General features: G+C 36.6%; 1 protein-coding gene and 1 long non-coding RNA gene across 3 annotated transcripts; both read right to left on the reverse strand.

Annotated features, from left to right (window-relative positions):
- Nucleotides 1-4721: 4721 nt before the first annotated feature.
- LOC130592127 (uncharacterized) lies at nt 4722-7241 on the reverse strand. Its single transcript, XR_008970314.1, has 2 exons — nt 6412-7241; nt 4722-4908 (listed from the first exon to the last, which is right to left on the reverse strand). It is a non-coding gene; the product is annotated as an uncharacterized LOC130592127 (long non-coding RNA).
- A 3530-nt stretch (nt 7242-10771) lies between these two features.
- Nucleotides 10772-51594, reverse strand: LOC104899168 (uncharacterized). Of its 2 annotated transcripts, XM_010686308.4 has the most exons (16): nt 51437-51594; nt 50403-50614; nt 48042-48178; nt 47736-47846; nt 47554-47655; nt 47249-47357; nt 46951-47151; nt 41411-41579; nt 38821-38902; nt 38619-38712; nt 27899-27995; nt 17293-17386; nt 15300-15366; nt 11889-12062; nt 11253-11375; nt 10772-11079 (listed from the first exon to the last, which is right to left on the reverse strand). In XM_010686308.4, exons 1-16 carry the CDS (start codon nt 51474-51476, stop codon nt 10915-10917), a joined length of 1977 nt encoding a protein of 658 aa, XP_010684610.1. In that variant the 5' UTR covers nt 51477-51594; the 3' UTR covers nt 10772-10914. The 2 variants fall into 2 exon arrangements, with proteins under 2 accessions (XP_010684610.1, XP_048501285.1); XM_048645328.1 differs by lacking the exon at nt 17293-17386 and having other exon boundaries at nt 15300-15397.
- Between the last annotated feature and the right edge of the window lie 20495 nt (nt 51595-72089).

Consider the following 72089-nt stretch of genomic DNA (forward strand, 5'->3'; position numbering starts at 1 on the left):
ATTACATAGAATTCTAGTTCTGTTAGGATTTGCTATGTTAGTTTATCTTAGTATTTATTACCGCAAACTTTTATATGAGGCAGACCACACCTTCAACTAATACCTTCCTCTCACTACCCCTCCCCTTCTCTCACGTACGCCCCCCCCTTTTCTCTCATTTTTTTAAAACTCTTTCTTTTTTCTTTTTTTTTTCTCTTTGATGTCTCTCTCATTTTTCCTATTTTTTTTGTCTCATTTTCTCTCTCCTCTTATTTCCCTTTTTTTTTTTACTATTTTCTCTCTCCTCTTATTTCCTCTAGAATTTTACCATTAACCCATTGATAAATAAGGACTTGGCCAGCTAATAATAGGCCTTATAATGATGCTCGTGTCCTCTTTAAAAAAAAGCTCAATCGTGAATCCGTTTTCGGATAACCCTTCCTGAATGTACGTTTAACTCTTATTATTTGTAACCTTATCTTATGATACGAGGAACCCATTACTTCATAGTAAGTAACTATTATTATTTGTACCCTTATTTTATCATACGAGTAACCCATTTATTCTAAAAGTAACACCTATATATTTTTCAAATGACCCATTACATTATAAAAGTAACTTCATTAGTTAACAAAAGTAACCCTAATTACATGTTTGAGTAACCTTATTTATTTGTTCGAGTAACCTCATATGTTCGCAAAAGTAACTCTAATTATTATACAATAGCTTGAAATGTTTATAGAAAGTAATCATAAGAATGGTACAAGTAACCCATTAATTAGTTCATTAAAAGTATCCCCATTATATATTTAAAGTAATATCATTTATTCATAAAAAGTAAAACGTGTTGCTTTTCAATGCTAAAGTGTTACTTTTAGTGAATTAGAGATTACTTTATCGAATGCTAAGGGGTTATTTTACTGACACTAGGCATTACTTTTTATAATGCTAAGGGGTTACTTTTACTGAAAGTATAGGTTACTTTTTGTAACTATAAGGGGGTTACTTTTTTATAAATAGGGGTTACTTTTACTAAAAGTATAAGTTACTTTTGCTATAACTAGGGGTTACTTTTACTATAACTAGGAGTTACTTTTACTGAAAGTATAAGTTACTTTTTGTAACTGTAAGGGGGTTACTTTTGCTATAATTAGGGGTTACTTTTACTGAAAGTATAGGTTACTTTTTGTAACTGTAAGGGGGTTACTTTTACTATAACTAGGGGTTACTTTTATTGAAAGTGCATGTTGCTTTTTGTAACTATAAAGGGATTACTTTTACTATAACTAGGGGTTACTTTACTATAACTAGGGGCTACTTTTACTGAAAGTGTAGGTTACTTTTTTGTAATGTAATAGGTTAATTTTATTGAAACTATGGTTAATTTTTGTAATTATAAGAGATTACTTTTGTAATTATAAGGGGTTATTTTTACTAAAACTAGGGGTTACTTTTTCTGAACCACTGTTTGTCAGATCATAAATGTGTAGTACTACGCCCATAATCTTCTCTCGAATGATGTTTGTTTTTATGCAAATTGCAAACCCTAATTATATACAAAACCCTAATTTTTTTCTCTTTCTCTCTTCTATTTGCTTGCTTTCTCTCTCTAAATTGATAATTCGAGAAACATAAACAACTCCAGAATGCATAAACAGAAATTTGAAAAACAAAGATAAAGGAAAGAGCATAATTTATTTTCTTAATTCAACACTTTCTCTCTCTTCGACTGTGTAGCTAATTTGGGGGAAGTGAAGATGGATATTTGTTGAAAATAGTGCAGTTTTCTTAAATTTTGTTCTTCTTCTACCTTCGGTGGATTTTCGGAAAACTGTAAAAAAAAAAGGGAAATTTGAAGAAGTGATAGATACTGCAGATTCGACGCCATTGAAAAGAAGAGTTTTTTGAAAGAGTAATCTCCATCACTCTTTCAAAAAACCGAATCACGACCTCTTAAACTGCAGATTCGATGGTCCACTGCATTTGCGTCGAACTCCATCTTCGTCTGTCCGCCATTGCAACTTTAATGGCAGAAGAAACTGAGGAGAGAGAAAATGGAAAATGGTGAGAGAGAGAGACATAGATGACGTGGTTGTTGACGCAGATGAAGTCGAAGGTTGAGTTTGCGATGATGAAAAAGTCGAAGATCTAAGGAAGGAGGAAGGAGGCCAGGGAGGAGGGAGGAAGGAGGATCGAAGAGGAATTGGGGTGGGAGGAGAGAGAAAATGAAAATGTGAGGGGAAGAGAAATTGGACAGGGAGAGGAAGAGCTACTGTAATGTGGCCACACGGTTTGGGTTCCGTGTGGCGTCTTGCACAAAAAACGCACTGATTATTACATATCTTATTAGGTTTTATAGTTTAACTAGGATACCATTTAGGCGTGTGAAGTTAGTTAGTTTTTATCCTAATTCTTATCTTGTTAGGTTTTGTTTTTCCTAGTTGCATTAGTATAACTTGAAGCATTAATATAGGCGTATTAGTACATGGAAGAAAATCATATTTTCGTTTTGTATAAACATATACTTCTTGATTATTGTTTCCTTTTAAGCTAAACTAATCAAGCCATTAAAGACTTTTCAGGAGTGTTAAGTGTTTAGTGTTAAACATCTTAATTTCAGGAGTGTTATTAAGAGTGTTTAGATTCTTGTTTCAAGTTTCAGGAGTAATCTTGGTTCAAGAAATATCCCCTTGTTCGAAATTGATTCATTGTGTTTCGTTTCTTGGATTCAACAAGTTCAAGATTCACATTCATACTTGATTATTAAGCTTCTTGGTTTAGTAATCATATCAAGTGGTATCAGTTTTCCAGGGAGGAGAGGATAGAATTGATTCTCTTTATTTAATCAAAGATCCGAGAGTTAGAGACAATTTCGAGAATTGCTATACGTCCAAGACTTAATCTTTTACTACAAAGATCCAATCTTTACGTTGCAAGCAAAAAGTAACAAGGGTTAGGAGTTTTTTCACGTCCAATATTTAATCTTTTACATACAAGATTCAATCTTTTACGTCCAAGACTCGATCTTTCATAACTAATATTCAATCTTTAAGTTCAAGAAAGACGAAGCAAGTGTAAGGAGATCACATAGCCATGGAGTTCGAAATAGACAAGCTCACCAAGGCTATCCAAGGCCTTACAAAATTCCAATATGATTCACAAAGTCCACTCAATGAAAACACTACTACGATAATTGGGACTAGTAGTATCATGAATAGGTTGGAAACAAGAATGAATGATATTGCAACGATCCTACAAAAGAAACTTGATCCAAATAGTGCAACCTTCATAGGCACACATTCAGAGGAAGAAGGTGAGGAACGTGAAGAAAGACCATCCAAGACCACTTACAGTGATGATCGTGGATTGAAGTTGGATGACTATACAAGAGATAGCAATCCTGAGGACTTTTTGAAGTGGATTCACCAACTTCAAAAAGGTATGTGATTATAGAGGCTTTGATGACAAGAAAAGATTCAAGATAGCCTCCATAAGGTTAACCAAATATGCTGGTATTTGGCTTGAAAGCTTGAAGGCAAAATGAGCCAAGAAGGGCAAGGAAAAGCTTTGTAGTTGGGCAAAATTGAAAGAAAAGTTCTTGCCTAGTGATTACGAACAAAAGCAATATCTAAAGCTCTTTACTTTGAGCCAAGATACGCTTAGTGTACATGAGTACACCATGGATTTCGACAAACTGTGTCTTGTGTGTGACTTGCAAGAAAAAGAATCTATGAAGATTGTAAGATACATTTAAGGTTTGAACCGCCATATTGCCAAGAAAGTAGAAGTGTCGACATATCACACGTTTGAGGATGTGACAAAGTTGGCTAGGAAGTTTGAAGAACATGAGAAGGAAGAAAAGCCTAAAGGTTCATACAATCCTAAGTTTGATACTAGTGCAAAGGCTAAAGCTGTAGCTTCCTACTCAAAGTGGAATGAAGGGCCCAAGAACACCACCCTACCTAAAGAAGACACTAAGGTTGAGAAGACCAAAGTCCTCGTTCCAAAGGAGAAGTTTGAAGAGATGAGGAAATGTTTCAAGTGTCAAGGAAGGGGGCACATAGCAAGCAATTGTCCTAACAAAAGAGCACTCACCATGCGGCAATACCTAGCTTTGTAAGAAGAGGAGAGCGTGTATGAGCTCATTCCAGATGAAGAGCAAAACCATGGAGAGGAAGAAGAAGAAGAAGATGATGCTTTTTCAGAGGATGATTCGAAACTAGTTGATGTCATAAGGCGCACATTACATGTAGACCACACACCTAGCATAGAGCAAAGAGAAAATCTCTTCCACACTAGATGCAAGGTAGGTGAACACACGTGCAATGTAATTATAGAGAATGCCTCTTGCACTAATGTTATTGCAGCTGAAGTAGTGTCAAAGTTTAATTTAAGCTACAAGAACACACCCTAGACCATACAAGCTCAGTTGGTTGGATATTAGCACTATCATGAGAGTCAAGAAACAAGCCTTGATTGCATTTTCCATAGGGGGTTACAAGGATGAATTATGGTGTGATGTGTCACCTATGAGTGCATGTCATCTCTTGCTTGGAAGACCATGGTAGTTTGATAAGAAGGTCGTCTTTGAAGGGGAGTCTAATGTGTATTTTGTGTTGGTTTGTAACGCCCCGACCTCTAATAAAGTGTCATTAAGTTATTTAATCGATTATTAGCAGCGAAACCTAGATAGTCGGCGCGTTACCGCCATACTTTCCATAAGGAAAATAAAAGGCAACATAAACTCATAAATTTAAACATATTATAAATATGGAATATAAAATGGATCCAACATTAGTCTTGATTAATAGAAACTTAATTACTAATCAGAGTTTAACATTAACTCAAACTAAAACCATGAGAGTCTGCATATGTCTAGATATTAAATAAATCCTCACTGCTATGCCATCCCGTCATCACCATCGGTACCTAAAACATAAAACAAAACGTCGTAAGCCGAGACTCAGTAACATACTACTCTAACATCGTATATTCATTTCACATCATTTTATATAAAAACAGGGATGAGAGAATAAGTAAAACTATTTCACAAAAACATGTCATATCATGGTACATTATCTTCTTTATCATGTTTCCCCATCATAATTCATATTATTTGGTAACTTAGCTCGTACAACAGAAGGGAAGTCTCCCCAGAACATTGTAACATCGTAAACGGGAGGCAGCCACCCGAGGATAAAAGCCCTCACTAAACGGGAGGTGGCGTTAATGCCCAGAATATAGAATGCGCGGGCCACCCGAGGACAATAGCCCTCACTAAACGGGAGGTGATTAACCGGCCGGGAGGTACGTGCACGACCCAGGATAACAGGATACTTGCCAAGAACCGTCTTTCTCTTGAATTTATCATGTTTCATTTATTTTAAGCATATCATCATCATCGTCATCATGAATAATTATATTCTTTTCATTTCATCATAACATCATCATCATCATCATCATCATTTCATAGCATTGTATCATCATAACCATCATAAAACATTTCATTTCTCGCAATCCATATATAAAACATAATATTAATCATGATCATAAAACATACTTCGAAGGGGAATGCGGGTGTTAGCAGTAGACATTACTTGAATTCCTACTTAACAACCTTGATAGCTGGGGGAGGCTTGTAATATCCTTTATCCTCTTTAATCTATTCAAGAATAGTGTTATTAATGAACGTTTCGTTATTTAGCTATTAAGTCTAAATATTAGCTAGCGCTTATTAAGGTCATAACGTTCATTATAATGTCGAAAAGGTCTCATTAAAGGTTGTTATTATCTTAGTCATTAATAACTTCTTAATTAAGGTGATTCTTTACTAACTAATTAGGTGGAATAACTCATTTAGTTATACTTTTAGTAATATCGAAACATTAAAGTTATACTATTACATATTATAACCATTCGAAAGTATATTATTATTCTAGTTCATAGTTAATCATTAGTTAGTCGTCCATTAGTAAATTAATTAAGTTTAAAGCTATAATAGAACCATTAATATTATTATAATATTATTTAGTTACTTAAAACTAATAAAACAAACGAACTAGTTATTATAAGTGAACTTAAGTATTAGTGGAGAAATCATAACTTAAACTCAAATTATATATTACAAGCTCATTGAATTAGTTTTAACAACTCAACTAGTTTAGAAGTCTTGAAATATAACCCAAACATAGTTTTTAGGAAATAAGCTAAGTGGTTTAATTTAAACAAACTACTTCAGTCCATGAATATAAACCTAACAAGGCCAGTTCATTATTGAGCCCAACAACAATAATAAATCAGAATTATAAAACCTAACTTTATGTTCTATTGTAGTCTCCTAGGCCCAAACTAGTATATACTAACAAGGAAATGAAACTTGGGCTTGAATTATTAAACTTTAAGAAATCAGAATTTTAAAAAGTTGGTCATTACCTCTGCTAGACTGCTACTAAGAGCAGGGAAGGAAACGATAATTTTGGCGGGACGATTTTGGCGAATGGCAGCGACGACGAGCAGCGGCGAGGACTGTGGAGCGGCGACGGGACGTTGCTGGCGTCGGGCGTCGATGGCGTGGTTGCAGCGTCGCGCAAAGAAGAAGAGTGCGAGGAGGAGAGAGAGCGAGGCTGCTAGCTGTCGGATCTCCGACGAGTCGCGCAGGTGGCCGGCGAGCGACGCCGAGGTGGGGGGCGCACGACTGAGCGTGGCGCAGGTGTCGCGCGAGTCGGCGGCAGCCGGTGGTGGTGGTGGTGTTTGAAATCCCGAAATAGAGGAGAGAGAGAATTGAGGTTTTCTTTTTGGGTTTCTTTGGGTCATGTTTTCCGGCGAGTTGTTGACTGAAATTCTGATTAGTAAAAGAAGAGAGGATGAAGATTGTTTTTAATGGTGTTCTTGGTGAGAGATTTTCATGGCTATTTATAATGAAATCAAGAATACAAAATCAGTGGTTGGGAGGGAGATAATTGAAGTAAAAATTCTGAATTTTTGGTTTGAAGAAGCTAAGCTGATGGATTGGTGGCAGGATTTTTGACTGAGGAAGAAGAAGGGAGTGTGATGGCATGTGTGCCAAATGGCCATGGAAGCGTGAGGAAGAAGGCAACATTAATGGAGTATTGACCATGGAACTTTTTCTCATTTTCCCTTTTTATTTTGTAACCAAAATCAGAAAATTTGCTCCACTCTTTCACTCTAAACGTGGCTTTGTAAGATTTTGGTGGAACTTGGGTATTTTTTTGCTTTAGTGAATTAACAACAAAAAAATTAATCTTCTTATTTAACTCATGAGATCATAAAATATAAATTATTGTCACTTAGTTATAAACACAATTTAAGTTGGTAAATTTTATTTTGTAAATTCTATATTCGTTTTATTATACATTGCTTAGTTAGTGAAACGATAAAATAAAACATATTTTGACTACTCATTAAATTAATTATTTAACTTAAACACGCTTAAAATTTTTAGGATATTACATGGTTGGCTCCAAAAGGGTACGTTTACACCATATATCTCTTCATTCAGTGGCACCAAAACAAACACATAGACACCAAGTTACTTCCTTTCATCAAGAGAGTTCGAACAAGAAGTAGAGGAAGAAGGTTGTGCTTATGCTTTGATTGTAAGACATGTTGCTACAAATGTCAAGACTCCTAGAAATGCGAAGCTAGAAGCCTTGATGAAGGAGTTTGAAGACGTTTTCCCATAGGAACTACCACAAGGACTATCACCCTTGAGAGCCATAGAGCATGCCATATATCTTGTACCTTGCGTTCCATTGCCAAATAAGCCTGCTTATAGATGTGATCTAGTGGCATCAAGGGAGTTGCAATGCCAAATAGAAGACTTGATTGAAAAAGGGTATGTAAGGGAGAGCATGAGTCCAGGTGCGGTGCCAGTTTTGTTAGTTCCTAAGAAAAATGGTACATGGAGGATGTGCATTAATAGTAGGGCAGTGAACAACATCACAGTCAAGTATAGGTTCCTATGCCAAGGTTGGAGGACATGTTGGACGAACTACATGGAGCCTTAGTCTTTTCTAAGATTGATCTTCGAAGTGGATACCATCAAAGGAGGATTAGAGAAGGTGTTGAGTGGAAGACAACATTTAAAACCAAGCAAGGATTGTATGAGTGGATGATGATGCCCTTTGGTCTATGTAATTCACCAAGCTTGTTCATGAGGTTGATGAATGAGGTACTTCGTCCGTTTCTTGACAAATTTGTGATTGTTTGCTTGGATGACATTCTCATCTATAGTTAAATTGTCGAAGATCATTTGTTGCATTTGCGTAGCTTGTTTGCAAAGCTGAGAGAGTAACAACTATATGGTAAGTTGGAGAAATGTGAGTTTCTAGTATCCAGAGTGGCATTTTTGGGATATATTGTTTCAAAAGAAGGAGTCATGTGGATCCTGATAAAGGTGAAGGCTATTTCTTCTTGGATAGCACCCAAGAATGTCTCCACTAATTGACCTCATTCTATAGGAGGTTTATTCAAAACTTCTCCTCTATCATGGAACTTATTACAGAGTTGTTGAAGAAAAGAGAGTTTAATTGGACTTCCTTAGCACAACAAGCTTTCGAAGATGTCAAAGGTACGCTTTGTTGTGCTCCTGTTTTAGCACTTCCAGATTTCCACAAGTTATTTGAAGTGGAGTGTGATGCAAGTGGTGTAGGTATTGGTGCGGTTCTCTTGCAATTGAGAAACATCCCATTTCTTACTTTAGTGAGAAATTGAGTGGTACTAAGCTCAACTACTCTAACTACGATAGAGAATTCTATGCTATTTTTCGTGCCTTGGATCGTTGGTCACATTACTTGAGACCAAAACCTTTCATTCTTCATTCTAATCATGAAGCCTTGAAGTACATCCATGAACAACAAAAACTAAATCATAGACATGCTAAATGGGTAGAGTTTCTTTAGTAGGGATGGCAATTGTGCGACGCAGGTGCAGAGGATGGTACCTCCACACCCGGACCCACATAAAATTCCAATCCCCAACCACCCACTGGGGGGGGGGATTCCAGACCCATCCCCCCTCACCCGCATGGGTACCCACACCCACTTCATACCCGCGTCGTACCCACTTCATCCCCACCCCACCACCCACATGGGTATCCGCACCCACTTCGTACCTACGTCAAACCCACATATTTATATTTTGCAAGATAAAATTATTAATAATATAAGTATATCAATAGAATTTTAATCATATATATGTGAGGCGAGAGGGGTGAGGCGGGGCGGGCGAGAATGGCATAAAATCCATACCTGCTCCACCACCCATTGCGGGTAGGATTTTAATCCCCATCCCCGCCAAACCTTTGTACATTAAAAATAGAACAGTTTTAATGGAAAATAGAACATATTTTTTTGCTGAAAAATATGCTTAAATGAAGATTTGTTGAAATAGAACATTTATTTATCGAAAATGGAACAAATATACTAGGTGCATGCGAGTCCACTCATGGTACACCCGGGTGTACCATGAGCATGGTACACCCAGGGGCATTTTCGTAATTAATTAAAACTTTAGTTTCCTAATTTGTTCTTTCTGGCAACTTTCACCACTATCATAATCTTCTTCCTCCATTTATTCATCTGAATCTCCATGAAACCTTGAAACATGAGGCTGATTATCACCACAATTCGTATTAATCATCATCATCAACGCATCAATCTCTTTCTCTCTCCTCCATTTCATCTGCTCTCCAGTTTCAGTATTGTTCATTAATGGTGACGCGAGTTTTTTCGACTTTTTATTTTCATTGCAGTACCTTCACTCCTTCTCCTGCTTCTTCTTCGTTTTCTCTCTCATGATTTTTCCCCAATTTTTTTCGCCATTTTCTTAATTTTAAGAAATTTCTCATGATGATTGGGGGTTTAGGGTTTTCTGACGCCATTATTGTTGCACATTTGTTCTGTTGTTGTTGTTGTTGTTGTTGTTGTTTTAATCGTTGCTCATTTGTTCAATTAATTTGTTGTTGTTGTTGTTGTTCGGTTGTTGTTGGTTCAATTCTTCTCTCTCCTCCTTCCAAATCTTCCAACAATGGAGATTTAAAATTCGCAAAATAAAAAAAAACAAAAAAAAAAGAAATTTTCAGATCTGAAAATGAGGAAGATGATGATGAGCAAATGACAAATATTGCTCATTTGGGTAAAAGTGTTTGCTCATTTTCTTAAATGAGTAAAAATACTTGCTCATTGGCTCATTTTACTCATTTGCTCATTTGATCATTTGTTCATTTTGTTCATTTGCTCATTTGTCCATTTTGCTCATTTGCCCATTTTGCTCATTTGACGAAAATAGCCTTGGGTGTACCATGAGCATGGCACACCCAAATTTACTATAAATATTCCCAGGTGCATGCTCCTAGGAGCACAATAGAATTTTCAATCATATGATATCATAATTGGATTAGATAGGTAAATTGTAGAGGTGAAAAACCACTTCCAATGAAGCAAAAAGTTTAATCCCTCGCAATCAAACAATTTAGAGTCTTTGGTTTCCCACTAGTTAAACTAAACACCAAAGATGCATAAAAAATTCAAAATTAGTTAAGCTTGCAGCTATGAAGTCTTTCAGAATCCTATATATAACCGAAAGAGGAAAGCATTATTTACTTCTACCGAATTCATATGTACAAAGATCATAACTTGCTACGTGAGGAACAGGTCATTACTTTTTAATTTCATAACATAGCAAAACCACTCATAAATTCTGAATAATAAAGTCATACAGACAGCAAAATCAAGATTACTACGTATAGAAAAACTTGCATTCCTTCCAGAACTCGAACAAATTAGCTAGGTGTATTAGGCATTATATGCACTAAAAAAGTGCCAAACGTGCAACACAACTGCCTACATTTAAAAGCAGTTTAAAGCTGGGAATATTAACATCTAATATAAAAAGTTAATAATGAACAAAGATTAGTTAAAATGATCTGCACTTGTTGTATATCTCCCCACGCATCATATCTATAGGAACATGCTCGAATGTATAACGCTCAGGACCCACATAAACTCCAGTTCTTTCCAGTAAAGCAATGCTCTCATCCCTTCCATACCGGGAGGTGTAAAGCCTTAGGTACTCGATGTCCTGCACAAGTCTAAACAAGTCAGAACCAAAGAAATATTACAAACAGCCTACCCCTGACAAAAGAAAATGATTTTTTTTTTTCCAATTTCTTTCTATTTCTTTTGGGGTTCCAATGCCGGAAGACTGATGAAGTAATCATCGGACCTTATTTCAAATGTAATTTCTAAAATTACCTGTAAGCCACTCAAAAGGCGCTCTAATCTTAATGAAGCCACAGGCTCTTGACAAGATGAGAACACTTCGCCAGGGTAATAGAGAACACCATCTCCAGGAGGAAGGCCACGCCGAAATCGTACCTGCCCAATTTATGCAAGATTAAACCATATAGCAACAACATTATATGCACAGGCATCGCATTGCTTTTCCACTTAGGGGAAAAAATACTAGCTGTATTTTCAACTCAGATAGCCCAGTATCCACAAATATGGTTTCATCATATTTCATTTGGTTTGTACTTATCTCACCACATTTCAGCAATTCAACATAGGTTACTAAGAATCGGTTGAGTTTCTTCAACTGCAAATTATCTGTAGAGTGGAAAGACAGTAGGCCCTAAAGCAAAGCCAAGGCCAATATTCCCAATTTCCAAATATATTATAATGTAACAGAAGAATGTGTCGAGGGAATTCTATCTATGGACTGGGAACTGTGACTTTTCTCAGCAATAAGCTCCCCAATCAAGGACTTCGGTTCCACCTTCCACATGCACCACCAATAGGTCATTTTATATTATTGTGCAGAACCATTTCATGCATAACTTTAATTCCAACAAGAAACGGTAACTAACAGATATGTATAAAGTAGTCTACCTCGGCACTGGGAACTGTGGCCTTTTCATAGCAATTAGCTCCCCAGTAGAGAAAACCAGTTCCACCTTCTTTCCATATGCGCCACATAACTGCACGATGTTGTGTACCTCTCATCCCTAAGTGCCAGTTAGGGTGAGGATCAGATGGTCCCATGCAAACATATGTCCACCACTCCTACACACAAGCAGATTTAATTATTTCAGCTGGTATAATCTGATTATTATCATAATGTCATTGAGAACAAAGTCATAGTTGAAGTCTTCATGATGTGTATGAGAAGTGTTAATTCTGTAGTATTCTAATTCTGTTAGAATTCTATGTAATTTAGGTGTTTTAATTCTTAGTTTGTTAAGAGTTTGTTTGTTTTAGGACTCTTGAAATCCTAATCCTAGTAGGATTAGAACTCCTAGTTCTGTTAGGAGTATTAAAGTTTAGTTTGTTCATAATTCTAATTGAGTTAGAAGTCCAAATCCTAGGTGGATTAGGATTCCTTATTGGAGTAGAATTATAGTTAGAAGTCTATTGGTAGTAGAAGTCTTTGCTTACAAGGTTTTGCTTTCCTGCTTGGGAGAGGTTTTACTTGTTTTGAGCTCGTTAGGTTTCTAGTTCTATTAGGATTATTATATGCTTAAAGTTGGATTGTAATTAGGATTATTGTTGCTGATTCTATCTAGTTAGGCGTGTAATTCATATCTAGTAGGATTAGGATTAAGTTTGGTGATTTCTATCTTTCTTAGTTCTTGTACAATTAGGTTTCTTTTAATTACTATATATTGTATGTGTGTAATTCATTAAAAATATAGTTGTTTTTGATTAAAAGTTAAACGTAAGTTTATTGTTGATTTTGGACGTATTTTTCCAGAATTATTATTGTTTTTAGGGAGTGAACCTTGGACACAAGATCCTTGATTTAAACGAGTGAAGTTTAGATTAAGCTTAAGTAAATTGTTTAGTGAGTGAAGCTAAATTAAATCATCTAAAAACCTTCCTAATTCGAATCTTTGGTGAAAGAAGCCATAGTATTAGAGTTAGAACCCTTAGTGAACTTTGGTCGAGTGAAGATCTAGGGAAGCTAAGCAGATTCCACACCCGTAATCACATCACTTCACTGCACCCAGACTATATGATCACCTAATGTAGGAACTTACTACTTAGGGGGCGTTTGGTTGTCATGGGGTAAAGGGAATGGAATCAAGAAAGGGGTAGAGAGGGAAAGGAAAGCAAAACCCTTAGATGTTAAGTGTTGTTTGGTTGGTACAAATTCTTTTTCTTCCTCCTACCTCTCTTCCACCATAGCACCACCAGTTCCTCCTCCCTTGTAGTGCCGCCGCCACCCTCTCCCCACCCAGTAGCGTCGCGAGCCGCCGCACCTCCCCCTTCTCTTCCCGCCGCTCACCACCCTCTCCTCTGCGTCGCGTCCTCTCGCTCCCCCTCCCCTGCGTCGCGTCATCATCGCCATCTCTTTAGGTTTCGGCGGTTGGGTTAGGGTTGCGGTGGTTGGGTGGTCAGATGGTGGTGGTTGGGTTAGGGTTTCCGGCGGGTGGGTTAGGGTTGTTAGATAGTGGTAGTTGGGTTAGGGTTGCTGGCGGGTGGGTGGTCAAGGAAGTAGTTGGATGGTGGCGGTTGGGTGGTGGCCGGTTAGTGGTGGTAATGATTGGGTTAGGTTGTGATGGTTTGGTGGTGGTGGTTGGATGGTCAAGGAGGTGGTCTATGGTGAGTCAAAAAAAGGGAATGTGAAACCTTGGGGTGTGGGTAATCAAATTAGAGGGATTTGGGGTAAGGAGGGGAAAGGAGGGGGGGGGGGGGAGAAACCCCCAAAACAAACAACATAAAAGGGAATCAAGAGGTTCTATTCCCTTTCCCTTTCCAGTTTCCCCCAAACCAAACGCCCCCTTAATCTCACCACATTACAAAAAAAAACCGACCACAATATTTAACACCGTAATTGATTAAGATAAGGATTTTCAAAAAATATACGTTGAGAAGAATCTTAAGATATAACACCGTAATGCTTTTCCTTATTATGTTAAAACATGGCCAAAGTTCAGTCAGAACTGGAGACCAGACAACACACGTTCAAACCAGACAAGACTTCAATTAATTCAGACCAAATCACCATAAGTCAGTTGAAGAGAAACAGAGCCTTAGAAGGAAGAAAGAACAGAATTCAATACACGTGGAGATACATTTGTAATAATAAAATCACAATAACAGCCCCCTATATATATTTCCTTCTCCCAAGGGCAAGGCATATGCCCTTGTTCTGTTCTCACTTCTCATTTCATCTACCTATTAAATTCTCTTTAACTTTCTAATACCATTGAGCACCTATCATACCTTATCAGAAACTGAAAACACCTAGCAAGCAATAAGAAGTAAAAGTGTGAAAAGCACAAAAGGTAGGTTACAGGCCAACAGTGCCCTTAGCTAAAAGCCATAAAACATGACTACCAGCAGCAGGTTATGGAAACGAAAATGAACCACAACAAAGAGAGAACTGACTGATAACCAACAAGGTATGGCACAACCAGGAAAACTGACATTCTCAAACTCCACTGGCAGGCTCATAAATGCCTGAAAAATTTTCTAGACAACAAATTTGCTCATACCCATACAAAGATATTGCAGACTAATTAATGCAGCAAATATTAAGTTCCTAAATTTCTGGTGAATAACTGAAGTAAGAGAAAGAAAAGATCCACCCGATTTCATGATAAAGTAGCTCCGCGACTAGGGCCACTTATAATGACAACTCATGGTAATATCAACCTTCCTAAAAGAAAAGGAAACTAAAATTACCACAATCATCATCTGACTTCTGCTTAGGCTATGTGTCCAATGTTAGGACAGAGGAAGCTTTCTCCTTTCGCTGCCTCCAGAACGGTTGGAAAGCAAACAAAGCATACAGATAAACCCGCAAAAATTAATCGAATTCTGCAAAAAGCGTCTTCGAGTTACTGCTGCTATCGCCAGATTCAATGAGCGTGAGAAGCGTTCGCTCAAAGGCCTTCCGTTTCAAACATCCGGTTGCAGAATGCAAGCTCAATATTATTTTCACCAACTCCAGATAAAAGACGATATAAAACGAGCACAAGAATAGCTCTAGCTTTCCAGGTTTGCATGTAATTATTTAAGCTAGTATTTAATCATTTCCATTAACACTAAAATAGGACTCTTAATGAAATTGAGCACCACTCCACCCAACTTCCATAAAATTTATCATGACTTCACAGATACAAATTAATTGAATTTGCCAGATAAACAGCAGTAGCAAGCTCAGGTAAGCTAGTAAACAGGCTCCTGGCAGTCAGAACAAGGTCATGGAATGTAAAGGAAGCAGGAACATTCAAATTATCAAACAGAATGAGCACATTGCAGAATCGATGAAACAAAGAACAAACCAATTATTACCTCGTCCTTCTCTAATTCTGTAACAATGTCCTTCACCAAATCCTCTCGATTACCCAGTACCCATTCGCTGTAAAAGGAAATACAGATAACCTGAACAGCTGGAAAGTAAAGGACATAATATACCCTAATGTTCAACAGTGATTGAAAAAACACATGCAAATAACTATAAGAAATGTTCATGCTTCATATACTTCAAGGGAGTGCCAGAGGAAGGATCTAAACTTATTCTAAATTATCGACTCAATATATCTAAACCAAGCATTTACAACTATATGGACCAAGGGACGTAGATTTTCAATTATCCAAAAACCGTAGTCTTTGGAAGGAACATTAGTTGTACCTGCATGTTCGTCACCTAAACGACTAGCAAGTTACATCCATGACACTATCTTGATGAGTACATATGATATACTTCCTCCATTCCATAATTTATGCCACACTTACTATTTCATGGTCAAACTTTATATTTGACCACGGTAGGCAAAAAAAATAGTCATGTTGAATCTTGATAGATTCATATCAAAGTCATCAATCCAATCGCCGTTTACCCTTTTTCTTTTTCTTATCAATGAATAGATCTCTTTACTTGTATGACTTAGATGTCTCGTATTTCTCGAAAAAGTGATTCGATTGATGGGATTTGGTATGATACTTATGAGATCGATGGGCTCGATGAGATCGATGAGATCGATGAGATTAATATTCAAATCTTTTTTCTTAGAACGTATTGATTTGAACCCATAAATGGAACTACCACCCACTAGCATGTTGTCGTCAAAAGCAGAACCCCATATTTCTTCTAGGGAATCTCCTAATTGTTCCAAAGCAACCAAAAAGAGATTCTTTAACCAGAAGAATCGATTCCGAGGTAGGATACCTATCCAGAAGTTTTCGTAACTCAATCATGTATGATGGAATCATCCAAAATTGGACCTTTTCGAACTCTGTAAATCACTAGAGGCTCGAAAAACAAAGAGAAGATGTGTACGAACGAGATATCCAGCAACAAGAGGAAGGAAAAGGATTGAATAGAAGAAGGAAAAGGATTGAATAGAAGAACTGCCGAACATTTGGCGATCCAAGATGTGTCCATATCAATGTTGACTCATTATTTCGATGAATCATTTCTTTAGACAGAAGAAGATTATGTAAACACTTACTCGAAATCTCAAAAACCCGTCCTCAGTTCAGATTGCAGGTTGCAACTCGCCTGCATGAAGCCGGAATCGCTAGTAATCGTCGGTCAGCCATACGGCGGTGAAGTCGTTACCTATGCGAGCTGGCCATGCCCCAGTAGAAGGGGGATGCCGAAGGCAAACAAACCCTGGTTCGAAGAGGAGGAGTACACCATGCTAATGTGCCTTGGATGATGCACATCTCAAGGTTAATTTTTAAATATCAAATCTTCATAAGATTTACTAATACCTAATTGAAGATATCAATAGTCAAAGTATTCAATTGTAGACCATGAAATTGCAAGTGCTACATGTATTACAGGACAAAGGTAGTATTTAAGTACATTAGGAAAAGGGGTTGAAAGAGCTAAGAAACTCGATGTAAATTCAATTCATCACTTTCAGCAGATCTAAAATTCATTCTGAACTTTTGTTTTTACTATATTCTAGCTGCAAATTGTTTACTACAACTTCTACCCTCTGCCTATTTCCATCCTCAAAGAAATTGCTTTTCTCATAAGTCTGTCTCAAAAAAGCCTTTTCCCTATTTTTTTTTCTTTAGAATATATATATCATTTACTTGTCATATGCCCACTCTCCACTCAAGAGAGCACAATCTTAATGTTGTTATCATTTATAGCTCAAATAGGGGGGGGGGGGGAACAATGTGAAACATGCACAATTGCAAAATTAGAAGGCCATGATCTGCTATTATAGTTAGAAACAATATAATGTCCCAACCCGTAGCAACAAATATAGTCTTAAGTCAGTCACCTCTTTTATCATGGCTAACACAAAGGCCTAGAGAATTTATATACCTTGTACAGTAAATTTGAGTGTGCGGGCGTAAATATTTGGGGACTTTTACAAAAGCCTCAAAAGAAGTAGGTGCCAGAGGTGCATCACTAGGGCCTGCATAGAGATACATGACCATCAAGTTAGTCACATGCATTAATATAACAAACCATAATTTCACAAAGCATTAAGAAAGAAATTACACCTCTACCATAATGTAGAAAATTGCAAAAGCAATAGGTACTTTATGAAATCCCTAACTAGGCTGGTTTAGGAATTAGTGAAAGCATTACAATGCTTGGACTTGGTAAGTATCATAAATTTGAAAATAGAGGGGGCACAATTGACAATCGTCTAAATTTATTTGATTTGTTTGATATTTCTATGGGAATTTTATTTTCTTAGAATAATAGAGTTTCCTAACCACCAAACTTGAAACTAGCATCGCACCTATTCCTCTTCCCCTTTTCTAACACCAATCCCCTATAAGACTTTTCCTCCCCTCCCATTTCTCGGCACCATCCCTTCTCCTTTCACATGGCCCAATCTCCTTCCTCTTGCCATAGTTCAAGTAGATTTATGGTTTACAAAGTAAAACAAAAAAAGACTAGGAAGAATCAAAAAGGCAATTTTCGAGAATAGATCGGTCAAAGAAGAATAGGATCAAACTTGTCAATGGGCCGCTAGGCCAGCTACCATGAAGCTTCGCTAGTTATTGTCACCGGTGCACACACCTTAGGAGGTCCCTCATCCACTTTCACGTTAGCTTATCATGGCATATCTTTCATTTCTTTTTGTCTTCCTCTAATGAATATGTTTATAGTCGATTTCTATGAATTGATATTGTAAACAAGACACTAACTTGTTAAGACTATAAATGGTGGCATCTTACTTCCGACATTCGCAAATTACTCATGGGTGATTTGTTTCACCCAATCATCTTATAGGCCACGCGATGGTGATGATAATAAAGATTTTTGATGCATCTATCTGCTTCACGTAATTTATAGTGGAAGGAGAATAAGATTGAGTTTGACTAATAGGTAATTGAAGTTATCTTTAGAATAAAGGGTACATCCTTATTAACGTGTTTAAATTTTATTTGTTCAATATATCCTTTGATCAAGTTATGTACGCGTGCTTTTGTCCTCATTAAAATACAAAAGCAAATTGACTTCATAACATTAAGGGGTGTGGGGGGGGGGGGGGGAGGTTTCTTTACCGGATGAACTTGAGGTGCACTCACTAAGATATGCTAGACAAGGCCCCATAAACTGATTAAGATGATTAGAGAAGTTCCTTTTAAGTACCTAAGATCAAAGGTTGAACATAGGATTGACTCAAAAAGATACCAATTTAGACATAATCTGAATTACATTAGTCAAAAAAGCTGAAAACCATGTTACAAACTTACAACTTAAAAGTGTTGCTTTAGCCTTAATCACGTGTAACTATGTAAGGCTAGCTACATGAAGGCAACAAGGTATTGATTAGAGTTAACTTATGAAGCCCAATAATTAGGCGCATCCAATTCCTTCGAGGATTAATATACAACTCAAAGTCAAACAGACAAGGAAAAACAACCTTGCCTCATAAGCAATGAGAAAGATGTGTAACTAGATATATGGAGCTTACAAATCCTATCTAAAACAGCCTAAACTTACACCTTGTTGGAGAGGTTTGGGTCAGTTTCGTTTGTGGCATATTGTCAATTTATTTGTAAAACTGTCCATTTTGTCAAGTTTGGGTCGAGTTACCGGCTATTGTCAATTTATTTGTAAAACTGTCCATGATAATGGAGTACATGACAAAGGTTTTCCAGGCTTACAAGACCTTGTGATCATGAAAGTGATAAGGATGTGCCTAGAACTTCGACATGACAACTGTAAAGGTCGTGGTTAGAGGCTTAATACACCCGAGTTTGATGGTGGGGAAAATGGAGAAATATCTGGATTAGAAAAGGAAAGAGCTAGATACATCTTTGACTATCAGGTTATGATAACAAGAATAGCTTCAAAGTTGGGATGCTAAACCTTACAAATATGTTTCTCTTCAATACCTGAATTTGAGATCTCAAATCAAAAAACCACGTAAGATTCAACTCGTTTTTGGGAGAACTTCAAGAAACCCTTGAGAGAGATTGTTACATTGTGTCATCTTAGGAATCAGCTTGAGGGAACAAGTGACTTAATTTGAAAGACATCATATATTATATTTCCCTTTGATTCATTTTAGATGAGCCATTCATTTTAGCACACAAAATAAGGAGAGGAGAGATAAAGGTTATAAGAGTATAAAACATTCATTGATTAAGGGTCTTGAAAAGTCATACTAGTGAGAAAAGCTACTCCCTCCGTCCCAGAATACTCTTTACGCTTTCCTTTTATATCTGTCTCATAATACTCTTTACACTTCTATATTGGGATATGACCACTATTATTTTAATCATTCTACCTTTTAACTATTAGCCCACACTCTCTTTCCTCCAAATAAACTAACACCACTCTTATTACCTACCAACTCTAACCATGGCCCACATTCTCTCCTTAAAATAAAATAATATATTTTTACTAGCTACTAACTCCTATCACATCTACTTTTCAATAAAACTAGCAATTGATAACCAAACAACAATTTATCATCTAAAATTACGTGCCTTTATAAGTGTTAAGAGTATTCTGGGACAAAGGGAGTACTAAATAAGGCACGTAGACGAAAATAAAATCCCACTTAGAAATATAAGTCAACTAAAAAGAAATGAAGAAAGTATAATTTAGATGAAGAGGTGAAAGTTGGAACATAAAGCTAGATTTGTGGCTTGTTGAGACAATGACATTGTAAATGAAGTTCAATACCAAACGAGACCTTTAAGGAGGTTTTGTAAGGTCAAAGGTATTGTAAAAGGCAAAGGAAGGCTAAATTGTCTTTACTCCATCTAAAACTCCTTCTAAATCGTAAAGATCATAGAAGGTTGCAATTGTGTTAAACAAGCAAGAAAACTTGAATCTTCCTAAGTTAAAATGAAAAGGCCTCATGAAGGAAGCTGCAAATGCAATATAAACGAGATGATCTCAAACTATGAAGCACTCCTCGAATAGTTGATATGACTTAACATAGCTTTGATAATGGCTGGAAATGAGGAAGAAGAAGAAGATTAGATTATTAGACTGAGATTACGACATGTGTAGATGTGAGAGACTTGGTTCTCTCCAAAATGAACTCTTAAAAGCTCACCCAATTTCTCATCAATTTTCAACATATCTCTTTCTTTCTAATTATCCCTATGTATAGAGTGTTCTCCTTAAATTACCTAGCTGATTCCACAAGTTAACTAATAAAGATACTACCTAAAATACCCCTTCTCCCCCCCCCCAAGTTATCAGTTTTAAGCATTACCGACCGTCCAAACTTCCACCTTGTTTAATGAGCACTAAATTTGAGGCCTCAGAAGCACTTGACTAAGCCTTTTGAAAATTGACGCCAGCTCCTCATTGGTGAGTCCTTGTACTTAGTGTGGTGGCGGAGCCAAGAAAAAACAAACCTTGAAGTTGTCATGAGATGTTAAAATAAACTTTGGTGGAGTTGGAATTTTCTGATGTAAAATGGGAATGTTGTGGGTTGAGGAAATTAAAAAGGAAAGAGTTAAATAGTTTGGGTTTAGAAAATTGTGTTAAAGAAGTGAATTTTAGTGTGAGAAAGAATCCAAAAGTTGGGAGCATGTGGATCGGAGAAGTTGGGAAAGAGAACAGGTTTAAAGATGGTTGGGATGAGATTCAAGTGGGGTGACCCATAAACGTGTCCTTCACTAACTATTGGGAACATGAAGTTAGAAACGAGGTTGAGGTTATTGCCTTTGAGATTTTCATTGATAGAATGTAAACAGATAAAATATGTGTAGCTATACAAAAGAACTAAGTTAATTAGAAGTAGGATTCTAGTATGCTTTTTATTTTTCGATCAATGGGGAAAACTTAGCCATGGAGTGACCATCGATATCCATAGGGCAACCAAGGTAGGAGGCTAGGAGCCAAAGAGTTAACACTTAGCTTATCTTTAACTTGTACAATTTGTTCTACGATTTGCTTAGTAGAGGACTTAGTATTACTTAAAACAAGTGAGGATTTATCAAAGCTAACCATCTCACCTAAAAGACCGCATAACCTATCCAGGATGTCCCACACTATTCCACAGGAGCCGCCCTCGTTGGCTTTGAAGAAAAATAATGCATCGTCAGCAATGAAAAGATGAGTAGGAATTCCCTGAGCTTTCCTACCTACTTTCATTCCTTCAAGGCTTCCCTTTAATAGAGCTTTTCTTATGGCATGACCTAGCACTTCCTCGATAGAAGGAACAAGTATGGAGAGAGAGGGTCCCCGTGCCTCAGCCGAGCAGTAGATCTAAAATACCCATAAAGAGTGTCATTAACACTACCTCAGGAAGTTATGGTATGAATACATTGATGGATCCAATTAATCCATAGTTTTGGAACCAACATGTCCTGAAATAATTTTTCAATTTCATCCTTTTGGTTTGGGGGTACCTATATGGTCTTACACTCACTAGTGCTCATGAATGGTAGAGGGGGTAAACCAAGGGGCATATTAAAAACATTATCATACCTTGCCACGATAGGCAGCAAGCTAAGGGAATACCTTCTAACCTTTAGTTAAACAGCTCAACTAAGTACCCACCTCCTTCCTTCATGAGGGTTTTCAGCATTGCTTTCAGGGATATTCCATTCTTGCTAGGCTCCCCTTTGAGAGTCAATGTGGAATCTCCTTGCTGGTAGTCTTCTAATTAGTAATCATGGTCCCTAATTTTTCGATCCATTAGACCCGTAGGATGAGATCAAGATTGTCCAAAGGTAAGGGAAGGAAGTCACTACTTCCACCCCTTATAAGTATATTTTGACTTATCGTATTCTCTTCTCCATTACTAAAGGGGGCTTCAAAAAGGTGTAATTGGCAGCCGAAGTCTGTAAATCATGAATGGTGGATCAATTATGACTACCACTTGTTCTCCTTATATGGTTCCCACTAATTTCAAAATTTTTTGGCTAGTCATCCCCATAATCGAGTTTAAGGAATGGTTAGGCTCATAGATATTTCGGTGAGTCTAAGGGAGTGGGGTCTTTATGGAGATCAATCTCTCCCTCCTCTTCAAGGTGTGACTACAACACACTCAATTCTTTTCTTTTGCATTTATGACCTATAGACCACTTGTCCCTCTTGTACCAAAACTTATCACTGATTTGTTTGAGAAGACAGATTGGGGTGATTGGTTTGGTGTGTAGGCGGTGAAGATTATAGAAGGGTAAGAAGAGGTTGCACAAGTTGAGTATTGTGAAGGGGTTGTAGGTTTGGGTTTTTGGGACTCGATTTCACTGTTTGTTGTTTTTAGTGGACCCCCAATATGCGCAAATAAGTACATGCACCCAGGTGCATGTAGAGCATGGTGCACCCTTTTCTAAACTACGTCGTTTTATCATTTTTAGAGTCTATAATTTAAAAAAATTATTGTTATTTGCTTCCTTAAATTTTGCAACTAAAGATTCCTTTTTCAAATTTAAATTTAAAAGGTATATGTTCTTTTACCTTAAGTGTAGATGTTCATTTATTATATGTTCTTTTCATTATAACCTTCGTTCTTTTATAAATATAAATTTACACGTTCTTTAATTGTAGTCATGTGTTCTTTTTAACGTAGAAAAATTATTGAAAAAAGTTCGTGTTCTTTTATATAAATGGTATGTTCTTTTTGGGTGCACAATGAGCATTGCGCACCCTAGTGCATAATCCACGCTTTGCCCAATAGGTACCCTCGACCAGTGGCGGATCTAGAAGGGGACATGGGGGTACAGCTGTACCCCAAATTCAAAAAAAAAAATCAGTTAAAAGAAAATAAAAATAAAAAAAATTTGCGCAGCAGAGTACGCTTTGCGTTTCAAGTTTCAACTTTATTTTCTCGCTGAACTCCTCTCCCTTCTCTCTCTCTCCTCTCTCTCACATAAATCGGTAAACGATCGACTGCAAGTCTGCGACGCTGCAACACCGATGGCCGCCCAATTTGCCTTCTTCGGCACTTTGGCTTCGCGAGTTCGCGACCCAGTAGGCCAGTACCCACGGACTTCGAAGTTCGAACTCATTCACAACCGCGGCTTCAAGCTTGTAAGTTCTTACTTCTTAATCTTAGTTTATACTTTTGTGTTTTAATTTCAGATTTTTCAACTTTTCAAAGTTTATATATTGTTAGATTCATAATTTAATTGAATATTTAGATGTAAATTGTTGAATTTGAGCATTGGTGATTAATTAGTTAGGGTTTACCTCTTGAAATTCGAAATTGAATTTTTGTCAATTAATTTTATGAATACAATTAGGAAATGACAAATGATACACCCAAGTCAAGTAAATCCAAGGGAAAACAAATTAAGGAACCCGATCTTCGACAATTCATTTTCAAGAGAAAGAGATCATCGTAAGGTAATTCTTGCTCTTCACCCGCACCTCCCAATGAAAATGTATCGAATGAAAGTAATGATTCCCCTTCATTCCCATCAACAAGTGTTCCTCAAAGTCAAGAAAATCATATGGAAATGGGTGGTTCAAATAATAATAATGTACCATTAGAGGAGGAAGAAGAATGGTTATATGATGTTGAACTTCTTCCTCATGATCCGGGGAAGAGAACTAACAATATGGATTATCCTCCAAAACAAAGGAATGCGGTGAGGAGAGCATACATTCTCAAAAAACCTTGTCAACCTAAAACACATGACTTTCCTCAAAGAGAGTGTGGAGGTTTACGTCGTTTTAGCGTTAATTGGTTTAAGAAATGGGATTGGCTTGAATATAGTGTTGAAAAAGATGCGGCATTTTGCTTTGTATGTTTCTTATTCAAGAATGATATAGAAATTTGTGTGCGGGGGGTGATGCATTTGTTAATGAAGGATTTAGATCATGGAATAAACCGGATAGATTTGAGAAATATGTTGGTGGAATTAAAAGTGCACATAATCCAGCTTATGAAAAATATGTGAACTTAAAAGATGCCAAAGAGAAATCAATTTATGTTGCTATGGAAAATGCAAGTGATGTGGTTAGAAGTGAATATGAACTTCGATTGAAAGCATCTTTAACTTGTTTAGGATTTCTTTTGCTTTAAGGTTTGGCATTTCGTGGCCATGATGAAAGTATTGAATCTTATAATAGGGGAAACTTTCTTGAACTTTTGAAGTGGCTAGGGGGAAAATGTGAAGATGTTAAAAAAATCACTTTTGAAAATGCACCAAAAAATAATCAAATGACTTCACCTAAGATTCAAAAAGACATTATTAATTGTTGTGCAAAAGAAACAACTAAGTGCATAATTGAGGAGCTTGGTGATGACTACTTTGGTTTATTGGCGGATGAGTCAAGTGATGTGTCTCAAAAGGAACAATTAGCTCTTGTTTTGCGATATGTTGATAGAAAATTTGGAAGGGAGATATTTTTGAGAATTATTCATGTTGGTGATACCACGGCTTTGTCACTGAAAGAAGCAATTATGACTTTGCTTATGGGTCATTCATTGAGTCCATCCATGATTCGAGGGCAAGGATATGATGGGGCTAGTAATATGAAGGGTGAAATAAATGATCTTAAAACTTTTATTATGAATGATACTCCTAGAGCTTACTATGTACATTGTTTTGCTCATCAACTTCAACTAACTCTAGTAGTTGTTGCTAAAAAGAATGATAGTAGTGGTGGGCTCTTTGATATACTTGCAAATTTGTTGAATGTAGTTGGGGTTTTTTTTAAAAGAAGAGAAATGATTAGAGAAAGTCAAGCTCAAAAAGTTGCTCAAGCCTTAGATTTGGGGGAACTTAAGAGTGGGTCGAGGTTGAATCAAGAACTTGGTTTGAAAAGGCCCGGGGATACTCGTTGGGGTTCTCATTACAAAAGTCTTTTAAACATCATCCATTTGTTTCCTACAATTGTTGAGGTGCTTGTGCACATTGGCAAACATGGTTCATCGGAAGATAAGTTCAAAGCCCAAATTATTTTGGGCTCACTAGAAACATTTGATTTTGTATTTATGGCACACTTGATGTTGACTATTTTTGGGTACACTAATGATTTGTGTGTTGCTTTGCAAAGAAAAGAGCAAGATATTGTAAATGTCATGGAACTTGTTTCGTACACTAGAATTGTGTTGGAAAAAATGAGAGAGCAAGGTTCGGAGGCACTTTTGAACAAGATCACTTCATTTTGCGTGAAACATGGTATTGTTGTTCCCAATATGGATGCTTCTTATGATCCTCAAGGAAGATCAAGACGTTTTGTGGAACAAACAACAAATCTTACATTTTCGTGTTGACATTTTTTTGGGAGTTATTGATTTGCACCTTCAAGAACTTGACAACCGGTTTAATGAGAGAAACATAGAGCTACTTACATGCATGGCTTGTTTAAGTCCTAAAGATAACTTCTCTTCTTTTGACAAAGACAGGGTACTTAAACTTGCCACATTTTATCCCGAAGAATTTTCAAGTCTAGATGTGATGTCTCTTGAACTGCAACTTGATATATTCATTGAAAATATGCGAAGTGATAATAGATTTCGGTATTTGAATGATCTTAATTCTATTTCTATGAAGCTTGTTGAAACGAATAGGCATAAGACTTATCCATTAATATTTTTGCTTATCAAGTTGATGTTGATTCTTCCTGTGGCTACCGCAAGTGTAGAAAGAGTCTTTTCGAAAATGACATATGTCAAAAGTAAGTTGCGAAATAGCATGGGTGATCAACTCATGAATGATTGTTTGGTTACTTTCATCGAAAAGGATGTGTTCCTTCAAGTTCCCGGTGAAGATATCATTGATCGAATTCAAAATATGAAGGCTCGTAGGATGCAATTGTAGTGTTAGTTTGAAGTTTAATCTTATGCATTTTTTTAACAAAATTGGTTGTATGACTATGGGTATTTTGGATGTAAGACTTATGTATTGAACTTTTTTTATGAATTTTTCTTATACAATTTTTGTGTTTATTGTACATCCGTAACTTCGTACCCCCATATTCAAATTACTGGGTCCGCGCCACTGCCCTCGACCCACCTCCTTTTTCGCCATAGCGTCTTTTAACCTCATTTCAGACTTTATACCATCATTTAACCCACTAATGAATTAGGTCATATCAATAACTTCAAGGACTCCTTCCAACGGGGCCATTAATTTTATAAATCATCTTTTGTAATCTACAACACTCAAGCCCAATTGTTGACGACGCAACCACTGTTCATGTTAAGAACCTAAGGAGATGTTACAAAATCGTTGAGTAGCATATTTTTTAGTTCCTCCAACCTCAATATTAGGCAATGGTATCATAGCAGCTCCACATATACCACCGTCGTTTCCACCCTCTCTTCTTTGCAGAGGCGATAAAATTTGAAAAATCGCTTTACTCCAAGGATCCAACCATGTGGGTTGATATCGGAGAAGGGCATGTCAAGCTCCTTAGCACGCCACCCATTATGGATCTTCTGCACCTTACCTTGTGGGCCGTCATAGAATCTTCCCACACCTCCAGGGTTCAATTCATCTTCCCATGCCGTGTTTCTCTCTCCTTCCACCGGATCTTCACTTCTCCATGGTGGATCTCCCTTCACGCCACGTGGTATGAAATTACCCTTCCTGGATCTCCCACCTCTTCTCTCCCATACTCGATAGATCATCTTTTCTATGCTCATGGCAATCTGGTTGACAAGGTTTGCAAGAGATTTTTGCGGCCTTCTCCTTGGCCTTTGAAACTGCGATGTTAACCTCCTCAGTCAACGATTGGTCAACCCATTTCAGGTAGCTCAATACGCTGCATATTGGATGCAACCACCAAATTTCGAGCAATTTGCTAAGACCCGAGAATTAGAACAAAATTGAGAACACACTAAGATATTAAGCACTAAGATAGTATGTTGATTTAATTAATTAAGGGAAAATTAATCAAATACAACTCCTCACTCACTCGAGAGGATGAGGACTCTCCTATTGGATTTCTTCTCACTACATTTTTCTGAATGATCTCATCCATATACATCGCTATTTATTACCGCATAACTCTCCTTTCCTCTCTCCTAATAACAAAATTTTGACACCAAATATTCCTTCCCCATTTTAGGTGTAAAAGACTAGAGTTCCCTTAGTTAGCCTAATCAGGTTTCTTCTTGAATCTTCTACAGTATGTATAGAGTAAGGGGGTGTAGCTGAGAATACTGTCCTTTCTCGTGAAGATTAGTTCAACTTCGTATTCTTCTAGGACAAATATAGTAAAGAAAAACATGAGTGACCCTAATTCCTTCTTGCTTGTCAATATACTAGCCAAAACATCCACCACCATAATAGAGCACAAGTTGAAAGATAGCCCCCTAATCCACCATGCTAACCTTCTAGGACAGCCATAAACCAACACCATCAAGCACAAGTTGGAAAGGTACTCTCCTAATTCACCTTCTCCCTATAAGCTAAAAAACAAAACAGTTTTTCCATACAATCACAAGTTATATCAAGAAATATCAGAAAATTCAGAAGAGAAAACACAATGGAGAAAATGGAAGATGATATATGGTCATAAAGAAGTTTATCCTCACCACAATAGTAAGTTGTCAAAACGCGTGCATCTGAAGCGTAAGCATGGATCTCGCTAGCCATCTTTCTAATCGAATCAAAATGTTCCACATTCAGCGGCTGCCAATAAATAGCATGCATGTCAGAATCCAAGTAAAATGATTAATATAATTATTTTCTCTCCAATACTTTTTTATCACATTCTAAGGTACTTGTCTACCTTGAGCATTGGGACTTATCATAACTTGCTTTACCCAAAAACCAGTAGATCAACAATATCAAAGGCATCTGAAGATAAAGACAGAAACCAGAGCAAAAAGATTTTGAAATATTGAATTTAAAGTTCACTTCATTCTGATACATGTATTAAGACTAAAACGAAAAAATATTGTCATAAAGGGAGAACAAAAAACTAGCATCAAAGTCTTATATATTCTACACAAGGAACGCCATGAGAGCAGCATTAGTTACACACTATATGATCGCTAAAGACAACAGAATCAAAGGCATATTTTGAAGAACCAATGACCTTGGTCTTGGACACGATGCGGTTTAACTTGTTTGCTTCCAAACAAGAGTTTTTGAGTTGTATTACATGGCTTGGCTAATAGATTATAAGTTATATAAGTCCGTAAGTTTAAATGCTTTATATAGTGTTGGAAAGCCCATGGTTTTACTACCATTACCCTTAAGGTGTGGGTTTTACATGGTGGAAGCTATTATTTAAGTCCATAGGTGAAAGAGTGAATTACTTATGATCCCATTAGCCTAAATTATTTGGGCATGCGATTAGTCTACTAGAAGGGTAAGTAGATATTGTTAGAGTTCACTGAAGTTTATTGTGGGTACATACGGTGTTGGCTTTCTAAACCAATCAGATTTGTTTCCTTATTCTCCTAGTATTACATGGTTCAGCTAGGTGTTTAAGGGCTTTCATTGATATTTCCTAATCTTAGTTGGGAAAAATTACAAGCAACATTGTAATTATAGAGTTCATGGATCAATGGCAAGCAATTTACACTTCTCTCTATGAAACATTTCAGACTTCTTTGTGATCTTCGAACCTTGAATCAATTACCTTGTCTTTGATATTCAAAATGCTTACTCTCTTACTTAGGTGTTTGGTTTGTTAAGAGGGGTTTGAAAAAGGGTTACAAGGAGGTTTACCCTTTGATTTCGTAAGTTGTTTGTTTATATATTGTCAAACGGAAACCCTCATATTCCCACCACGGCACCACCATAACTTCCCCCCCCCCCCCTAAACCACCACTATCATCCTTCCACTATGAAATTCCACCTCCTCCACCTCCGCCCTTCCTCTCCTTCGCCGCTGCCCTTTCCCCTTTCCTTCACCATCGTCTCCTACTTAGGGTCAGCTTGCGAATTTGTGGAACCGTAGTAGAATCATTACCAATGGCACGCTGTGCGCCTAAGTGCGAAAAAACAGTGCAAGCTTTGTTATGTCAAAATTTAAATAAGGTAATTTTTTAGTTCCTCCCTCTTTTAGATCTAGTGGTTTTAGGTGGGAGGGAGGTGCTTTCGATGGAGGATTAAGGTTTTCTGGGTGGATGGTAGGGTTTCGTGTGGAGTGGTGGTTTCGGGTGGTGGTGGTGGTAGGGGCCTAGTGGGGTGGGGTGGGGTAGGGGTAGGGCTTTTGGGTGGTGGTTCCGGTGGCATAGTGGTGGTAGTTCCGGTGGCATAATGGTGGTGGTTCTGGTGGCATAGTGGTGGTGGTCATTGTAACCATGGAGTAGAAAAGAAAACGGAAAAGTGAAACCCTTGGAAGGAGTTTTTGGGGTAATCAAGGGATAAAGGTAATGATTGAATGGACATCATGCCCCCTTAGTGTTTAGGAGTGAATCAAGATCCAATTCGTGCTACTAGTATATGATCCTGAAAGAAGATTAGAGATGTTTACAATACAAATAGTAGCACATGGTTAAAATGTTAGGTCTAATCAACAAAATTCAATTGCAGTCACAAACGATAAAACTAAAAAACAATTAGCGTACAAATTTAATTGATAAAAGAGAAAATACATATACTCAATAAACGAGTGTATGGTAAATTTTTTAAACATCAAGTCTATAGTAGCCAATTTCCCTTTGATACATTTTAAAAACTAGCATGAATAATCCCAACTTCACCCGTCTTCTCAAAATAGTCCACACTTTGGATTATTTAAAATAATCTCAAATTCTAAGGGGAACTTCTCAAAATAATCAAAACAATCAATTTCTTGTGTACGCTAATTCATTTCTTGTCTATAATATTTAGAAAATTAATAAATCGAATTATTTTGAGAAGGCACCCCCTAAAGTTAGGAATAGTTTGAGACGATGGGCGAAAGTTGTGATGATTCATGTCAAATTTTCCTTTAAAGAATGCATAACTCAAAATTTATTCACATTTGGGATCAATTTGTTCATTTTTAAACTTTCAAATTTTAATTTTTTGTTTTAAGATATCTTCTACTTTGGTTTCATTGTTAAGTGCTCTGGTTTCATTTTTAGGTGCTCTCATTTCATTTTCAATATCTTACACTTCAGTTGAAGAAACATTAATAATATTAATCCTTCCAAAATTCTAAGTTTGGTGATAGTCTTCCCAAAATGTTCCTAGCTCCAAATTGACACGTTAAGCAGGTGAAAAATGACAAATGACAAGTGGGATAATCTGATTAATCGATTAAAAGAAAATCCCCTCCCAGTCCCCATTCTCTTCTGCGCTAACTTCACTACGATAGCCACAAATTGACCCCTTAATTCCCTTCTACCCCATCATCACTTGTTATTACTTTAGAAAACAACCAACAACAAAGAAATGTCACACTTGGTTATACTCTGTAGGACCATATTAGATGAGACTTCCCCCAAAATTAAACACAAGCTAAGTTCAAAATAGAAATTGCATTATCTTCACAAATCCCAACACCAATATGATTCAAGCTTTGCGTCATGCTTGTTCTCCCTTTCTCTGTCTCATGTAAATAAGAGAAAAATTGAAGGTCCTTCTTATAAAGAGATAAATAGGGTTTCTAAGTTGTTTAATCGATTGCAAAATTTGGAATTACGTTAGTTGGTTTGATTTATTGCTCCAATTCAATGGCGCCTTCTAGGATTTTGAGGCGAGTTCATTAATTCAGTATTAATTTGTTAACTTGACCAAGTTCGTATATTTTATGTGCCAAATGCTTCTGTTCATGCTAATAACATTGCTGATAATCGATAATACTCCTACTTATCCTTGGATGTACAACCTGCTGCCACTGTTTTCTCTCTCTGCTGTGGTTGGTTATTTTTGGGTGGAATTATCCTTTCCAAGTGCTGCTTCCACACCAATGGTGTTTTCGCTGCTGGCCAGTGTTGTTAGCGCTCCAACAAAGTGCCAAACATGGGCATAAATGGGTTGGAATAATGGTTTCATCGCTATAGGGGTAGACTTCGGTAGTGGGGAGGGGAGAGATAAGAAGGGAGAAAAAAAAATTAAGTTTACGTGTTAGATAGGTTGTAGGTAACCTGGACTGATATGGTAAGGTGATGTCTAAGCTTGGGATTAATTAGAAATAAAGTAAACTTGGGATTAATATGGGAAGAAGCCCAAAACTTGGGATTTATTATGCCAATTTTTCCCTTCATTTTAACAATAAAATTTAGAAAGTTCAAAAATTCAAGATTACACATCTATCATTAACTTTTAAGTTCCTATATCGCATTTTTAAGCCCTTGCAATTCATTTTAGAGAATGCATAGCTCAACTCTTAATAAACACGTATTTCTCTTAACACTATAGGTCTGTTCAAGCAAGCATCTTTCACTTTAGAAAACTCCTAGTTCAATTTTTTTGGAAAATTTGATTCTAATATCCAACGTTTGGGCCATTCGCTCAAATTAATCCCACCTTTTGATTATTTTTTTGATAATCCAACATTTTAGTATGATCTACTCATATTGAATCGCAACCTGTTAAGAGAGGTTGGTGACCAGTAGTATGGGTTAATTGTACACGTGTCTGATTCTAATTCATTCTAATTTAAATTAATCAATTTTAACTTTAATTAACATAACTAAAACACTCTAACCCCCAAGCTAACTACCAATGATACCACCCCCAACAACAACACCACCACGGTCAAAAATACTGCCACCAGCATTGTCTACAACACCACCAGTCCACCACCACTTCCACCCCTCTCTGGCTCCACCACCAACAACCCACCTTCTCCAGCCTCTCTTTCTCTCTCATTCCCACCACAAACCAACATCCAAACCCACCCTAGCTCCACCCCCACCTACAAAAATCCAACCAAAAACCCCGACTACCACCAAGTTCGTCCATCAATCCACACACCACCACCAAAGCCCATCACCATCACCTCTTTTCCCCTCCTTCACAAGCCACCACCACCCACTTCCTCTTTCTCCCTCCTACGCAAGCAATCTATCGGGGGTGTGGAGGGGGTGGGGTAAGGGTGTTGGTGAATGGTGGTTACTGACGCCTGAGGGGTGGTGAGGGGGAGGAAGAGAGTAAGGGAGGTAAAAGAGAAAAGCAAGGAACATATTAGAAATGAATAGAGAAACTTGGAAAAAAAAATTATTTTACAATTTCAACAGGTTACCCGTCTCACGATTTAATATGAGCAGATCATGATAAAAGGTTGGATTATTAAAAAATAATCAAAAGGTGGGATTAGTTTGAACGAAGGGCCTAAACGTTGGATTATTAGAATCAATTTTTCCATTTTTTTAAAAAAATTTATATTACCCAAGCCGTAATGAAGAAAGAAATTGTAAGAGGAAAGAGCAAGAAGTCCTACAAAATTAACTAAAGAAAATCCTAATCAGGTGTTGCATATAACTAGGCTATGTCAAAAATACCCCAGGACACAAAGTCCCATATATGAAGATACAAAGGCGTCTTATTCGCCATAAGAGCTCGGTCGCTACAATGGCCTATGCAAGGTCTTGCACATTGCGACACTTCACTTGTCGCAAACCATCCATGAAGTAAAAAATCAGCATTTCCAGCATCTCCAGAGTGCGTGAAACATCTGGTCTAGTATCCTTCGCTTCTTCATCACAATTTCATTTCTGGTTATCAACAGACATCAGAACAGTCAACTCTCTTATAGATTGAATTTAAGACATAAAGGCTCAGCCTACAAACTTGTTTGTTCTTCATCTAGAAGTTCCACATTCCAGAGCTATGAATCACGGCACCCAATCATAGAGAACCTGTCACTCAATGCCACAAATGTTTGAGGTCCTTAGTACCCAACATATGGTATCTTCTGAGGATCTAATCAGCCTAGGATGCACCTATATTCTGCCATCTCGAGTATCATGGCTTCTCAAGTAAAATATGGAAATCACAAGTGAACAAGTTAAAGGTGATGTGCCTAGTAGATACTCTTTGGTGAAATGAAAACACTATTAGACCAAATGGCAATAACATTTCCCATTCTTAACACGTGGCAACGTCACTCTCTTTGTCAGAACGTAATTTGAACATTTAACTAGTAGGATGACCCTAATGACGAATGTATGGCAAGTTTATTCTTTTTGATGCTGAGAACGAATGGCAGGTTATGTTCCTTGTATGAAGCTTATTTCAACGGATGCCTCGCTACTTGATCAGCCTACAGTCTTAATTCAATATTCACCGGGTAGAGAGATAGTCCTAAAAGATAATTAAGTTAATGAGTAAAATTCAAGGCTTTAGTAGCTTTCTTCTTTGCCTTAAGTGTCAAAGAAAGGCAAGCTACATATTACTCGAACTCAGTACTCATTTCAAACACAGGCGCATGTTCAAGTGTCGAATCAATTTAATGGAAAGTCTCCATCGGTTTGCCCCAAATGAAGTTTTGAGGACCCATGTCCAAGTGCCGAGCATTCAACACAGATACTTGAGGCAAAATGAAGAGTCCAAGTAACTGCAATACACTCACCCAGACCTCCCATTCGTTTCACTCATAATAGAAGGGCAAATCAGTAATGTATTGTGAGAGGTGTTCTAGAAGAATGTATTTGTCATTCTATTATTTATGTAAATTGGTTATAGAGAGAATTAGATGCTTAGGTGTAAGAGTGAAATATCTTTCTGTTATGGTAGCTCTATAAATAGTAAGATAGTGTAAGGAATTAAGGCATTCAGAAATTAGCCAAGATCTTTGTAATTTGAGAGAGTCTACCTCTCGAAAGCTATCCTCACTTTCTTTTCTCTCAGTTATTGTGCTTATCTTGCTATAATTCTAGTGGGTTCATCACAGTTGGTATCAGAGTAGCATGTAGTTAAGCGATTTAATGGCGTCTAGTAACATATCTCACACGGTGGAAACAGTGGAGCAAGCGCTCACTGGTATTCGCACGTCAATGGAGCTAATGTAGATGGGCGTGCCAAGCTCAACGAGGAGTTGGCAAGGATGAACGCTCAAATGAGGGCATCATGGAAGGTCAAGCCCGCTACCAAGAGGAGCTAAGGTCGAATTTTCCCGATCCTCATAATACCCCTATCAACTTGAATATTCCGAGAGGACCATTCGGGGGGATGGAGGATCCAACTGGAGGTTTAGGAAGCTCATTATGCCCCTCTTTGATGGGTCAAAAACCCCGATGAGTGGATCATGAGAGCGGAGCGGTATTATGATTCTTATCATCTGACGGAGGAAGAGAAGGCGGAGGTTGCGGTTGTGACCATGGAAGGAGATGCTCTTTTTTGGTACCGGTGGGAACATCGGAGAAGGTGGGAACTTAAAACGCTGCTTCGTCGGCAGTTTCGAACCACCCAAGAAGGCTCACTCTACGAGCAATGGTTAGCAGTGACCCAAAATAGCTCGGTGGCTTAATATAGGAAGAAATTCATTGAATATTCAAGCCCACATTAAGATATCTTAGAGGAGGTGGCATAGGGCCCGTTGCTCAATTTAGGGTGCTTTATGGCCCCCAACCTAAGAATCAGCTATGGATTTGGCCCTCTAAGGTTGAGGAAAAACTCAAACACATTCACCCCAAATACCCTACCAAAATCCCAAATAACCTCACCCAACCACAACCAAAACATCTACTTATCCAAGCCCAACCCCATTCACCCGAAAAACCTCAATCCAAAACCTTCTTGTTAGCAAGACAAGTAGGGGAGGAGTCCGGCAACTCTCTAACAAGGAGTATAAACACCAGCGAGAGCAAGGATTGTGCTACCGATGTGATAAAACAATGGAGTATGGGGCATTGTTGCAAGAGGCCGGAGCTAAGTGTGCTCTTGGTTACGACGGAGGAAGACGAGGTGGCCGAGCTAGTGGAGAATCTAAAACCCGAGGAAGTAAGCCAACCCTTGGTGTCTTTAAACTCGGTGTTGGGTTTCACCAACACCCGCACCATGAAGTTAGTAGGGACTCTTGGGGGAAAGAAGTGGTGGTAATGGTGGACCCGAGGGACACAATTTTATTTCTACCACCACCATAAACACCCTTGGGAAACCTATCACCACAAGGGTAGAGTTCGGCGTGTCATTAGTAGGTACTGGGATGGCAGTCAATAGTCAAGGGGTATGTCATGGGGTGCGTTTATTGTTGCAAGGAGTATTGGTGGTGGAAGACTTTCTACCACTAGATTTGGGCCACTCTCATCTCATCTTCGGGGTACAATGGTTGGAGAAACTTGAAACAGTGACTACTAATTGGAAAACACAAGCAATAAGGTTTAAAGTCCATGGGGATCCCATTACCTTTAGTGGGGACCCTTCTTTGGGCTGCACAAAAATGTCTCTCAAATCTATGTTAAGAGAAATTCAGAGGCAAAGAGGAGGAATTTAGGTAGAGCTTTGCCTACTCCATCCCACCCAACAAACACAAACCCTTCCCTCACAAACCGACCTGAACAAAAAACACTGTTCCCAAAAATACCCCCTCCTTCCTCGAACCACTTCTTGGACAATACCAAATCGTGTTCCTAGGCCTACCCACAATGGAGCCCATGAACATGCCATAAACCTTAAAAAAAGCACTAACCCCATAAGTGTAAGAACCTATCGTTACCCCCATTTTCTATACCGGTCTTATTGGTAAAAAAAAGGATGGGTCGTGGCGTTTTTGTGTGGATTACCGGGCTCTTAACAAAGAAATTGTACCCAATTCCGGTGATTGATGAACTATTAAATGAGTTATATGGAGCCACCATTTTTTCAAAACTCGGCCTCAAATCCGAGTATCACCAAATCCGGATGAAAAAAGAGGATGTTCCCAAAAAGGCATTCCATACTCATGATGGGCACTATGAATTTCTAGTCATGCCTTTTGGGTTGACTAATGCTCTGGCAACCTTCCAATCCTTAATGAACGATGTTTTTCGACCCTATCTCCGGAAATTCGTGCTTGTGTTTTTTGATGATATTCTCATCTATATTAGAAGTGAAGAAAGCCATGTTCACCATTTGAAGGAGGTTTTGAGGTTCTTAAGGCCCATAAACTCTATGCCAACACGAAGAAATGTGAGTTTGGACAAACTCAAGTCTCCTATTTGGGCCATGCGGTTTCACCCCAAGGAGTGGCAGTGGATCAAGCCAAAATACAAGCCATGATTGACTGGCCCATCCCTATAAACTAAGGGGCTTTTTGGGCCTGAGTGGCTACTACCGCAAATTCATAGCCCAATACGCCAAGCTAGGTGGACCACTGACAGAAAAATTGAAACAAAATTGCTATTGTTGGCAAGCTTTTGAGGAGTTATAGCAGGCCATGACCTAAACCCCCATTCTAGCCATGCCCAACTTTGACAAAACCTTTGTCATTGAGGGTGATGCGTCGGGCTACAGCTTGGGTGTGGTGCTTATGCAAGACCATAGGCCCATAGCTTTTTATGGTCACACATTGGGTCAAGGCGAAGATTGAAGCCCATCTACGAAAAGGAGTTCATGGCAATTGTTTTGGCGGTCCTCAAATGGCGAACTTTTGTGATCCGAACAGACCAAGACCAAAAAAGTCTGAAATTTTTAATGGATCAACGTGAAGTGAGCCCTGAATACCTGAGGTGGGTATGAAAGTTATTGGGTTTCGATTTCCAAATTCAATATAAATCAGGTTGCTGATGCTTTGTCAAGAAGACTCCCTCCTGACCCCACCCTTGGAGCCTTGGTATCCAGCCCAGTTTTTGAGATGGGCCAACATCCAACCCTGCTGTGACAAGATCCTTTTATCTCACATTTGTAGGCTCAGATTAGTAGTGGGAAACAGGTTAGGGGATACGAAATTCACCATGGGCAACTACTCTACAAGGGCCGAAAAGTTCTACTTGGGTCTCGCCCACTAACCCAAGAACTCCTTCCGCTATACCACGACTCCCCCTATGCTGGTCACTTCGTATCTAAGGCTCGCCGCCGAGTTGTTTCGGCCGGATATGCGACGGGATATGGCTAACTATGTCTCAAATCGGGATCGGGTTTTTATGAGTCATTTCTAGAAAGAAATCTTTTGTCTCCACCAAACCTCTCTCTTGCATAGTACCGCCTCCTACCCTCAGACGCATGGACAATCTAAGGTGGTAAACAAGTGTCTCGAAACCTATGTCCGGTGCTTCGTGAACGGGAGACCTCGCACATGGGCTCAGTGGTTGGCTTGGGCTAATTTTGGTATAATACCTCCCCTCATGTGTCAATCGAGATGACACCTTGTCGGGCTCTATACGGCAGAGAAGCGCCCCATCTACTCAGGTCTAGCCATGGTTCTACTACCTTAGACTCCTTGGACCAATGGTTACAAGAACGTGATGCAATTTTGGATGATCTTCATGCTAATATGCTCAAGCCCAACACAGAATGAACGCCATAGCAGATGACAAAAGGAGGGATGAACAGTATGAGGTTGGTGATTAGATGTACCTCAAAACTCCAGACCTAACGCCAAAAATCTTTGGCTAGGCGGCCGTTTGAGAAACTTGTTGCAAGGTTCTATGGGCCATATCAAGTGGTTGCTCGTATTGAGCTATTGCGTATAAGCTCGCCCTCCAAGAAGCTAGCAAAGTTCAACCGATTTTTCATGCTTCTCAACTCAAGCGTGCACATGGCAATACCTCGCTCACACCTACTAACCTCCGTGCACAACTCAACTCAATCCTGATCTTGAGTTAGAGGCCCAACCACAACAGCTACTTGGCGTGCACACTACCTTACATGGGGATGTCTCCACTCTGGAAGTACTCATTCAATGGGAGGGCTTGTCTGAAGCTACGTGGGAACTTTTCTCACTAATACAAGAACGCTTTCATGCTTTCCACGTTGAGGACAAGGTGCGCATTTGGAAAAGGGGTAATGCAATACACTCACCCAAACATCCCATTCGTTTCACTTATAGATAAGGGTAAATCAGTAAGACAGGTGTTCTAGAAGAATGTATCTGTCATTCTGTTATTTAGATTTGTTGAGTCATATGCAAATTGGTTATAGAGAGCGAATTAGATGCCGAGGTGTAAGAGTGAAATATCTTTATGTTATGGTAGCTCTATAAATAGTAAGATAGTGTAAAGGAATTAAGGCATTCACAAATTAGCCAAGATCTTTGTAATTGGAGAGAGTATGCCTCTCGAAAGTTGTACACCCCTTTTCACCCATTTTTTGGATTAATCTATCCTAAGCTACCCTCAGTTCCTCTCTCTCATTTCCTGTGCTTATCTTGCTATAATTCTAGTGGGTTCACCATAGTAACATAGGGCAAGCGCATACCTAATCAAAATCATGACAAAATGGTAGTAGTACCTCATCCCACAAATAAAAATATGCTTTCTTCCAGTGGTCCTTAGCCTTTAGTATGTCAATCTCTTTCTGCAAAAAATTTGTCCCAGCATCAACACTGCGGCACACAGGAAAAATAAAAAATAAAACACAGAAAAGAAAAAAGAGATCAAACATAGCTTGGGAAAATATGACGAAACTACAAAAGAAACAATCAGGTATATACCATGACACAACAGGCCGAAAAGGAACAGCATATGCCGCCAGCCTTGGGTCTGAGTAGTATTCATCTGCTTTTACGTGATCAGCTGAACATACAGGATAATTTCAGGACACACTCAGAGTCAGACCACAAGGTAAAATAGCACAAAAAGGTAAAACCTTCACGTGACCATGATAAGGTTAATTGAGAAAGAAGTGCCTTCGGCTATCTGGAAACCCTCGACCATTTTAATAGGAAATTATTTTTTTTCTTAGAGGAATTTTAAAGCAAGAGCAGAAATAACAAGATAAAACACAAATGTAGCCACACCTGGAACTCCATAAAATTCAAACACAAAAAAACACGGTAAGGTGAAGAAAAATTCCTCCTTTCAATTGAAAGGTTTAAATTTTCTTGAGTAGAAAATCAATGGGAAAACAGATAAGTACTGAAGAAGATCTAATAACCATGTTTTTCAACTTCTACTTAAGCACTTCCTATCCTTGGACTTCACATGTATTTCCTCCATGTTTTTTCCCTAGCCACACTTGCCATATTTGAGAAACGCAAAATTACCTTATTTGGCTTTTCATTATCTCTCTTCATCACATGACCCATTTCATCTTTGTTTCTCTCTTATGTCACATAAGCTTCACTCAGGTACGACCGTATGAGTTGACATGGGCACGAATCTGAATATCAAATCCTGGATATCTAAAAACCAAGGTCTACAGCACACGTTTGAGAAGGATCCTGAGTTTCGCTTGAAACTCGGGGGACAATAATCGAAACCAAAAATGATAATTTACATAGTTTTACAGCTAATTTTGAGACTCCAAAAGATATAGAAGTATTATTAGCTTTTTTTTTAATACTACCTCTGTATTTTTCAGAACTTGCAACATTAAAGTCAGGGGGCGGTTTCAGAAAAAGATCAGAGCTGGCACATGGAAAAATTTATGATAATTAATTTAAACACCGTTGGAGGGAAGGTTTGTGTTATCAAGAAAATTATAAAAACTAATTTGTCCGTTTAGCATCTCTAATTCCTTTCTTAATGCATGTGCCAAACTTTGACATTCCAAGTATTAAAAAAAACTGAGGACGTATGTTCCTCTATAGGGAATAGACAAATAGTTGGCATCATGGTGTCAAAACAAGGCCACATCGTATCGTATCGCCCGTGTCGTGAAAGTTTTCAAATTTACCGAACCGATACTAGCCACATTGTAAAGGTGTAAAAAAAATCGTGTTTAAGGCATGTTCAAGGAATATCTCATGATATGAGCCGATATTTGGCAGTACGACAACCGCATCATCACTGTTCCCGCATCATCCCCGTTCTCGCATCACCATGACCTTTACCACGATCGTGACCGAAACCGCATTTTTAAACTATGGTTAGCATATGGAAAATTGGTGGCATAATAAATATTGTAGGCCCTACCACACTTTTAATATTTTATTTCCAAAAGTCCCTCCACCCATTTTGAATAACTGACATGCATAGTTTTAATAGGGGGAGAGAGAATGGTAGAAAGATAAACAAGAGAACAAAGAAGAAAATACTCGAGTGCCAGCCATGGTCGCCATAGTGCCAAGTGCAATTTTCTCCACACAGGTCCAACCCTATTAGTGTCCGCACCGGGTCGTCTAATGTTAACACGGGTATGGAGGGGTAAATCAATGAGTCCAATCATCACAGCCTAAAACTTGTGCATCCCCGAAGTAAAAAAGAACGGAGGAAGCACAAAAGAAGGAAAGAGATGCAAGAAGATAATTAATCTTGTTTCCTCATATCCAACATCTCATGATATTAACAAACCAATGACATTTAGTCCATCTAGATACAAAAGATAAACAAGAACTCGTTTTTGGTTGGATAATTTGTAAGGATATTTATGAGCATATTTGGAGTGCTTAGATGAGGTGTTAAAGGTGAATAGCTATATCACCGACGTATTGTTATTCTTCATTATTTTTTAAATAAAAGGAAGAATATTTTGGGAGCAATAACGGCTTCATCAAGGATAATTGATTAAATTAGAAACTGAATTGTTGAACTACATTATTTCTTAATTAACAACCTAGCCTAACTAGCAAACTTGACAGCTTAACATAATCTAGCAAATTATTTTAGCAGCTAAGCTAGATCTTTATTAACTTATTAATAAAATAAAATATTATTCGTTATTTTCATGAGCCCTCAATCACTAAGGTTTAATGCTAGTTGTCAACATTCCAATGTATATATATGACTATATGAGTAAGTCTCATACCAAAAAGAACGACAAAAAAAGATTTTGTTACAATTAAAGGAGTTGGTACCAATCAACATCCCCTAAATAAATTTCAGGAAAAAGAAAAAGAGCAAAAAAAAAGGAGGGAACAGAATAAACACATATGCCACATGCTACCAGGCACCAGCACTAAGCAACTAATATACAAACAGCAAATTAACAGCTTGAGGAACTCCGAACCAAGGGTAAAAAGATGTCAAACTATGGCCTAAATTGTTAACATCACAAAGTGTATAGAAGTGCTGAGATTAATAGAATATTTACAAGATATTCTATACAAGTGGGGGTCAGGGGAGCTTGAGTAGATCAAGTACCTGGCCATGGACATGTGTATGCCAAAACACGCATGCTATTACCCCATCTACAGAAGTATGGACTAATTTTATATTGAAGTAGCCATTTAAAATGTTGATCCAATGCCTCATACCACTCATCACTTCCATGTTCCACGCCAAAGCGATCCTCAATCACTGTATCTGATATCTGGGTATAAAGTCAGAAACATACAACTACAAAGTTTTCCGATACATTCAAAAATCAAGGCATGGTCACAGCAACATAGTACATCATAAAACATCTTAAGAAAGAGCAATCTACTCCTCGATCAAATGCTAGTATTTCTAGATGTATCTGACGAAAAAGGCATAACAATTAATCATACCTAACATGCTACCGACCGAAAGCCCATATATAGCACAAAACATTAAACATAACTAGAAGTACTAATGACATCAAACAATCAAAGCTGGTTAGCTCCAATTGAAAACTCTGTTATTGGCCCTTTTCATAAAAACATAGGAAAGAGAAAGGGTAAGGGACACAGAGGGAGAGATATTATTGGTATAAATATCACATCCAAGGTTACCTGAAGAGCAGTACAAACAGTTTGGGAATATTGTACATATAAAGTTTGCTTTTCATGGAAATCTCTGTACGAAGGAGTATTGCATATTAATAATTCTATTTGTCTAAAAGACATTGAAAAGTCAATCTCCAACAAAGTGATAACAATTTATTAAAAAAATACTGAGTGCCACAACCACCCATATATGAGCGGAGGGATAATGGGAAAAAAAACCTCCTACCCTCAAGATATCGTGTAACAATTTATCCAGAAAATAGATGAACATCAGCTATCACTCAAAATGTAACACTAGATTCCAGCTACACTGCTACACAATAGCCCCAAAGAAACGATTTTGAAGCCTTTGATACCTATATACCCTCAAGATAAAGATATAGATATATATATATATATATATATATATAAATTATATATATATATATATATATATAGAGAGAGAGAGAGAGAGAGAAGTGAGTTCATATGAGAATGCATACTTATATGAGAAATGAGAATGAATTTTACATGATATAACTCTTATGAATAAGTGATGTAACTCTAACGAAAAAGTGATGTAACTCCAAAAACAAAATATTTGAAAAAAAAAATTCAAAAAAAACAAATTTTTTTTTGAATTCAAATTTTTTTAGAGGGATATAACTCTAATGAATAAGTGTTGTAACTCTAAACCAATCGTGTGGTTGAGATTCATTCTCATTTCTCATGTAAAGAGCATTCTCATGTGATCTTGCCATATATATTATATAATTATATATATATATTATATATATATATACCCTCTTATGGTGAGAACCGTGAGAACCACTTAAAATGAGCAAAAAAAGTAAAAAAGTGAGCGAAAGCATAAAATGAGTAGATACATTAAATGATCAAAAACGTAAAATGAGCAAAAATGTAAAATGAGGAAAATCTAAAATGAGCATAAAAAAGTTATATGAGAAAAAACGTAAAATGAGCAAAAACGTTATGAAATGAGCATAAAAATGTTAAATGAGCAAATACATAAAATGAGCAAAAACAATCTCAAAAGACAAAATCTTCATAAATGAGGAAAAATGAGTGGTTCTCACCATAAGGATGGTTCTCATATGAATACATACATATATATATATATATATATATATATATATATATATATATTATATATATATATATATATATTATATATATATAAAAGTGAGTTCATTTGAGAATGCATACTTACATGATAAATGAGAATGAACTTTACGCGATATAACTCTAACGAAAAAGTGATGTAACTCCAAAAAAAAGAATATTAGAAAAAAAATTCCAAAAAAACTTTTTTTGGCTCAAAATTTTTTAGGGGGGTATAACTCTAATGAACAAGTGTTGTAACTCTAATCCAATCCTGTGGTCGAGATTCATTCTCATTTCCCATGTAAGGGGCATTCTCATGTGATCTTGCCCCTATATATGTGTGTGTGTGTGTGTGTGTGTATATATATATATATATGGGCAAGATCATATGTAAAACAAATAGTTATTGATTAGAGTAGGGACTTGAGTTATCTCTTGATATTGGAAAAACTAGCTTCATTTGAGTTACAACATAAACCATTAAAAGAACTGAAAAACCTTAAATATTACTAATATGACACTCTCTATTATTAAGGAACTCCTCAGAAATGGATATCCACGAAAAGTTATAAAAATACCCTTAAAAACACAAACTTAACTTTGTCGCAAAAAACACAGTGACACCATCATAGTAAATTATATCTAATTGTATGGCAAAATTAAAGCAAATTATCTCTAACTCCCCTCCTTTTCTTCATTGTTAATTCTAATTGATTACTTTATTTACTTTTACCGTGATACGCACTTACAAACAATTTAACTTTGGTATTTCTAATTTGTTAACTTCTAATATCATTCATATTGCTCATATTATTTATAGAGATATTCATTTATACTTTGATAGAACATATGCAATGCTTTTTAGAACATACTTAGGGGGCGTTTGGTAAGGGCTTTACAAGAAAGGGAAAGGGAATAAATTGATTCTATTCCCTTAAAAGTTGTTTGGTTGAGTGGTTTTACCTTTCCCTTTCTCCCCTCCATTACCCCAAATCCCTCTAACCTGATTACCCACACCCCCCCAAGGTTTCACATTCCCTTTCTTTGACTCATCATTGACCACCTCTCTGACCATCCAACCACCACCACCAAACCATCACAACCTAATCCAATCATTACCACCACTAGACTCCTCCACCCGCTCAACCAACCACCATCCAACAGCCACCAGAATCGGTTCCTTGACCACCCACCTGCCGGCAACCCTAACCCGGCCACCTATCACACTCCCACAACCACCACCTCCATCCACAAGACCCAACCCGTAACTTCTTGGAAACCATAACCAACCACCGGTAACCACAATCAACCACCGGCAACCCAACACCGCACCACATAAACCGGCAACCCAACACCGCACCACATAAACCGGCAACCAACTCGCCGGGATTCCTACACTACCCCCGAAAATCCGTCCCCGTCTAGGAAGACTACCCAACCACCCCTGAAAGCATGACCCACCAAAACCACCTCGGCCACCCCCACGAAACCCACATAAACCACCAAAAATCCCACCCCATCAAGTAGATTCAAGGGAGAGAGAGAAAAATCCACCTAATCTACCACCAGAAAAGTCAATTTAGCCCTACAAACACCACCACACCACTAGATTGCAAGAGAGAGGAGAGAGAAAAAGAAAAATCACTTGACGGGAAGGGGGGCAGCCGCGGAGAAGGAAGAGGGAAAGGAGGGTGACGGCGGAGGAAGGGGGTGGCGGCAGAAAAGGAGATGGGGGTGGTGGCAAGGTGGTTTTAGTTGAAAGTTAAAGTGTGGTGGCAGTTGTAGAGGGTGGTGAATATTAGATTTCCCTTAGATATTTTATACCAAACAACTTAGTAAATCTAAGGGTGTAGCTTTCCATTCTCCTTGTTTCTCTTTCTCAAACCCTTTCTCTTTCCCCTTGGTAAACCAAACGCCCCCTTAACTTTTTGTTTTAAGAACATATTCAACACCTTTTTGAACATATGTAACACTTTTTAGAATAATAATTTATAGAACATATGCTATGATTTTGAGAACATGAATTTCCAAAGTTTAGAACATGAATTTCCAAAGTTTAGAACATGAAATAACAAGTTTTAGAACATATAATAATAGAACATGAAATACAAAATTTCATAACATGAAATTTTCAACCTAGACAAAATTGAACTTCGGAACTTTTGATGAAAAATTCATTAAACTTAGCAAGAACCTCTATTGAATTCATGTAACTTTATTGATTTATATATGAAGAGCTTTGTTGAATTTTATTTTGAATTTGGTGGAGTATATTTGAGGAGAGAGAATAGGTATTCTTGAGTAGTGAAAATGGTCATCTTGAGAAAAGTGAAGAAACATGAATTCATTCTAAATAAGTTGAATATTTTATGAATGATTTCATTGCACTTGCGAAGAACTTAATTGATGTTGAACTTGGAGCTTCAACTAAGTCTACTTGAGCAAAGACTATGGGAATTCTTGAGGAGAGAGATTAGTCTTCTCTAGAGGAGAGAGAAATTCATAGTTAATGAATGCAAGCTAAATAGATTGAATTTCAGAATATTAATTTGTGAAGAAATTTGTTGAATTTGAGTTTGAAACTTTAATGAAGTCTTTTTTAGAAAAAGACATAAATTAGAACATATCACTTAATATATAGAACATAGGATGTGTTCTCACATAAAAAAGTGTTCTCACATAAAAAAGTGTTCTCACATACGCCAAATGGCAAACGGCAAAATTAGATTTCCAGAAAAAAGGTACGCATGGGATTCATGAAAATAAATAAATATAAAATACTATATCAATCAAAAACCATATAATTTCCAAAAAAAAAAAACAACAATAAAATCCATAGAAAATTCTGAAGAGAAAGAAAAAGAAACAGGAAGTGGCAATTCACATGTTTGTTTGCAATAAAAATATTTAGTAGGAAAGAAAACGTAAAAGAAACAAAATGAAAAGGGTAGGTTTGAGATCGAAGAGAGAGAAACATGATTAAAGACCCACGACAAGAAAACATAGGATCAAAGAAAGAGTTTACTTGATAGCTGTCTGCTAGCCACCCGGTGTTTTAATGGTTGTAGGCCAGCCGGTGAGGCTGGCTGGTTGCAAAGAGAGAAACGGAGTAAGGGAAGGAGCACAAAAGACAAGAGACCGATTGTGAGAGAAAGCCCCGGATCTAAATGAAATGAGAAAAATGTACTTGGATGTCTAATTGGCTCCAATTTGATACCATTTTACGCTTGTACTTTATCGGATTATTCTATTTGTATTTCCTTGATAGTGAATCCTATATCAGGAAATATTGGTGTTCTATTAATGGTCTAAAGTATACCACAAAGTGGTTTTAGGATGCAATGCATTGGGAATGCATGGAATAGTGCGTGAACTTTTGCTATGTACATATATTCTTCAGATGCAAATATCAAAACAAAAGGAAGAGAGAAAGGAAACGAGAGGAAATATTTTCTTTATTATCGTTTTATGGGGTCACAAAAAACCGCTAGTTTAGTTATTTTTGATTTATTAAAGTATAAGTATATATTACTCTTTCTCTAACTTCCATTTACCACATATAAGATAAAAAAATGCCATCTCCGCATTATCATATTTTCAACCTACCTCAAGTTAGACGGTTAGAAGTTAGAACAAACCTCAGGCTACAGGCAAAATATAAAACACATATGTTGCTCGAACTCTTCATTTCACCTCAAGTACCCGTATCGGATCCTAGACACTCGGACATGGATGGGGCACTTGGACACCTTGTTTTGGGCCAAAAAATAGCCGAGTCGAACACTTGGACACATACCCGTGTCAGGACATGGGTACCCAAGTCCGAGCAACATAGTAAAACACACAACTTTAACTGCAAGACCCCCAAGGCATATATAGAGAGAAGGATACACCGATTACAGCAGGAAGTGAAGGTGTAGCAGGTAGTACAAAGTCCCAAACTGTCAAGCTGATTTTCACACAAACAGAACGATTTGAAATAGCATCTTCATCCATCAAATCAACAGCCCCGTTATCGGACAAGAACTCGTTAAATGATGAGGACAGAAGAACACGTCTCAGATTTGATGTAGCAGATTTTACTCTGTCAACCTAAGAACCGAATATCACATAAATACTCCTGAAAAAGCCAAATATGTTGCAAACATGATCAGACAGGTAACACTACATAGGAATAAGGTTATCACACCACTTCATCCATTGGATACTGATCAACTGGTTCCATGACCTCAAGGCAGTCCCTCAATTCTCTGAATAATTGATGCTTTTCACCTTTGCCCATGCATGATGCTCTAGATCTGCGACAAGTCAGAATAATAAACCTATTAGAATAATGAATCATCTTAGGCAGATGATTGAAAATTATACTGCTATAAACCTATTAAGATCACATGCGCTACAAGAGATAAATGCAAGTCGGTGCACGCTGACTTCTATATAATAATGGTATAAAGCTAAATAATACTAAAAGAGCTAGGGAGGATAGATTATCACGGTGCATCAGCTTTTACAGCATTGATGTACAATTGCCCCTCATATACGCCTGCAGGTTGCTCACTGGGTATATCAACGGAAACCCATAATGCTGTTGTTTCTCTGCAATGAAGATAAGAATTTGTCTCAGAAAGCTCAAATGCAAACCAGGAATCCGAAACATAATCTAACAGAAGAAATACCCAGGAACTAGGTTTATTTGAAAGCTTGGCAAGTCAAGAGGTACAAGGGCATCTGGAACACCTAAAACAGCCACCACTCTTCGGATCTTTAAGGATTGACCAACAACCAATCTGCACACGGCAAAAAGCTATATCATAGTTAAATTTATGGCTTCAACATCAGCTATCATAGTTTAGAAGCATTCACTCCACTCAACAGCTCTATGTATTTCCTTGAGAAGGTAAAAAAAACTATTAACACCAGCAACCCCTCCCCTAAAAGAAAAACAAATGTTTGAATAAACATGGTGAACTACAGGAACTAACCGGTCTCCTGAAGCAGATACAAGGTCATTACACTGCACTTGTACAATTCCAGCTACACCACAACCACCCCATGTAACTTTTGGGCGTAAAGCAACTTGAACACTCTCTCTCTCATTTCTGGCAGCCAACAGATTGACCTGTATGACAGAATTTTTGTTAGCGACGCAATTATGAAAACTTGTCCAACCGCCACATCTACCCTTTCATATGATGTAACCTGCCAGGAACACCATGTTGAGGATGTCAAAGAAACAATGTCAACAAAAATACAAGTCACTCATATACACAAGAAGAAGATAGACACTTGTATGAAGAAGGTACCATTAACAAAAGTGAAATCTGATACTTTCAAGTCTTTAACCAGAAAAAATATCATTGGATAAGTTTTTACGAAGAATGTGTTACCGATCCTACTAACCCCTCCCAGAACTATAATTTGGAACGCACGAAGTGTACACTAGCGCAAGGAGAAAAAGTACATTAGCCATAACAGTCACAACGTCATGGAAGTGGCTTCTACCCATGGTGTCAAAACAAGGCTGCATCGTATCGTCTGTGTCGTAAAGGTTTTCAAATCTAACGAACCGTTATTACCCGCATCGTAAAGGTGTAAAAGAACCGCATTTTAGGCGGGTTTCATAGATATTTCATGGTTTAAGCCGATATTCAGCGGTACGACAACCGCATCATCCTCGTTCCCGCATCACCGTAACCGTTACCGCAACCATGACCGAAACCGTATTTTCAAACTATGCTTCTACCGAATTAACTAAACTGATCGCGGCCAACGAGGTGCAAATTCACAAAAAAATGGAATTTTATTCACATTTGCATGTTTCTAGTTTGAGAAGTGTCCTTTCAACAATATATTACCAAACCATTTCATATACGATTGGCTATGTTACCTGGATTCAAAAATGGGTACGGATCCGAGTGTCTGGTATGGCACTTCCAAAAAATCAAGTCACGGGACTTTGTCCGGAATTTGGATATGGGTACGGGTATGCGAAATTAATATTTTACAATATAAAATTTAATGATTAATATTACTTATAATTCACAAAAATAATCAGCAATCAGCATTGGTCAGAGAGAGAAGAGCTTGTAATAAGGTTAGGTTGAAGAATGAAGACACATAAGTATCAAGTACTATCAAAAGCATTATGCCTAAATCCAATATGTCTACCCTAGGAGTGCTAACAAGACAAGATAACTTGCAATTACTTAAGCTCGACTCAATCAAAACTCATCTCGACACAATTTACACTCGTGTTGTGAGAAAGGATCTATTTGGTAAAGAGAGAATTGCGGCAACATGAGAGGTTTGGAGCCATTTTAAAGCTTTGTCTACTCTAATCCTGTATTGCGGGTATTCGGTAAATAAAAGATTTGGAAAAGATTACTTGGCCAAAACCCAAACTCTAAAAAGCTCCCATTCTAAACTTTTTCAAGGTATGAGATTGCGAAATGAAGGTGTATTCTACAAAATCAAGTAGTTATCAACAATTTTCTCTAATAGTCATTCTACACGATCAACTAGTTATCAACTATCCTCCACATTGTACAAAATCAAGTAGTTATCAACAATTTTCTAGGAATTTCATACATTCAACTATACAATGAGCTAATCAAACTAACTAATGCAACTAGCTGATTGCCAAACACACACAAGCCAACTAGCTTAAGCCTTCCCTTGTCCATTGGCTTTGGACTAAACAAGGTGTATTAAGTTGTATAATAAATTTTGAATAGACCCGATGCACAATAACATAACTTATTGCACCAAGTATTGTATGATATAGTCAGTTTTTATTTGATATAATCAATTTTTCTTTGACATAGTCATTGTATGATCCAATCACCTTTTCGATAGTCAATTTTCTCTCGAATAGTCCATTTTCACTCATATAGTCAATTTTTGGGTGATAAAGTCAATTTGGGTTCACAATAAATCACTTCACCCAAGACTTCTTGTATATACTTCGTTGGTTATTGCTGTTAATGTAAATAGCAGACTGTTACTTTATCTCCAACCAAGAGCCTAACGACAATAATCTCTTGGCTTAATTAGAGATAAGGCCTGTTATGTATTATGTATAAACCCCCTCCTCAATTACCCCCCATAGACCCAGAATCTTTAAACGCATTTGGGCTATGGTGTTAGCGTACAATGAAGACCAACCCACCTCACTTGGACCTCAGATATTACTATAGGAATTGACCAGTCATGGAACTTTCCACTCTAATGGCCTACAGGTGTGACAGAGCTCACGTTGCCTTGGATTCAAGAAAACATATCATGACCAGAAAAAGAAAGAAAAATTGGGTACAAGCTGAAGCAAAAAGATACAGCATACATACGGGTTCCAAATGCCTAGGCATCTCTTGTGACCCGACATTTGCAGTACTAGGCATGCACCAAACATGAAGTAATTCAGAGGATGGGACTTCTGAAGGATCAATAGTGCCCTTCATTGAACCAGACGCATAAATACCAGCATCACTCCATCCATACGAAGTCCCTCCACCGGCTACACCTTCAACAGGAGGCAACATCACCTCCTGATTATTCCCTGCAAAACCAAAATGCACGAACCGATCAAATATATACTTATCACAAACAATCATGAGTACGAATAATTTGAAGCAACAACACTTTTATTTGCATCAATAAAAAAAAGAGTTTTCTAAAAATTCTATATTGTACCAACCTTTTTGAACTTTCCACATTATACCCTAAATTATCTAAACGTGACACTAAATACCCTTACTAATAGAAAATCCTACTCCAAATCCCACTCAGTATTCAATTTGGCAAAATCATACCCCAAATCTCATTAAATTAACAAGGCTCAAAAATCCTACCCTATACCCAAATTGTAAGAAAGTCCCAAATTCTAATGCTTGGTACTCTGTACAAGGGTGTTTTGTGTAATATTTAGAAATATTAAGAGTACATTGTGAAATGTTCAGGCCCGTCCCTGAGCCAGGGCAAGAGGGGCGGCCGCCCTGGGCCCGGGGATGACAGGTCATTCATTACTGATTTCCAGCCACAACACTTGAAAAATTAATCTCATGAAATTAAACAAGAACAAGTGAACACAAATATGCGCATCTACAAATTGTAACATAAATTTTCTTATCATTTACTTCCATGAAACAAAAATGAGATAAGAAGTTAAACCAGAAACTCGAGTCATAAGTTTATAACATGTAAATTATCACTAAAAACATGAGATAGCATGTATGAGAAAGAAAAAATAAGTTGAATTCATGAAACAAATAGCATAAAACCAATCGCATGAAATAAACATGAAGTAGATCTCAAAAATCGCAATTCCACACCACAATCCGCAACAAAACAAGTAGATTCATCTAAGGAACAAAACAAGAACCTGGAACGAGCTTCTGCAATTCGAGCTTTGCGTATGACATGTGAGAGGTTCCAGATTCCAGAGGTTCTAAAGGAATTCAATTTGCTTATGAGTTGGGCACCGGCACCGTGAGCGTTTTTGGAGTGGTACTCGCATAGGTATATAGCCTATATGCGAGTAAGGAACAGAAAAGGTAAAGTACTGAATATGTATAAAAATACAATGTATTTAGGGCGTTAGTAAAAAAATTTAGGGCGTCAAATAGCAAAACTTATTTTTTTTTATGCACAACACCCGAAAATGTAACATAAATTGACGAGTTTATCTCTATTATATAAGCAAAGTGATGAGCCACGGTGTCGTCTTGTAAAATTATTGTTCTACCCTTTACTTATTAAAAAAATGCTAACTATAAAATATTCAATTCTTTCTTAATCTATATTTATGTGTAATAACTAATAAGGAAACTTAAGATTGTTTAATTTATAATAAGATATAATGTATACATAAAATATTTTCCAAAATAATATGCTTAAAAGAGATATTTTTGATTGAAAATGAAACTAATCTAACTAAAGCAATTTCAAACAATTAAAAAGTAAGAACTGATACATTAACATAAATATGCATATGAGACTAGTAATAGTTTATTGTACATTGATGATCTGTTAGAATTCTAAATATTATCATATAAATAGGATTATTATTCCTAGCCTGTTCTCTCCATCTTATTTTCAATTCAGTTACAATCAGTTGGATTCATGCTCCGTTTGGTAGTGTGTAAAATATTTTCCATGAAAATTAGTTTTCCTTTTCCTCTCATTTTCCGTTCTTTGCTATGCTAAGGGGTGTAATTCCTGTAGGTGGTTATCTAATCCTTGAGACTTTTTTGAAGAATTGTGAAGGAAAACCCATTGTGACGGGCTCCATGAGTTGGTTTGTTACTGAGTTTGGTGAATCTTGGTATGAGGGATTGGGAGTTTGGGGATTAGAGGATGGGATTGGGAATGGGAGTTAGAAGGTGGGAATTCATTAAATATATCCCAATCCCTTGTTTGGTATGTTAATGGGATTATGTTGGGAATATTGCTATCCCATGTTTGGTATGAGGTACTTAAGTAGGGAATATATTGCTAAATTACAAATTTACCCATTTTAATGAAGGATAGTAAAAGAAGAGCAAACAATATTGGTGAAGTATATTTTAATGAAGGGTAAATTTGTCTTTTAACATAACTAGAAATAATCTCCCTCCTTAATACCTGTCCCCTCCCATGTCTTATTTTGGTGGGATAAGAGGGGTTTAATCCCATTCCACTTCACATGGAAATTTAGATATCCCCTCAAACAAACATGGGATATCTACCCATGGGGATATAATATCCCATTCCCACCCCCTAATCCCCCTAAACAAACACCCCCTGAGGGTATTATAGAAGGACATCCCAATGATTTCCATTTGCTCCAGGTGAAGGTCAAATGGTTAGAGTCAAAAAGAGAGGCAATATAAATCAGATTGATGCATAAAGGATAATTTTGGTTCTAGAAATAGTTTTATGACTTTTATCTTATTTTTTACCTTACTTATCTAATCTTAGGCGGATATATGGAGTTGGTAGATGCAATCCTTAGGTGCGTATGCCTTTTAACATTGATGATAGTTATTAATTTGCAAACTTCTAAATTTTTGTCAATTTATTTTATCTAAACTCTAAAGTAATCAATATTTAATTTTTTGGAAAAAAGTACCTATTAAAATCAAAATTTTGTGAAAAACTACCTAATAAAAAAAAAGTTGTGAAAAACTACCTAATAAAATACAAAAGTTTGTAAAATACTACCTCCCGCCGGATTTTAACTGTTGACTTCCGTTCTCCGGCGTTGACTTCCCCACGTGACCCTCACGTGACCCCCACAAATCATCCCCCACCTACAACCACCAAGACACCACCCTCAACCACCAAGACACCACCTCCACTACCCTTAATGCCCCCCGAAACACCCTCCCCTACCCCCAGCCACCACCCCTCCCCCACCCCTATCCACCACCCATTACGCCACCCAAACCTCCACCCATTACGCCACCCAAAACCCCCAACCGCCACCCAAATGTCCAAACATTAACCCTCTCCTCCCCACCCCGACACCCAAAACAGCCCAAAAACCCACCCTCCCTTCCCGCAACCCCCCCTCCACTAATTTCCGGCACCCCACGAACCTAATCCCCCACCCAAAACCGCTAATACCCCACAAAAACCCAGAAAACCCGTTAACCTGTTAAACCCTAGAAAACGGGTTTTCTGGATTTTTATTGGTTATTGGTGGTTTTGGGTAGGGGATTAGGTTCATTTACCTTCTATCTTTTCTCTTTAAAATTGAAATCTAAACTCTAAAGAATTCTCTTAATTTCAAATTCATTTATTTATTTATTTATTTCTTAAACAAAAATAAATCATATAAAAATTAATCAATTGTAAGATAGGCAATAAACTTATGAAGCCGTACCTCCCCATTATTTTCAAGATAGATATCCGGCTAACATCAAAAGAAGTAAATATTAATAAAAATATGTTAAAAAAATTTGCTAATGTAATTGACCATTGTCAATGAAGCAAGAAAGATGATCGATTGAGCAACCTTGCAAGAAATTTGGTATTTGAGTGAAATACTATAAAATTGTATGTGGAACAATTAACTTAAATTTCAACATTATTCAGACTAATGGAACAAAACAGCTCAAATAAATCAATTATTCCAATATATACCGACATAAAATAATTTTGCAAACATGTAAACAACCCAAAAAAAACAAGATCTACTAGTAATTTAAATAGGAGTAAGTTAGGGAGTTAGGGGGACGGACTACATATTAATCAACAACAAAAATAATTCAACACAACTACACTTCAATAAAAACAATAATCCCAAAATCGAAAAATTCAAGAATTAACCCTTGCATATTTTCTCTTCACCTGAAAATTATGTTATAGGTTTAGATAATTATAAATTTATAATTATTATACGGAATAGTAGATAATATAAACCAAATAGTCTAAACATAAATATTATATTTAACGATTAATCTCTATTTTTAATATATCTCTCAATCAAAGTCGTATAATGTTTTGTTTGGATCGTTTCAATATATCTTATCAAAATATCTAATGGATATCATTTTTACTTGATATGAATTACTATTTTTTTTTTGACAGGAATTACTATATATATTGATAGTTAAATTTATACATTGACAAACGTAATGAATAAATTATGCCAAATAATAAAGAACGAGGGAATTAGTTACCAAGCCAATTACAACAATAATATAGGGTGACAAAGTACCATCATGGAAATTTGCAACAAAAATTATCAAATGAATACAATAATTAAGTATCTGTCAAAAAAAAATACAATAATTAAGTGAAACAAGTAAATGTCAATGACATTAGAATAAAAAAAATTAAAAAGAGATGAATGGAGTTATAATGGTTATATAGTGAAATTATAAGGGAAAATCAAATAAATGCCAAGTAAAAAGACACAAGGGTAGGTTGCCCCACTCACTTAGATAGTCTAAAACTGGCAGACTAAATTGAGCTAGTTCATTGTATCAAATTTACCAGTATAAAACTTCCAAATATTTTGATACAGTTATGCTTCCAACACAAACTAGTGATTCCAAGAAGTTCCATAATTCAAAATCAGTAATCTCACCCACTGCTCTACTCACTGCCACTAGTTGCTAATTTATTCAACTAACTATAAAAAAAAATTATTTTAAATAGTAAAATCACAATTTCAAATAGATTATAGTAAAATATGAGTCAACAATCAACACATAGTGTCCTAACCACTGTGTTTAATATTGGTGTGATAATTATACTCATTTAATGTATTAAGACTCTCGTCCAAGGTTTTTCCACTTAAATTAGTTAACTGTAATTGAATGGGACACTTGTTTCTTCCCCTGTTTTAGTGATTTTAGACTAGACTAGTAGAGTAATAAAGTTGTTGTTTACTAGTTAGTAGTTATCTTAACTAGAGTTCAGGACTTATTAATTAACATTCTACCTTCCATTCCAAAAAAAAAATTAACATTCTACCTTTCTACACCACAATTCTACATTAGTACATTAAAATTACATCCACAGAAATTAGAAACTAAACATAACAAATCAATCATTTCAATTTCCAATAATTTTAATTTTTTTTTTTAAAAAAAACAAACCGAACCTGCCGAGAGAACTCGAGCCCGAGACAGTGGCAGAAGGCAACACTGTAGCAGGAGTAGTAGCCGAGCCGAAAGAGCTGTTGATCTGAAAGAGACGACAAAGGCTGACAGAGGAGAGGAAGAACCGATATACTTAGGGTTTGCAATTGTGAATGACAAAAAAATAAAAAATAAATAAAACAAAGGGCTGGGTTTCGAGCCCTTGACTTGGGTTTCAACCAGTTGGACGCGTGCTAGTATACAAAGTTTATGCACAAATTTTAATAGGAGTACAAGTATTTATTCCTTTCTGATTTTTTATTTACAATTTTTTATTTATTAAAAAAAAAACTATCTGGTTTTTTTTCGGTTCTAGTATGGTTCAGCTGAACCCATACTAAAAATGCCACTGTCGCCTGCCCGAAGGAGAGGAGATTCAAAGGTCTTCAGGAGAGAATGAGAAATAAGAGTGTTTTTTTTTTAGTTTACTGTATGCTAACATGTACCTGTTCTAATGCACGGGTTTTAACTTAGTTATAGGTGATGAAAATCTGTTTTTAAAAATAGTGTTGATGTAAAAATAACATAAGAATAATGTTTTTTAAACACAAATTACGGGAAAAGAAATAGCATCACAGTTTTTTTTTTTCGAGCAAATCCCGGTTTCTCTTGTGAAACTTACCAATATTATAATTTTTTTTTTTGCTTACTCATCATCATTTTCCTCCTTCCCTCCTTCCTCCTCCTTTCCTCCTTCCCTCGCTGTAATGGCTGAACCTTCACCTCATCTTCTTCGTCGTTCTCTATCTTCTTCCTCCTCCTTCACGATTCCGACGACTTCGTCATCGAATTAAACAAAAAACCCTAACAAAATTGGAGAAATAATGGCATGGTTAACCCCATAGGGTAGGATTTATCTTCCTTTTCCATTGATGATGTTTGTGAGTGTCAATCTCTCCATTGAAGCCACTGATTTCTCCATTGAAGTCTTAGAATGCCATTGATGGAGGTGAGAGAATGGAGGAACAAAACCCACCGTCATTGATGAAGTGAGACCGTGAGAGAATGGAGGAAGAAGACCCAGTGCCATTGATGGAGTTGAGAGAATAGAGGAAGAAGAAGAACAATTTACAATATTAGCCCCAGTTATTACATGAAATGACACAAATACCCGCCCTCATGAGAAACATGTTATGCTTATCATGAAGAGAAACATGAATTTACCCTTTCTTTACTCCGGTATTTTTTTTAAAAAAGCATCACTTTATTTCTATGTGGTTAATATAATAATATATAAAATGTTAAAACATTGAAAAGGCCACAATCTTGCCATAAAGGCAAGGAAGGGCTCCTAGCTGCGGTATATTTACCTTTTGCCGAAAAAAAGAAACATTGAAAAGGATTGAATAGATAGTTTAATTTTGTGGATGTCTTATTCTAAGTAATAATTTTTCCTTTCCATCTCACTTGAGGTACCACCGCCACTCTTATTTCCTATTCTTTCTTTTGGAGAATATTATATAAACGACAGCCAATATGTCACAATAAATCATTTATTGTATCTTTCTATTCGGATTTCATGGTCCCGCCCGATCTGCTAGAAAAATGGGCGGGTTTTGGCAAGACTAAAAGTACAATTTTAATTTACTTGTTAGCCCAATATTTGGGCATGAGATTACATATTAACTCAATCGTAAGGCCCCTTGTGACCCTTTTTTTAGTCACCTTCAATTTCAAGTGAAAGTTGTGAAAAAATTAGGAGAACTCAACTCACAAACTACAACCATAATATCTTGATAATGCTCCGCCAAACAACGTAGGGTTCCATTAAAAGATGATGAAATATTAAGCGAGTGATGTATAATTGATATCATATGGTAGATATATTTACATCACCTTAAGTAATTACACCTTCAAGCACCATAAATAAATATATTGTTGGAAATTCGTTGACACCAAATTTTGCAGCAAGACTTCAATTTTAATCAAGGTATCTTGTATGTCCATTCTATATAACACAATGGCAAAATATTCCTTTATTAATTTTGTATCAGAACCCAAAATATATGTATTTTATGCGTTGTGGTGCTTTGTTTAATATGGTTGTTCAATTACAAGTTTTTTAGATATTGAAAATGTGTAGTTTGTATTTTTTTTAATTTTTTTTCAACATAAATATTATACTGCAGATTTTTCATTTGAATGGCTAATATAGTTTTATACTACCTCCGTTAGTTTTTATCTGCAACAATAACTATAAAGGGATGTTAAAATTATGTGAAACAAGTTACAAACTATCCTTATTTAGTAAAAAAAATTCAATAAAAAGACCAAAGTACCCTTATCATAAAACTTAAACCAACAATTAGTATACTCATCCAACATTAATCAAATTTCTAATCTAACTTAATCTCCTTGCTAATTTCACCAAGAAAATCAGATTTTTCCATTCATTCTATCTCCTCCTTCAACCTCAACCACTTTCATCAACACCAATTTCATTTTCTCTCTCCTCCTTCAACTTCAACCATTTTCATCAACACCAATTTCATTTTCTCTCTCCTCCTTCAACCTCAACTTCTTGCATCAACATAAATTTCATCCTCCTAAATCAATTACTCATATTTGAGAAAGAATTTCTATAAAATAATAAATTGAAGAAGATTTAAGATACGAAGAAGGAAACAACAAAGAATATAACTTCGGTGGTTTTGGGTCGGAGTTAAGGTGGGTTTTGGTTGGTAATAGTGTAACCCTAAGGTTATTCTTGTAATTGTGTATTATTACTCGTTTATATATATATGAGTGCCAGGGTCCCTAATTGGGTAGAGCCTCCTATTATTATTTTTCACATGGTATCAAGAGCCAACAAATTTTTCTAAAAACCCTAACCCTAATTTTTTTTACGTTCTCCTTTACGTGCTTGATTCAATATTCTTCTTCTCCATCGGTGTCAACCATTGATGTATCTAGCAGGTTTCACAGCCTTCTATGGTTCCTATTTGTACAGTTGTGCCTTCTCAAGTCACAGCATCAATCGTTGCTTTCTTCCTACCGTATCTGGTTTTTCCATATCAACAAATGGTTTACACAATTTGGCTTCAAGCATGTCTTTTGTGCCTCCTTTTTCTTGGACTCCTACTCATCCATTACCTCGTAGATTATTCACTGATTCAGTCTATGAGGCGGGACAGTCCAGCTCCGGTGTGAGTCCACTAGTAGAAAAAACATTTGGGCTACGGTTCGAAATTGTATATGGGCTGCGGTTCAAACCAAACCGCAACCCAAAATATTCAAAAAAAAAAAATTTAATTGGGTGGCGGTTCAATTGGGCTGCGGTTCAAACTGCCGCGCATATCTAACGTAGGATATGGGCGGCGGTTTGAACCGCCGCCCAATCAAACCGCCGCCCAATTGGAAATGAAATGTTAGGTTTTTTTTCCCTCCTCTTTCTCGATTTCAATTCAATATATTCCTCATCCACATTTTGCTCTAAAAAAAAACCCAAATTTTCTTCCCTCCCAAATTTCATACCCAAACCCTCCCACATTTCGACGGCCCAAATCACTCCCGCCGGCGGTCGTGGGGCTTGTGGTCGTTGCTGCTGCGTGTAATTACGCCGGCGAAGGACGTTGCTGCTGGTGGCGTTCAGAAGTAGGTCGTGGAAAGCAGGCAACCCTTTATATCTGAAGAAGGTGAATTTTGGTGGTTCGAAATTGTGAGTGCGGGTTTACCAATTGAATTGTTGGAAGAAATTGTTGTATGTATGCTTGAATTTGTTCGAAAAGAAGTACATTTATTTGCTTGAAATTGTTCGAAAAGCTGTGTATTTGGTTGAAATGGGTCGAAATTGTTGTGAATTTGTGTGAAATTGTCTGAATTTGAAGTACATTATTAAATTGAAGTACATTAATTTGCTTGAAATTTTTGGTTGAAATTGTTCAAAAATGCAGTTTATGATGATTTGATATTGTTGGTAGTAGTTTATTTAGTTGTTATAAACACAAATTCGAAGTAATTTGTAAAATCTGTGGTTTGTTTATGTTTTTATGTATTGTTTTGTGCATTTAATTTAATAATATAAATAATTCGAAGTAATTCTGGGTTGTTGTTGATAATTTGAGGGCTTATCTTCAGATTGTGTATTTTAATTTAGATTTGGTTGGAATCTTATTTTGATTTGGAGAAGGTTTCTGTTAGCAGATTGATTTGTGAAATTGCAATATCTAGACTATTAGTTTTCCTTAAGCCATTACTTGGTGAGTAGTTCTCATAGAGTTTCTAATCTATGGAGGCAAAACAGCCACTAGATTGTGGATTTATTGAGATAGTTAGAGAGTGAGTATGCACTTGTGCTGGACAAGAAATATTCAACGTTGTCCAATTTGTTCTTCCTCCATTGTCTTTGTTAAGTGATGAAAAAAGCAACTGCAACCTACTTGTCTCACTTATGAGTTGATAAAAAATTTAATCCGTTAAGCGGCGTGAATAAGACGTTTATGTAGCAAATATAGTATTGCTAACTGACAGGCTAAAGTCATATCACCCAATCAAAAGTAATAACCTAAATCTCTAATTTAAGTAGATAGGGAAGTAGGGTCGAATCCACAGAAAAACGGGTCTTTTTACTCTAATCAATAAGTGTAATCTAAACTATTAACAAAATGATAAATTTAATTTTACCCCTATTGTTTTTTGTTCTGAATAAGTTTAGCGTAGTTCATAATATTTTATTAAAATAATGCAAAGCAAATTAATTAAAAAGAATAGACCTTTAATCCATAATTTTTTTAATAAAATTTTGATATTATCTAATATAAATTTCAATTATTTTTTATCACTTTATTTCGGTCCAGGTTAAAATTTTCCGCCTTTGGTCTTTCGATAGTTGTAACTTTATTTGAAATTTCTTTATTAATCATTTAATTGTGCATCTTTTCAATTTTTTTTTTGGGTTTTCTGATTGACATATGAACTGATCAAGTACTTACCACCTTATCTTAACGTCTCTTTCAAAAATATCGGACCAAAAAATTTTTTTATTTTTTGGTTTAGACCGAAAAATAAAACGTTCAAAAAACTTGAACTTAATCAGGGCCCTAATATGTAGGCTCGTACTTGGGCCTCCAAAATCTCAGAAACGGGGCTGGAAATGTTCAAAAAAGTTAAATACAACGTAGAATTTCATAAAACATTAGGCACTACCATGGAAAAACCCATAAAGAAAGTAACAATAAGATCTTTATTAAATCAACACCTTCGTTTATCTCAGGTGTCCCGTGTCGACTTGGCAGTGTCTTATACGCACACAACACTTGGATACTTTATATTAAACAAAAAGCTTCACATTTTTTTACAAAATCACCGAGTCGGACACCTCAATAGACATTTTGTCCGAGTTTGACTAGCTTAGAATAAAATTCCAGCTAGTACCAAAATCAAATATTTAGACATTTGGAGAACAATACAATTGTTCACATTCATAAAACAGTATTAAAGAACTAAGCTCTGGCAGGTAACAATAGAAAGGATAAGTTTTAGAAACCCTAGAGGATTTAATTTGTTAAACTGTATCACGGAATTCAGCAATATTGACATACATTATCAAAATCCACATCGCTCTATATGATTGCAACAAGTTACTTTCCAAACAAACCTGAATTATCCATGATGTTGCTGTAGTTCAAAAGAGAAATGAATTATCCCAAATATCGATGATTACGAAATTTCGCTTCACGAAGAAATAGATTATCACTGCACAAACGAGAATGGTTTGATGGAATCCAGACTTCGCTAACCCAGTTGCTGTTAGAATGTTTCTTTTTGACAAATTTGGGCCGCTGGATGCTGGTGGGATCAGGAAGGTATAGTGCTTTGTGCTAGAGACGGTTCAGTTATATTACATCCAAACAGTTCATTTTATATCAGCTCACTTTATCATAGTTAAAATTATTAATAGTTTAATTCAGTTATTTTTCTTTCCAGTTTCAGTTCAGTTGCAATTTAGATCAGTTTTCTCCGAACAGTTAAACCAATCAACGGTTGAATCCATACCAGTTAAAACTCGTAGTTATTTTCGGTTTCGTTCAGTTATCGACGAAAATCACATAAGTTCGACAATGATAGCATTGGTTTGGGTAGAAGTTAGTCATATTCTTGTATTTGTTCGATAAAAATGGAACTTCATGTCGGGTTTTGACCAACTGTTTTTTCGAATTCGGTTAAAATTAACATGGCAAATAAGTGGAGTTAAGTACACAACTGGGTACTAAACTTTGCCTTTTGTTCCAGTTTGGATACTCAACTTTTAAAAGTTCAAGTTTGAGTACTCAAAACTAACATATGTTAGTTTGGTACTGAACTTTGCAAACTAACCGTTATCTGTAACACCCCCAAAATCCATATATACACGTCTACGGCTACGTCGCATTGACTTTGTGAGTGTTACCGATGCGATAAAACGCAAGGCTTATTGAAAAGGAATGTTAACTCAAATAATTGTCTCGGAAACTGAAATGCAGCAGAAATAATAATGTAATTACAACTCGGGAATCATCAACGACCCCTTTTATTCAAACCACAAACTAATTAAGTAAATCAAGATAGTCTTATAATACTTAATTAAAACACTTTAAAGTTCAAAGACCAAGGACTATCCCCTGTATTCTCGGTATCATGCAGCAGCACCAGTACACCTAGTCTGCTCCCCGTTGTAGCATCAATGGTTCATCATCACAGGTCAACAAACACGTAATAACACACAATCAGCTATGCTGAGTACATAGCAAACCATTGAATGCATACAAACATAAACAAAGCAATAATGAACATTCGTAGACATGATACTACAATAGCATTACATTCTTCACTTTTTATTTAGTTGGCAGCGAACGGGCACCGTCATCTTACTAGAATCATACGGGCTACTTAATCCTTAATAGACAACTTGGTCTATTAGATGAAATGCAAATACGGTTTCGTTCCGTCTCACACCCATCACCTTAGTATGCATACCCCTAAGATCGTATAGAACCTTCCGCCTACTTGAGTTATCAAAATTTATAAGGACACTATTGTCGTCATAGTAGGCCTGTAGGAGTGTAGAACAAGTCCCACACCCCCCATTGTTCATCACTTGTAAGGAGTCCAACTACAAGTTTATTGGCATAGTTCATTCTTAATATTGTCCATTCATACCACAATAACATAGAATCGTTTAACATGTTTTCTTAGATACAATACTCAAATCTTTTCTCTTGTAATACTCTTGTTACACTATGGAACAAATAATACGAATCCAATGCCCATGTTCATAATATGATAGAATTACGCATTACAATGCCACATATGGATTTCCAATCATAAACATGTTACCAAACAATCTCAACAATCAAAATCGTTCCCTATCATGATTCTAGGTTCCGATGGAATAAATCACAACCTAATCATGAAACTAGTACTTACAACTAAACTGGTACGCGTACGTACCTTGTAACAGAGAATTTTCGCTGTCTTAGTCAAATGTTCCGCTTATGAAATTGGGACCTAAACGAGTAAGGAAGTACTTCAGTGCTACGTCCTTGATAATATTATCAAATACTACGTGACTAACTATATCGATTTAGTAATTCGAAATATGAACAACAACTACTCTCATTGTTTATTAACTTCTTTTTCTTTCCTAACTCTATCGAGTTTAGCGTCTTTTAAGAGTCAATGTTAGTGAGCCAAACTGATTTTAGTAAGTTTAATAATCTAATACCTTTACCAAGTCCATTTAAGTCCTTATGTCTAATACTCATAAAATCAGGTTTAGATAGCAAGGTCATTAAAATTTTTCATCTAATAATCAATAAACTACTTTCTTTACTTCACACCTTACTTAATTACAAAACCTCAAATCAGATTTACAACTTAAATCAGATTAACAACTTAAATTAATTATACAACTTAATTAATTACTAATTTACTCAAATTACAAATTAAATTAACTTACAACTTAAATTAATATAAAAACAGAACATACAATATTGAACTAATATACTATCATATTATACATATTAGGTTTTATACCACTTAATCTCGCCGGCAACCGAACTCCAGCGACCGACTTCCGGCAACGGCGCAACCACCGTCGTGTCATGAACCACAAACTTCGCACCACCGGAGCCCTTGCGCACGCCGAACACGACAGCAACAGCAAGTCTCGCACCAGACCCTCGAACGCACCCACACACGTCCGTACCCACTCTTGCAACACACCGCACACGTCGATTGCTTTCGCAACACCGCACACGTCGAGTATCTGCCGCTCGTCGCACCAACACAATGTCGCACAACCTTTCGCTCGCTCACACAACCCTTCGCTCGCACAATCCTTCGCTCGCACAACCCTTGTCGCGAACGCTCGAACTCACTCGCACAACCCTCGAATCGCTCGCACAACCCTTGTCGCGCACCGCATACCCAACACTCTCGCACGTCCCGCACGTCTCGCACACCACCGCGTCACAGTCCGACACTCACACACTAGCTCACACGCCAACTTCATCGTTAGCCTCGAACACCACATGCCACGCTCGAGCGCTCACTGCTTGCTCGCACACTGTCACACACACCCAACCTCGTCGAAGGCAACGAAGTTCAGAGGAGGCGACGAGAGAGAGGGAGAGAGAGGAGAGAGAATTTGAGAGAGAGAGGAAAAACGGCTGAGAGAGGGAGAAATTGAGAGAGAAGGAGAGAGGGACGGCTGAGAGGGAGAGACTTAGGGTTTCTTTTCTTTTTTTCTGATTTTTTTATTCTTATTCTCTTCTATTTATAGTGTGGCAACTCTAGGTCTAGTAGGACTCGGTTTAATTTATTAATTTCGAAATTAAAATAAACCGAACGATAATAGAATTACGTTAAAGTGTAAGTGTACTCAAACTGTATTATTATTACTTTTTTGTAAATAATACTAAAATACCTTTGAATTATATTCTTCATAATTTCTTATTTATAAAGAATTAACTCCAAAAATACGGAGTATTACATGCTTCCCACCTTAAAGGAAGTTTCGTCCCGAAATTTTGAGGTAGGCAGTCTTAACGACGATCTTTTGCACTTCTAAATCCCAATATTTCACAAGCGTTTTCTAACTTTCGCACGTTAGATAAGCAATAATTACACATAACTAACATAATTAACATGCTTTAGGGTGAAAGCGCGAAATTCTATCGCATTCTCCCCCCCCCTCCCAAAGGAAAAGTTACGTCCCCGTAACTCACCTACCTCTTTGTTCAACCCTAGTTTTGATGATGACAAAGGAACAAAGATGCAAACTAACTACTGGACTAACAAGTTGTTTAAGTGAGTGAATTTCAGGGTATCAATAAAAGGAACTAAGAGAATACTAAGTCAAGGAAGAAATCAAGTTTGGATTTTGAAGACTAAGTGAAGATGTTTCTATATTTGCTATTGGAGCAGCATTGGGCAAGAATACTAAAGCGAGGCTTTTTGTTTCTAGTTCCATTGTAAAGGAACGAGTGAAATTGGTAAGGAACTAGGGCAATTTAGAATGAGAATGATCGGTTGTTCCTTTGAAAGGAACAGACGAAGTGGCGCTGAACTTATAATGTTAAAGGAACTAATAATTGAAAAGGAACTAGACTTAGGATGAAGCATGGCAACGGTACATTTATGTCAGTTGAGTTAATTATGCCTGTAACCATTTTATTTAAGGAAAAAAAAAAATCTGATTTTAAGGAAAATCTTTTAGGGAAAAGATTTTATTTTTCCAAAGATAATAAAAATACTTTTCGGATTATACGTAAATAATTTAAAGATAATATTTTTGGTAAAAGTATTTTATTTCGGTTTTAATAATTAAAATGTTTTAATTAAATCAGATTTTCTAAATAATGCTTGAAGTGGTTGCTAAAATTAAGGAGCAAGTAACTTAAAACACTTCCACGTTTAACAGTGATCATGGAGATCATGGGATGGTTAAAGAATGTGTTCCTTCGAGTAAGGAACATCATGGGATAATGGTTTTACCACTAAGACATGTTTTAATCCCATGTTATAAGTTATTACCACTACGGATACTAATGTCTAATTAAGTTCCAAAGTGTGTCTGACGAAGTGATTTAATGAGTTTAACTAAGTAAAGTGTCAGTGCCTTTATTCTCTCATAAAAGCCATTTGTTCCTTGTTCTTACTCTAATTCCACTAAGCTTATTTCGATCAATTGTATTTTTGGTTTTTGGGGTAAGGGAACTTTGAGTGAAGTTCTGTAAGAGAGAAGCTTTGAGTAAGCAAGTTTAAGTGAGAAAACTTCGAGTGAAGTTGAGAGGAAGCTGTTAAGGGAACAGTGGTCAGGAACTTGAGTTTAGGAACTCAAGGTGTGGCTCGAGTTAGAATTAGGTTGTAACAAGTTGTTTGGCCTAATTAGTGAAAGAGTTGAGTTTAAAATCCCTAGTGGTCGAGGTTGTTTCTTCTTGTTGGGCCCAAGAATTTTTCCTCGTAAAAATCCCTTGTGTTCCTTTAGCTTGTTTATTTGTTTAAGTTTAAATTTCCGCAAAAAGTTACGTTTATTTCTACACTACAATTCCCCCCCCTCTTGTAGTATTCCTAGGGAAATAACAATTGGTATCAGAGCTAGAACTCACAAAGATAGGAAACCCTATTGAGAAAAAGATCCAAGGAACAATGAATACCACCGAGAAACTTGAGAAGGTTATTCCACCAGAGGCCTCCATGTTCAATGGGAAGTACTACAACTACTGGAAGAACCGCATGGAGATATTCATCAAGGCTGAAAACTATCAGGTATGGAGAGTCATTGAAGTTGGTGATTTCGAAGTCACAACTACAAATGACAAAAATGAGGTAACTCTAAAACCCTCTCTGATTATGACAAACTGATTTTGAAAAAATGGAAGTAAATGCCATGGCTATTAAACTATTGCATTGTGGACTTGGACCCCATGAACATAATAGGATCATGGGATGCAAATCCGCAAAGCAAATATGGGATTTACTAGAAGTAACCCATGAAGGAACTAATGAAGTCAAAAGATCAAAATTGATTTACTTATGAATCAATATGAACTGTTCTCATGAAACCAAGGAAAGCATCGAGATGTTTACTCGTTTTACTAACATTATAATGAGTTGCTCTCTTGTCTTGAAAGTTTATTTCATCGAGGAACAGGTTCGAAAGGTTCTTAGGAGTCTTCCTAAGGACAGATGGATGGCTAAAGTCACTGCTTTCAAGAAACAAAAGACTTCACTAAGTTCAACTTAGAACAGCTGGCGGGTCACTTATGACTCATGAGCTACACCTTGATACTAAGTATGGTGAAAGCTCCAAATCAAAATCAATTGCTCTCAAAGCAGATGATGAAGATGATCGACTCTGAAGAAGAAGAAGCAGCTCTCATGGTTCGAAAATTTCGAAAGATGTATAGACAAAAGAAAAGGAACTTCAAAGGTAAAACTAAGAAATTTTCTAACAAAGCTAGCTGCTTGTCATAAATGTGGTAGTACAGATCACTTCATCAAGGAATGTCCCTTTGGGAAAATGAAAAAACCAAAGAAAGGAACAAGGAACGCTTTGCTGAAAGGAACAAAGAATCAAAGCACCTTTCTCTAAGGCAAATCGTAAGGCAATTGATAGCTGCTTGGGGAGATTCAGAGACGGAAGAGAAGAAGAACAACAAACTGAAGAAACGCAAACCTTTGCCTCATGGCAAACATGACGAAAAAGAAGATGAAGAAAAGTTGAGGTAAGTCAACATGGACTTGAGTCAAACTTAGATGTAAAACTAGGCCTGAAATATATGATCTTCTTTATGATGCAATTCTTGAATGTAGAGATGAACGTGAAAAACGTGAACAAACTGAACAACCTCTAAATTTGCAAAGAACAATAGAATGGCTTAAGAAAATGAGAACAGATGTTGAAACTAGTTCTTTGATTTGTTTGATAAAAACTTAAAAATCAAAGAATATTATGAGAATGTGAAAAATGAAAATTATCTAATTAATTTAGAAATTTCACACTTAAGGAATTTGTCCCTGTTCTAAGTTCCTTTGATATAAGATCAACCCTTTGAAAGGATACAGATCTGAGATTGAAAATTTGAATAAAGAGAAAATATTTTAAAGGAACAGATCTGTAATCTTAAAAAGGAACTGGTTGTTGCAAGGAAAGAGGAAAACATGGTTGTTCCTAAGTGGATTGAGAAACCACAGACCAAAGAAAAGAAGGTCTTGGTTTTGAAAACTACAAGAAAAGGAACAAGACAAGAAATATGTTGATCTACCTATGATAAATTTTGTATGTATGTGGAAGGTAGGTCATTACATAAATCAATGTCAACTAAAACTGAAATGATTGGCAAAATGTGAAGAATAAGTAAAGAAATGGGTTGTCAAATCAAATCCTAGTCAAGAACAGGAACCCACGAAAAAGGGGTTCCTACAACTAACAATAGTTGATTTTTGCAGGTTGGAGTGAGGGGAAAACACATGGTATCTTGAAGTGGTTGTTCCAAGCACATGACAGGAGACAAAACTAATTTTCTTACTCTACAACCTATGAAGGTGGAAGTATGACTTTGGTGCAATAAGAAAGGTAACATAGTTGCATGGGTAAGGTTGGTAAGTCACCATCACACTCCATTGAAAATGTATTTTTAGTTGAAGGTCTAAAACATAATCTATTAGTATTTCCAATTCTGTGACAAGGGAAATGTTGTAAATTTATAAGAAAAATGCTTGATCATAACATTAAAACTAAGAAGGTTATTTGGAAGGAACAAGGAAAGGGAACACATATATTGTGGATCTTGACTTGTTCCTAAATCAATTAACTGTCTTATGTTATTGAAGATGATTCACTTCTTTGGCACAAGCGTCTAGGACATGCTAGTTTTCATTACTTGAAAACTTAGATCAAAAGATCTTGTTTGGATTACCATCTATAAAATTTCATATTGATCAAGTTTGTGATGCATGTGCACGAGGTAAAGCAAGTTAGATCCTCTTTCAAATCTAAAACTGTAGTAAGCACCACTAAACCATTAGAATTAATTCATATGGACTTATGTGGCCCTATGAGAATTCAAAGTAGAAGTGGAAAGAGGTATGTAGTTATTGTGATGATACTCTAGGTATACATGGGTTATTTTTCTCTCTAGTAAAGTAAGACTTATGATGAGTTCCTTGTCTTTGCTAAAAGAGTTCAACATTTGAGTGGTCACTAAAATAATGCACATTAGATCGATCATGGTAAAGAATTGAAAATTATAAATTTGATGACTTAAGCAGAGATAATGGCCTAGATCATAATTTTTCTGCCCCTAGACACCACAACAAAATGGTGTTGTAGAAAGGAAAAATAGAACTTTGGAGGAAATGTCTAGAACCATGTAATTGCTAGTGAACTTCCAAGGAACTTTTGGGCTGAAGCTGTTAATACTGCTTGTCACATAATTAATCGTGCCATGATGAGACCTATCATTAACAAAACTCCTTATGAGCTTTATTTTTGGAAAGAAACCCAATATCACTTATTTCAGAACATTTAGTTGCAAATGTTTTGTTCGTAACAATGGGAAAGATAACCTTGGAAAATTTGATGTTAGGAGTGATGAAGCAATATTATTAGGATAATCATCACAAAGTAAGGCTTATAGAGTTAGAACACTAATTGCATTTGCGGCATATATGGGATTTAAACTATATCAAATGGATGTTAAGTGTGCATTTCTAAATGGCTATTTAAATGAAGATGTATATGTTGAACAACCCCCTGGATTTGAAAGCAATGATCTCCCAAACCATGTTTACAAACTTGACAAGGCTCTTTATGGGTTAAAGTAAGCGCCTAGATCATGGTATGAGAAATTATCAAAGTTCCTTCTAGAAAACAACTTTAAAAGAAAAGGTGGATAAAACCTTGTTTCTAAAATCGAAAAGAATGGACATATTACTTGTTCAAATATATGTTGATGATGACATCATTTTCGGAGCAACAAATGAAACATTATGCAAAGAATTCTTAAATCTCATGAGTAATGAATTTGAAATGAGTATGATGGGTGAGTTAAATTTCTTTCACTAGTAGAATAATTGCTTATTGCTGCGGTTTTTACCCATACGCAGCAATATATCACGTAACAAGAAAAAATAAAATAAAGATATTGCTGCGGTTTTTGCTTAAAACCGCAGCAATATAGTGTCAACCAAATTTTTTTTGAAAAGAAGTTGACTATTTGACCAGACATATTGCTGCGGTTTTTGTCAAAAACCGCAGCTATATATTAAAATAATATTAAAAAAATAATATTTTAATATATTGCTGCGGTTTTTAGAAAAAACCGCAGCAATATATTAAAATAATATATTAAAAAAAATAATATTTTAATATATTGCTGCGGTTTTTAGAAAAAACCGCAGCAATATCATAAAAAAAATATAAAACGCGTGTGACTTAGGGTTTTGTTTTCCTCACTTCATTTACTCACTCTTCACCCGCCGCTTCTTTCATCCTCTCCCTCCTCACCCTTCAGTTCTTCACTCTCATCCTCACCCTTCACCCTCACTCTCACGGTTCATCCTCACCCTCATCCTCACCTTTCACCCTCAACTCTCACGGTTCAACGAGTCGTCAGCCACCACGTCCGCCTGTGCTCGTCGAGATTTCGCCAACCACCATTTTCGACCAACGACTGAGATTTCGCCAACCACCATTTTCGACCAACGACTGAGATTTCGCCAACCACCATCTTCGACCAACGATTTCGACCAACCACCATCTTCGACCAACGATTTCGACCAACCACCATCTTCGGCCAACGATTTCGACCAACCATCATCTTCGACCAACGATTTCGAGATCGCCAATTGCCATGGATTTTGATTATTTTCTGTTTTGATATGTTGTAATTAGAAGTTTTGATGATTTTCAGTTTTAATATGTTGACTAGAGGTAATTTTCAGTTTTCAGATTTCTCTCCCCTCTTGGATTTTTGTTTTTTGTTAGAGATTTCTTAGTTTTGTTTAATTTTTAATTTTTTTTCAAGTTTTTGTATTTTTCGTTTTTTTTAGTATAGCTGATTTTTTTTTCCAGTTTATGTGTTATCTTTTTGGTAATTATTGTAAGATCATCATTTTTTTGAATATATGAATTTAATGTATATTGGGTATTTTGTATTAGCGTATTGTTGTAGTTATGTTACATATTATAGTAGTACTATAACTACAAAAAAATGACGCTCGAGAAATTTTAAAGAACATTTTTTTTACCTGCTCTACGTCTATTGCTGCGGTTTTAAGAAGAAACCGCAGCAATATGTGTATTTTTTATTATTAAATACAGCATATTGCTGTGGTTTTTCCTAAAAACCGCAGCAATATGCTGTATTATTTTGATATAAAATGCTAATATTGCTGCGGTTTTTAGATAGAAACCGCAACAATATATTAATTACCTATTGCTGCCCCCTTAATTGCTGCGCGGCGAAAACCGCTGCAATAGGCCACTTTTTTACCGCAGCAATAACCATTTATTCTACTAGTGTTTCTTGGGTTACAGATTAAGCAAACTGAAAAAGGAATAATTATTCACCAACAAAATACATAAAGGAACTGCTAAAGAAATATGGCCTCGAAAACTCAAAGATAAATCACACTCTTATGAGAACTTCAACTAGATTAGATGAAGATTCCATAGGAACAAGTGTTGATCAAACGAAATATAGAGGCATGATTGGTTCACTTTTATATCTAACTGCTAGTCGTCCAGGCATAGCTTTTAGTATTGGTTTGTGTGCTAGATTTCAAGCTAATCCTAAGGAATCTCATCTAACTATCGTGAAGAGAATTCTTAGATATCTTAAAGGAACAGATGATCTTAGACTCTACTATCCAAGAAGTGATACATTTGAGTTAAGAGGATCTGCTGATGCTGATTATGCTGGGGATCTTGTAAATAGGAAAAGCACCTCAAGTATGGTTCAATTTCTTAGTCATAGTTTAGTTTCTTGGAGCACCAAGAAACAAAACATAGTTGCTTTATCCACTGCTGAAGCAGAATATGTAGCTGCTGCTGCATGTTGCTTTCAAATGCTTTGGATAAAACAACAACTTTGTGACTATGGAATAATCTTTAATTGTGTTCCTATTTATTGTGATAATACTAGTGCCATTAGTATTTCAAAAGATCCAGTTGATCATTCTAGAGTTAAGCATATACATATCAGACATCACTTTCTAAAAGAAAATGTGGAAAAAGGTTTGATTAAACTTGAATTTTGTCAAATTGAAAATCAGATTGCTGATATACTAACTAAGTCTCTACAAAGAGATAGATATGAAAAGTTAAGGCTTGAGTTAGGTTTAATAAAACTTAAGTAAATTGTTCCTATTCCAATCCCTCATGTCTGAATTGATTTGTCTTGCTCTATGTGATATTAA

This window comes from Beta vulgaris, chromosome 1, assembly GCF_026745355.1.
Source record: "Beta vulgaris subsp. vulgaris cultivar EL10 chromosome 1, EL10.2, whole genome shotgun sequence".
Classification (NCBI taxonomy): Eukaryota; Viridiplantae; Streptophyta; class Magnoliopsida; order Caryophyllales; family Amaranthaceae; genus Beta; species Beta vulgaris.

What these genes read in the sequence shown, in the direction of transcription:
- LOC104899168 (XM_010686308.4), bottom strand. Translation starts at nt 51,476, where the DNA reads ATGTCATACGCAAAGCTCGAATTGCAGAAGCTCGTTCCAG. An exon ending in TGCCTAGGCATTTGGAACCC is followed by an intron (nt 48,179 to 50,402) that starts GTATGTATGCTG and finishes TCTGTCATACAG; the next exon opens with GTCAATCTGTTGGCTGCCAG. An exon ending in TTTCGGCCTGTTGTGTCATG is followed by an intron (nt 38,713 to 38,820) that starts GTATATACCTGA and finishes TGTGTGCCGCAG; the next exon opens with TGTTGATGCTGGGACAAATT.